This window comes from Medicago sativa, chromosome 4, assembly GCF_051527215.1.
Source record: "Medicago sativa cultivar Bolivia chromosome 4, Bolivia_mono, whole genome shotgun sequence".
Classification (NCBI taxonomy): Eukaryota; Viridiplantae; Streptophyta; class Magnoliopsida; order Fabales; family Fabaceae; genus Medicago; species Medicago sativa.
This window is the reverse complement of record NC_140752.1, coordinates 24,313,323-24,385,411: the sequence shown is the minus strand read 5'-3', so window position 1 is coordinate 24,385,411 and position 72,089 is coordinate 24,313,323. Positions and strand designations below refer to the sequence as shown.

Here is a 72,089-nt window from a genome sequence, read left to right as displayed (position 1 = left end):
AATGGATAAACTACGCGCGTACAGACAAGGCAGAACCCAGGCACACTGAACCATGCTAGGATGTTGGAACATTGTATCCAACATCTCACAGAGCTGCCTAACCACATGCTGGAACATTGGTTCCAACTTAAAGAACAAGGATATTTGTTTTAGCAATAATGCAGCCAATACAAATACCCAACAATCTCCCCCTTTGGTAAATTTTTGGCTAAAACAAATTAAGCCCAATTCTTATGAAACTGAGGGATACATAAATACCATTCCTCCAAGAGCATGAGCACACACCAATGAAGAAACAGCTAGCACACAGAATCCAAAGAGACACCATAGATACACTTCCTCAAGTCATCACGAACACATATTCAAGAAGAAGAAGTAGCAGATAGTATCACTCTAGAGAAAGCAACAGTGTGCATACATAGAATACCTCACGTATCTTCAATCTCAGCTTAAGCTGGCAGAGGTATTACACTGGATCAGAGACATGCAGCAGCGGACCAGATTAGTAGCATAGTCTCCAGAGCTGAGGAATAAATTCCTAAGATACAACTAGGGAACCTAAGTTCTTGTACAGAGAGAGAGAGAGAGAGAGAGAGAGAGAGAGAGAGAGAAACAAGTTCTCTCAAGAGCAGAGGAAAAATAAATTCCTGTGCTACAGTCAAGGAAGATAACTTCCAACACAGAAGTGGAGAGAAGCAAGATCTCTCAAGAGCAGAGGAAAAATAAATTCCAATGCTACAGACATAGGATGTTCCAACATCCTTTAGCACATCAGACAGGAGAACCTGCCACACATAGAGGCAAAGGAAAAAATAAATTTCCCATACCTACAGAGTACTGTCACTTACCAACCACAAAAGCACATAAACCTAAATTCCTACACTTACATGTGACAGACTAGGATGCCTTCAGATAACTATCACCAACATCATAAAGAAGTCAGGAAACACAAATTCCCAAACTTACATGTGATAGATACAGATGTTTAAACTTCTGACTCAACATCCTTCACCCAGCTTGGTTCACTTACAAGCACACATAGAAGTATCACTCCCCCTGAATATAATATCTCATGAGTGACTACTTACATGAATATTCCATTACTCCCCCTGAATACATGCATACAGAAAATCTGAACAGATAAACTCCTAATGCATAGACAAAAAAGATTCAGGATCTGGACATAAGACATTCTAGGAATATTCTCAAGCTAGCAAATTATCAGTAAATACATGCTAGCAGACCTATCAAAGGTCACACACATCAATTTTGACTTTAAGAAGTCATTCAGACAGATTCCATAATTTAAGACAGTAGTAGGGAACCTGTACACTAAGAATCCTAAGAAAAATAAATTCTCAGAATTACACCAAGATGTTGCAACTTGAGTGCCAACATCTCCACAGAGTCTCAAAGACATGTTACAACCTAGGATAGAGCATTTGCAGGGAACATGTACAACATCTGAGAAAGCCAGAGTTCTCAGAAGCATAGAGATGTTTTAGCACAAGTGCTAACATCTACATCAGTCTTCACAGACATGTTCCAACATATCAGAGGATGTCAGCAAGGAACATGTACAAACAAAAATGACTGAGAACAGATTCTCAGAATAACATGAAGACCTATCAAACCATCAAGATGTTGCAACATGAAAGCCAACATCTACACACAAGCCTGAAATAGTTGCAGCAAAAATGCAACACACATATAATATGAATAATAAGCAATCAGGCATATTCAAATAGGCATATTATAGATACATGCAGAGCACATATACAGAAGGGAGTATAGGCAAGGAACATCAATTTTTTCTCCCCCTTTTTAGCCACAAAATATGCCAAACAAAACAGGATAAAGCCTGAGACCAGAAGAAGATTAGGATATTACACATCAAAATAGGCACACACACAGGTGCACAAAAAGTATTCAGGGCATAGCCCACAAGATAAAAACATCATTCAGCAGTTCCAGAACTGCTATCAGAACCCCCCTTGCTGTCCTCATTATCATTTTCAGCTTTATCTACTCCTTCTCCTTCCAAGGAGTGAATCATCAGTTCAAACTGAGCTTTTCTTTTATCCATCAAGACACAAGTGTCTTTAAGTGTCGCTATAATCTCTTGCTTTGTCATAGTAGGTGTACTTCCAGATGTTCCAACAAGGTCTGAAACATGATCAGTACCGACACATTTAGGGTGCAAGGTAATAGGTTGTTCCCTCTTTTCTGGAACATCAGCAGCAGTTATAAGTCCTGGATGTTGTTTTAACATAACGCCACACCGCAAAGTAGGAAAAGCAATGGGACACCTTACAGCATCAGTTTTAGCATGCTTGACAGTTTGTTCAAAGATGTACTGTCCAAAGTTCATTTTAGTCTTAATGCCTACACAGAAGATGAATTTTCCCAAACTTATAGCAATATCAGAGGTATGATTTGTTGGAACCCAGTTGGATGCAGCTATTTGATTGAGAATAGCATATTTAACTGACAACTTTCCAGAGGAAATTTTTCCCTTTTTAGGCCAAATTCTTATACGATCAGCAGTGATTTCTCTACACATCTGGTTATCAGTTACTTTCAGCTCAGCATCATTATCCTCTTCTATCCCCAAAAATCTGTTGATGATATCAGGAGAGAAGTTGATACATTCACCCCTAACATACACCTTCTGATACTCCTGACTCAGAAAATTATCATAGTCTCTAGGTATATTTACCAAGAATTCTCTTACTAATTTTTCATAGCAGTTACCAATATTACACACAGTTTTCAGGAGCCCTGCTTCTTTGATCATACTAATTACTTGTTCCATTTCCATAGCTTCCTTGCCTAGTTCTCTCTCCACAGCCAACCTTCTGTGAAATATGTACTTCCATCTTAGTGCATTTTCAGGAAAGTGAAATGATACCTTATCAATAGGTACATTTGAAACAGTCTTCACAACTTTCCTCTCAGCAACCATATTTGAAGTAGATACGTTAATGTTTGACACATCTTCTTCAACATAGTAGTCAGACTCATCTGAAGAACCCACCTTCTTCCTCCTTGTTCTTCTGTCAGTAGATTTCACTTTTACCTTGCTCCAACTTTTCTTGGGACCGATACCAACAGTCTTGTTCTTAGGTTTTGGAGTTTCACCCTTATGGTAGACTACCTTCCTTTTGTTACTCCTGAGTCTTTTGCCTATACATTCAACTTCTCTCTCTAGAGTTGAAATGTCACCAGATACTTTGTCATGAATGCTCACCAGGTCCTTTTTGACTTTATTTGCACATATATCTTTCTCTGGACCAACTTCAATCCTGATATGTTCCTTTTTCTCAGGAGAAGTTTTGTTAGCAGGAAGTTCGGAAGGAATTCTCTTGTCTGAGTTAGTCTCCTGATTTGACTCATTATTATCAAGGCCTCCATTAGTCTTACACCCAGATTCTACATTTCCTTTAGAGTGGACAATAACAATCACCCTATCAGAATTCTCTTTCTCTGCTGAAGTGGTCTCAGAACCAGAATTCTTATTTTCAACAGTGATAGCAGTAGACTCATGGTTATCAAATTTACTCAAGGATGTTTCATCTTTTCCCTCAACATTCATGTCTCCATGTTCTTGTGCAGGAACATTAAAGTTTGTCACCTTACCATCATTAGAAGGATCCATGTCTATGAACACAATTCTATTTAAACCACACAAGTTCTCCAATACTGACTTTTCACTAAATACAGATATATCAGAAATCAGAGAGACATTAGAGTTACCTTCATCATTCTCAGAAGAGGAAGTAGTTTTGAGGAATCCTTTAGCATCAATACTGTTAGCATCCTTCACACAAGTCTCAATACTGGGTTTGACAGCAGAAGTAACACATGGAGTTGCTTGGTCAACCATACATAAGGTTGTCACAGGTGTTCCCACATCAGATTTATCACGTTTCTTCTTCTTTGGCCTGGAGTTAGTGGGTGATTTCCTTTTAACCTTTCTAGGCAGAACAGTAGTGATTGGCTCGACCATCAAAGGAACTGAAGTGTTGGTTTCTTGGTGTTCAGTGGCCATGGCTTGTTTGAGAACAGGGTCTGAGTTTTTGCTGGTCTGAAACTGTTGGTTCTGATTGGTGAGAATGTAAGGATGAGCTGTTTGAAAAGGGTAAGGTACAAAAGGTTGTATGTATTTGAACTTGGTAGGATTGAGAGAAAAGGTAGAAATAGGGAAGAAGTTTCTGTGTGTTGTTGGCGTGTTTATGTGGGTTTGAGGCTGAAGAACCGGATTAGTGTGTCCTAATGAATGTGGAACCATGTGCACAAAGTTCTCCCTAAGTGGACAGATTTCAGGTTTATCATTCAAATCAACAGGTAGCCTGTCTTTCAAGTTTTTAGCTACAATACTATTTGATTGTTCCTTATGAGTGCAGAAGAACTGATTAACCTTCTTATCATACATTTCATCAGGATGTGACCTATTATATTTATTGAAGGTGATTAGATGTTCCAACATCATGTTTGACATACCAGTTAAGTTACCTGTCAGACCTATTTCTTGTGGTGCCCTCAAACAGTTATTTCCCTCAGAGTTTACACCCCTTGGTGCTACACCTTTTTCAATATGAGGCAACACACATTCACCAACAGTTGGAGTTGTTTTACCAGTTTCCCTTTTTACCTGATTCATAGCTTGACTAAGATGTGAGTTCAACAGAGTTACCTTGTGATTTAATTCTGAAATTTTGGCTTGATGACTGATCCAATCATTCTCCAATTTACTGGTGATATTTTTCTGCTCTTCAAGTTGTCTGCATGCGTTGTAGTTTCTTTCAGCAAGACATTTGTAGGATGCCATGAGTTCAGCAACACCCAAGTCTTCTACACATGAGTCAACATCAGGAACAATCTTGCTAGTCAAGGCTGCTATGTGCTTAGCAGATTCTCTTTCTCCATCTTCTTCAGATTCATCATCATCAGACCAGGAGGCAGTCAAGCTCTTCTTCTGCTTCTTCAGAAATGTGGCACATTCTGTTTTGATATGTCCATACCCTCCACACTCATAACATTGAACTCCTTTGTAGTGAGAGTCTACTCCTCCATCAGGTTTTGCCATATTCTCTTTACTTGATTGACTGTCAATGTTGGGTCGGATGTTCTGCCCATTTGGTCTGGACCTTCTGTCAAATCTTTTGAAGATCTTCTTAAACTGTCTCCCAAGTAGTGCCAGAGACTCTGCCATGTCTTCATCATCTTCAATGTCTACTAGTGCATCATCAACATTCACACTAGAAGCAAGAGCAATACCTTTGCCCTTTTTGTCAGTTTTGTTGTTGACAGTTATTTCAAAGTTTTGCAGAGACCCTATCAACTCATCAACCTTTAAACTCGATATGTCCTGAGCCTCCTCAATAGCAGTGACCTTCATGTCAAACCTCTTAGGTAGAGATCTGAGAATTTTCCTCACAAGCTTTTCTTCAGAGACTTTCTCTCCAAGGGACTCAAAAGAGTTTGCAATGTCTAGGATATTTAGATGATAATCCTGAATGCTCTCATCTTCTAACATTTTCAGATTCTCAAATTTAGTGGTAAGAAGTTAGATTTTAGCACTTTTTACCTTAGTTGTGCCTTCATGTGCAGTTTTGAGAATCTCCCAAGCATCCTTAGCCACAGTGCATTGCTTGATTAATCTGAACATATTTTTGTCCACACCATTAAACAGTGCATTCAAAGCCTTTCAGTTTTCAAGAGCCAATTCATCTTCATCAGCACTCCATTCTTCTTCTGGTTTCAACACATCAGTCCTGTTGCCATCAGCATCAAGTTGTACAGGATGTTCCCAACCTCTCAGAACTGCCTTCCATGTTTTGATGTCAATGGATTTGAGAAAAGCACACATACGTGATTTCCAATAGTCATAGTTAGATCCATCCAACAGAGGGGGCCTGTTTACAAATCCACCTTCCTCGTCCATAGTGCTAGAATAAAACTCCCTGGAGCTCACCCTAAAACAGGCAGGGTGCCTGCTCTGATACCAATTGAAATTCTAGCGTACTTGTTTTATTAGGTTCTGTCAGATGTTTAAACATTTGCGATGTTCCGATTAATGTTTCAACATCATGCGATAACAGAAAATAAAAAAAGAAAATAAAGTGCAGAAAAATAAAGAACACGGGAAGTTTATTGACCCAGTTCAGCACAACACGCTTACATCTGGGGGCTACCAAGCCAGGAAGGAAATCCACTAGTGTAGTCCTTATTCAATAGCTCTCAGCAAACTCCTCGTTTACACTATATGACCTAGGACCTACCCGTCTAGACTTCAACCTAGGAACTCCTAGATCTGAGATCCCATCTCACTATCCTAATGGTCAGTCACTGCCCCAGTGACCTATCAGACCTCAAACACAAAAGATAGAAGTTACCTTCCAACACAAACAACCAAACCTTGTTTCACAACTTCGGTTTGATGCACAAGAGTATCAATACTCACAAAACTAGTCCTAAACAAGTATCTAAACACGACACTAGCAAGAACACAATAAAGATCCTAAACCTGCATCACAATCGATACAATAGTAGAATACATGAAGACTCAAACCCTAAAAATCTAAACTTTTTAGCGTGACGGCTTGAATAATCAATTAGGTCTTCAAGTCTTCCTTTTATACTGAAGCAGCTTGGGCTAAATAAACATTGGGCTTCAGTAAACTTGCAGATCGGTTCAGCAAACCTGCAAAACAGAATCAGAAACAATTCTGGAAAGTCCTAATATGTCGGAACCTATTAGGAAACATTCCAAATCGTAACAAATATTTTCCTAAAATAAATTATCTATTTTAGTAATATTCCACAGCTGATTCTAACAAGATATGCGCGTTACTTGGTCAGTAAGTAAAGGAAATATGGTTTCCTTAATGGATGAACTACGCGCGTACAGACAAGGCAGAACCCAGGCACACTGAACCATGCCAGGATGTTGGAACATTGTATCCAACATCTCACAGAGCTGCCTAACCACATGCTGGAACATTGGTTCCAACTTACAGAACAAGGATATTTGTTTTAGCAATAATGCAGCCAATACAAATACCCAACAAACTATTCTTAAACTTTTAATTTTTATTGATTTTTTGTCTATGTGTTTAGAACATAATTTTTTTTTATTTAAAACAAATCAAGCCAAGTTGATTTGTTATTGATGTTTTATCTACGATTAATTAGAAACTATTACTACTCACAAAAACCAACGAATGAACTTATTATTGATTTGTTATTAACCTTTTACCCTTAAAACGTTTCTTTTTTACCACGTTACCCATGTATGAAAAGTGTTGTTACACCGTCGTCGAATTTTGTGATTAATCAGTGTCATTTTTTTTAGAGGATAAGCAGTGTCATGTTGTTTCGCATTGCTCTTGATTAAAATTAATTGCAATAATGATGTTTATAAATTATATAACATGGTTGTATTTTGGATTTGGTTTGAAGTAAACATGAAATAGTACATATGGACACTTAAAAATTTGCAATTAGTCAATTAATGTTTTTTTTTACAAAATCAATTAATGTTTTTATATTAAAATATTACTTTTTACAGAGTATTTTAATTTATGAATGCATCCTTATGAAGTAAATCATCTTCTAGGCATATTGTTTTTCATCAAGCATATTCTTCTCATTTGCACACCAAACAACTTAATTTAAAACGTAATATTTGACTCAAAAAAAATGAAATGGTTTTATGGTACATAAATGCTATTAACTTGCACTTTCTCTTCTGAATTATTTCGATTAATTTGCACTTCGTATTTTTGGTTTATTTTAATTTTAAACCGAAGAAATTAGCATTGTTTTGTACGGAAAAAAATAGCATATTTTTAACCTTTTTTTTTAAAAAAAACCTCTCTTATGATTTTATTTTTATTTTTATGATGTTTGTATGTAAGGGAAAAAATATATTGTGTGCAGATTATTTCAAAAATTTGGTAATAAATAAGGTAATAACTTTTGTAAATAAAATATTATTAAGCAAATGTACGCAATCAAATACAAATATTATGTAATGCATATGTGTATCGATTAATATCTTATGCAATCTAAATAATTCAATTTGTGGAAAGTAAAAAATTTACTCACTAACCATAACAAAAATTAAAGAGAAATTCTACTCCACACATGAAGTAATTATATTATTTGGAAACTCATAAATCTATTACATTGAACCGTATAGAGTAGAACCAATTTGCCCCAATCATAAATTCACCATGTTTTGCACCAATCATATAGGATGGTCTTGAAAAATACATCACAAAGAGTACAATGGTAGACGAGCGTTTAGAAACCATTGTATATATGTGTAATAGTGATATTAAAAATCAATATAAATTAATTGTGATCAATGACGGATTTAAAGTTATTCAAATTGTATTCTCTACAAAAAAAATAACATTAATAAGGAGTATATTTGATAGTAGAAAAAAATGCACCTAGTAAATTGCAAATGAGCTTATATTTAAGGACACGAAAATTATTCAAATAGGGCTTATAATTAGTTAGGGAGGGATGGATTATCGGCCAAACATTGAACCGTATAATTCTCTTGAATAAAATATGCTAAATATGTTTAAATTCATATTAATAGATTATAAATTACATTATAAGTTAAAATAAGATGCTTATCATTTAAATTAGTTTGACATATGTTTTACATATCACTAAATTATTAAAATGAGCAAACGACAAAGAAGAGATTGCAAAATACACAATTTGTCTATCACAATATAATTATAACTGATCCAGATTGAAATTGAAATGAAAATATAAAAATTCTTGAGAAACTTATACAATTGAGTTTGTATTCGTTTTGTTTCTGTTCGATACAGTCCAAGATTTACATCGCCACCAAAGTTACTCATAGAATACACCTTTCTCTTTTGTAGGTGTTGCCCACATTTGTATAACAACTTCTTCGCATAGTGGAATAAATTATATTACCTTGAAAGTACAAAGAAATGAAAATACAAAAATTAGATTAATTTATAATGTCGAAAAAATAAATAAATTCATTATATACAAATAAAAGTCTTCATGAGAATCATATCTAGATAGAGTAGGTGTATGTGACCGTTGACATTATAAACAAACAATACATGAATGATTCGAACAACTTACTTTGATTCTTTGATTGAGTTGATCTCACAGATGTTATCAGATCTTAGTGTCATGACGATTTTTTGGAGTTTCACAGCACAATTTGGAAGAAATGTGCAAGTGAAAAGGATAAAAGAAACATATGCTATATATAGGAAAATAATAAAAGCAAACGACATCATGAACAATCATGAACAAGTAAAAAATATGATGCAAAATTAGTTAATCATAAAATGTTTGATTGACTTACAACCTATAAGGTGACACATGTTACACTCTAATTGATTTATTTTTAAAAAGTGACATTATACTCTATAAAGACATATGATGATTTGTTTAACTTTGATTAGTTAAAAAAATAAAACAAAATATATTTGATTTGATTTTGGTTGAGAAAATAATCAATGATGAAGATGTTTTGCTCTATCTACTTAATCAACAATACCGGAAAAAAATCAACAATAATTGATTATAAAAGCCATTTTCATTTTTAACAAAAGTTCCATATATATATATATATATTTGGTCAAAATAAAAATTCCATATATACAACGTGAAATTAAAGTTCCATAAAAGATAAGTAAAGGTGTATATCATTTTCATTTATTTTGAATTGAGATTGAAATTTGAATATGTGTATAAAAACGTTGTAGAATTGTATTGGAGAAGTAATAAATGCTAGAAGAAAAATGTAATGTCATGTGTACTTTGGCTCATAGAAGTATTCTTTTATATTATACTAGTATGGATACCCGTGCCAAGCACGGGCTAGAATTCCCTTGTAATTAAAATATTGGATGAAGATGTGGTATTATTCTCATTTATATAGTTGTTTTATGTCCAATAGATTGATCCACACTGATGTTGGCTCCCTCTATAAGGTCCAACGATGGTATAATAACCTAATTCAATTTTACGGAGGAAGCATGTGTGGTTCCGGGTGTTACAGATGTAGAAAGTCTCAAACATGAGTGAGAGACGTTAGTGTTTTAAGTGTCAACTAAAGTTCTACATTGGATGTAAGAGTAAATATTGAGAAACATATGAGTGGTATGAGTCATATACTTAATTCGTTAATATTTAGGTTAAGGTGTGGTGTCAAACTCACTCGTGTGGAATCTCTTTATCTAATGAGATAATCAAACTCAATGTAGTATTCTTTGAAAGTCAAAATATTGTTATGAACCGTTCTTTTTTTAATTTTTGGATGTCATTCTCTTTCATATGAAATTTTTCATTCAAAGTCTATTATTTCAAATTTATTCACTTTTAGACTTTGGTGGCAAATGAAAATGGTAAAATGCTAATGCATTATGCTAAGTAGACAAAAATATATGCTTATTAGACAATTTAAAATTATTTAACTAATCTAATTTGTTGGTAAACTAATTACCCAAAGGAAAAAACTTAGGTACAATTCCTTAGATGCTTTTCGTATGGTTCTTAACTGAATTTACCATGATTTCCTTAAATCCATAATTTATGAAAGTTTGTTATATCCAAAAAAAAAGTGTATTTTTAGTTAAGAACCATACGAAAAGCACCTAAAGAATTGTACCTAAGTTTTGTCCATACCAAAAAATCTCCAACTTCATCAACAAACCCATAAAATAACCGACAACTCACGTTATTCCCTATACACCCACAATAAAACACATAATATTTTTATTTTTTTAAGAAAACAAAACACATAATATTTATTGTCTTTCTCCTATCTTCTCATGTTTAAATTCCTTTTTCAATTCCATATTTTTTTTCCTTTTAATTTTATTTCTTTCTTCTTATGGAAGAAAAGAACTTAAAACTCACTCCATGAAACCACTACCAACCAAACTGTTTAATCGTGCCTTAATTTGACCTGATTTAAATATGTCTTGTAATTACGGATGTGGATAGTTGCGCACTTGATTAAGAGATGTTAATCTGTCGAGTGTGGGTTAAAAAGTTCTATATATATATTGAATGGAAGAGTAGACTTTGAACAACATATAAGTGTGATGACTCAAATACCTGATACCTAAAGGTTTTAGACGAAGATATGATATCAATCTCACTTGTGTGGTTTCTCTTAATATAATGTTTGATCAAACTCAGTGTAGATTTCCCTAGAAGAATGCATATGTATTATTCTGAGTTGATAAAAATGTATACTTATTAGAAATTTTAAAATGATGTGACTTTTTTTTAATTGAATCTAATTTTTTGGTAAAATAATTAATATGATGATTCAACCCAGTGTAGGCTCACCCAAAAGTCCTAACATTATCCCAACATTATGGTAAATTGTTTTATAAGTTTTTTAATGTCATTTGTTTAATTTTTTATTTTAAATTTTGGTTATTGGATATCATTCACTTTCATATTAAATCTTTTATTCAGCCTTTATCATTTAAAATTCTTTCACTTTTGGTCTTTGGTGAGATTTGACAATGGAAAACTCTATATGAGTTTTGCTAATTTGACAAAATAAATGGTTATTAGAATTTTTTAAATAATGTGCCGCTTTATTTATTTAGTTTATTTTTTTGGTAAAATATTTACTCAAAAATCTCTAACTCCTTCGACAATCCCGTAAATTACCATATATTCAGTTTATTTTATATAATTTTACATACAAAGCACAAACACTCCTTTTTTCCTTATCAGTTCTCTCATGTTCAAATTCTTTTTTTGTCGTTTTTTCTAATTTATTTTCTCTCTTCGCATGAAAGAAATGAACAAAAACCTCCCTCTATTAATTCATTACCAACCCATCTTTTTACCCTGTTATGCATTCCTTAATCTCATTTGACTATGTTACCAGATTACATATGTACAGTCTCACATGTAAGCGAGAAATGTCAATAAGTCATATGTGAGTTAAAATTTCACATTAGATGCAAGAGTAGATGGTGAGAAACATATAAGTTAAATGACCCATATGTCTAATGCGTCAACAATTTGGATGAAGATGTGGTGTCAATTTCACTTTTGTTGTTACTCCTAGCATAATGCGATTATCCAACCTAGTTTAAACCACCCCCCTTATGCCATTTTTTATCCCACCTCCATTATTTTAAATTCCTTCATTTTTGGTCTTTGATGAGATCTAACAATGTCAAAATATAGATGTATTATGATGAGTTAATAAAATACATGTTTCTTAGACATTTTAAGTGAAGACATGATATTGAAGTAGATAAAATAGTCACAAGGAAGGGGGGTTTGAATTGTGACCCTTTAAAAATCAACCTGCAACTTAAATTAATTCTCAAGTTGTTTACTTGGAACAGTTAAGTTAACTTTCTGACTTCAGAACGTTCTGAAGTTCATAAACAAAAACTATTTAATAAAGTAAATGTGTAAGTGTGTGTTGTGTATACAGTAATTAAAGAGTATAGAGAAGAAGGAAAGAACACACAGAGAATTATAGTGGTTCACCCAATGTGGGCTAGTCCACTCCTCACAATCTTGTGAGAGTTTCCACTATGATGCTTGAGATAACCTCTCAAGTCCTGCACCTTACAATCTTTGTTCACCTGAACAATTACAATTTTGTATTCTCTATGCCTCAGCAGGCTTGCACCTTCTTGCTAAGTTAACCACTTAGACTTTTACAACCTTTGCTCGAACTAACACTTTAGTACCCCTAAAGCTAGATGAGACTTTCTTTTCTTCTTGCTAAGTTACCCACTTAGACTTTTAGTCCTTCTGCTCAAACTAACACTTTAGTACCCCTAAAGCTAGATGAGACTTTCTTTTCTTCTTTCTAAGTGAACCACTTAGACTTTTGCACCTTTAGCTCAAGCTAACACTTTAGTACCCCTAAAGCTAGATGAGACTTTACAAGATGTTTGAAGCTTGAATGATTGAAATCAGACAAGAGAAGAAAGGAAGGAAAAGTTATCTTTAAAAAGATAACAGAAGGTATTGATGTGCACTAAGGAAACAAAAGCCTTAGAGATTGATCAATTTCAGATGCTAAAGCTTCAAAACAAAATCAATTTGTTTTTCTTGTATGCTTTGCAATTTGTGTGGAGTTTGAATGTTTGAGAATCAAACAAAGGAGGAAGAAGAAGAAGAAGTTATCTTAGAGATAACAGAGAGTATTGATTTGCACTAAGTAATGAAAGCCTTAGAGATTGGTCAATTTCAGTTTGCAAGAGCTTCAAACAAAATCAAAGTTGTTTTCTTGTATGCTTTGCAATGGTGCAAGTAATGCTGAGCCTTTGAACTGTATTTATAGAGTCCTTGGGCTCATATAGCCGTTGTGGGGTGTCCAATGGTGTTATGCCATGTGTCCTAGGTCCCACAAGCTTTTACTTGAAATTCTGGGCAAACATTCTGATCTCTGATGAACTTCAGAATGTTGTTGCGTTCATGATGATCTTCATCTGGGTTCATCATGTTCTTCATCTGGGTTCATCATGTATGAATGAACATATGAAGTTCTGAGCGTGTCATATGCTTTTCATATGAGTTTCTGGGCAATAACCAAAGTATGGACTTTTCTTCATACTTCAGAAAGTTCATTTCCCAGATCTGCCTTGGAACTTGGTGCAGGAGGATATAGTGGGATTCTGCATCTTCATACACATGCTTTGAGAGATTGTGTGGTCCTTGTACTGTACCAACTCTCATGTGTGTCTGTCTCTCATTGAGCAAGACAGATTTGCTTTGCTTTGGCTTTTTGCTTTTTACCTACTGTACTGTTCATGAGGTAAGCATGTGCTGAGCTGAACATTCTGATCATCAGAATGTTCCATTTGTTTCACTTAGGATGATTTGTAAGACTACTATTTGATGTAATCAAATCCTAATAGTGAAACACAATGAAGAGCAGTGAATATAACATCTAGGATGATATTCCTCTTTGGAATATTCCTAGGACTTTAATGTTCATAGTCTTAAATGAACATAAAGTATCCTTTTTGACATAATCCTTGTATATGCCTTTATTGCTTGATTGATCCAAGCAGAAGTAATTCTCATGACATTTATTTATGTCACATGTGCCTTGCATGACTTTGATCCATGTTCTTGAGATTCTGGGCTTGTATAGAAGCAACCTTCTGATCTCTTGTGCGAACATTTTGATCTCTGAGCAACATTCTGATCTAACTTTCTGATCTCAGTGTTAGATCTTGAATTCAAATGTCCTTTGATTTTGTAACATCCCAGACTGCTTATAGGATTGCCGACTAACCCCACAAACCAACACGAGTCTTTTCAGCATGCTTTGTCCTCACTCACATGCTTACCGGGAAACTTCCCGGTAGGTCACCCATCCTAGTACTACTCCAAGCCAAGCACGCTTAACTGTGGAGTTCCTATGGATTGAGCTCCCGAAAAAAAGATGCATCTTGTTGATATGGGTAGTACCTAACAATTCTTATAAGCCTTCCTTCAACCATGTAGTCCCATACCTACACGGCCTCCGGATCCCTCTCTTTCCGATGTGTTTCGGTTCCTACTATTGTCGTGGGGGTCCCTTGCGGCTTAAACCGTTCCCCTTAGGTCGGGAACCTTTCGTATCCACCTAGCGGGATATCGAAAGCCACGACGTGGGTGTTACATGCCCACCAGCTTCCGCCTGGTTCGTCCCCAAACCACACCGTACTGGGAGAGGTCTGCTCTGATACCAAGTGTAACATCCCAGACTGCTTATAGGATTGCCGACTAACCCCACAAACCAACACGAGTCCTTTCAGCATGCTTTGTCCTCACTCACATGCTTACCGGGAAAATTCCCGGTAGGTCACCCATCCTAGTACTACTCCAAGCCAAGCACGCTTAACTGTGGAGTTCCTATGGATTGAGCTCCCGAAAAGAAGATGCATCTTGTTGATATGGGTAGTACCTAACAATTCTTATAAGCCTTCCTTCAACCATGTAGTCCCATATCTACACGGCCTCCGGATCCCTCTCATTCCGATGTGTTTCGGTTCCTACTATTGTCGTGGGGGTCCCTTGCGGCTTAAACCGTTCCCCTTAGGTCGGGAACCTTTCGTATCCACCTAGCGGAATATCGAAAGCCACGACGTGGGTGTTACAGATTTCTTGATTCTTGGTATGATTTAAACCTTGTTCCTGTCTTAGTAAAACACTCAAGAGCACAAATTAAACACCAAGGAAATAATCAAAGTCCATTAATTCTTTAATCATATTGGTTTATTATCTTTAAAATTAATTAGGGATTTTGCCTCAACAGATATCAATATCACTTGTGTGATTACTTTTACCCTAATATAATGGTCCAACCCAATGTAGACTCCTTCCTGAAGTCTCAACATTATGATGGATTATTTTGTTAGTGTTTGGATGTCATTTGTTTAATTTTTTAATCTAAAATTTATTTTTTGACTGTCATTCACTTTGATGCTATGTTTTTTATTCAATCTCTATCATTTCAAATTGTTGCATATTTTGTTCTCCTTCAAACCATAGATTTGATAAAATCTTATATTTCTCTTCAATTTGAGTTACATGGCATCCTTGAAGTTGTGAAAAATATATCTCATCCTTCTTGTAAACGAAGCTAGTAACACAATTCAACAACGTAATATCAATCTTCACCAAAAGGAAACAATAGTGGATTTAAATGAAACATATGTGTCATAAATTCGTTCGAACTCCTTACTATAATTATTAAAATATTGAAATAAATTATTGGGTTAAATATGTTTTTGGTCCCTATAAAATTGGGACCTTTTAAGTTTAGTCCTTACTTAATTTTAATTGTTATTTTAGTCCCTAATTTTGTTTCCTGCACTCAGTATTAGTCTCTCCTCAATTCAAATTTGTTTAATTTATGGTTAAACTCTTGAGTTTTTGAACAATTTTTTTGCAGACGTGTTAAGAAAATTAGTAAAAGTTCCTCTGCAAAAAATTGTTGCAAAATATGATTTTTACGTCCAGATTTTGTTAATTTTATCTTTAACTTTTATCGTTTTAAAAAAATTCATATTTAATTCATTTCATTTTAAAAAATTCTAAATTTTAGTAAATGAATCTTTCATAGTGTTCTAAACTTGTCTCAAACAAATCGTTCAAGAATTTAAGAGTTTAAGGATAATTAAACAAACTTTGTTGTAACAGTGACTAAAATTAGAAGTAATTTTTTTTTGCAGGGACTAAAAAACCTATTAAAATTAGGTAATGACTAAACTTAAAAGTTTACAATTTTATAGGGACCAGAAACATATTTAACCCTAAATTATTTTAATAACAAAGCAAAAACTAATGATGAAAAGACATAATAAAGGTAACGAATTAATCCACATACATTGCCTTGCCAAATGAATCACAAGTGTTTATCAAAAAAAAAAAATGAATCACAAGTGAAAACTCTTTTTATGAGATGGAGTAGTATTTAATGCTCATTAGAAAGAAGAGGTGTCATGTGTACTTTAGAAATTTTAAACCGGTTAGAATTTCCCTAATTTTAAACCGATTATTGTAAGACAATAAACATATTACATCCAATCGTAAATAAGAGAACTTAATGTTATAAAGGAGATTCAAAATCACATTTTTAGCACGGAAACCCCATTTAAAATTGATATATTAATATAAATAGATATTAAAATGGTGAAGATATTTTCAATTTTCTTAAATATCTTTTGGACATATTTTAATATATATTTAAATATAGATGACAAAATTATTTAGTGAACCACGTTTTTAATCATTTTTCTTTCAACCGCTATTTATCGTGAAACTTTTCTCGGGAATGCATCACAAAGTGTCTTACCATTTGAATATCTATTTAATCTATTTTCAATCTTAATATCGCATTTTTGATATTAATTTATATTAATATTAATATTAATATATCATTTTAACAAAACATGATATGAAAATGGTGAAGATATTTATCGTAGTATAAATAGATATTAAAATTGATATATTAATATAAATTGATATTTTAAAATTAAAAATGAGTATCCCTACCCATCAAAAAAAATGAGTATCCATTATTAGCAAAATAAAGATCACGGTTAGTTTGTACCCAGAAAAAAAAAAGATCACGGTTAGTTAAAGAAATCAATAAAAATAAAGAAATAGTACAATGAATTCATAATGTTGCCAAATTAATATGATGGCGATTTCATAGTCACGATTGTACAATAAGTTTAAATTAAGTTTTAACTAATATAATTGCCAAATTAATATATAAGTTTCGACAAATATTACACTAATTTTTTTTGGTAAGCGTGGAAATCTTAACATAAAAAAAAAGGAAAACATTCTATTAAACCTAAAAAGCACAACACCAGTCTAAAGAGGTGATGATGGATAAAGAGAGATGCTTGAAAAATCACATTCTGATCAAAATAAAAGAAAAATGTCAAAAAAATTTAAAACAATATGCAAGGTCGTTCTTCTCGTTGAAAGTTTGACCACATATTCACAATGCATAAAAGAAAAATGTCAAAAAAATTTAAAACAATATGCAAGGTCGTTCTTCTCGTTGAAAGTTTGACCACATATTCACAATGCATTTGTGATGCATTCGCGAGAAAAGGTGTCACGATAAATAGCGCGGCTGAAAGACAAATGATTAAAAACGTGGTTCACTAAATAATTTTGCCCTCTATATTTTTTACAGGTGCATATCAAATGGTTTACTACTCTCTTCTACAAAAAAAAAAAAAAAGAAGCAATAATCGCTTAATTTATTTTTCACATATTACTGATTCATTTTATGGTGTAGGTTTTTTCCATAAAAAGCGATTGGACTAAGCAGCCATATAGTTAAAAAAAAAAACATGTAAAAATATAGACTCTATATTTGCTAAACTATGTTCCTGGTTATCTACTCATAGAACTTCTTGTCAAAGAGCTACAATGAAAACCATTAAAACAAATTCAGCAACCTCGTAATCTTTTCTTAATCTCTTATTTAATATCAACATTCAAATAGAAAATTATATAGAATTGTTATTTTGATTTCATTCCATATATCAGAATACAAAAACACACATGGAAAAATCATTAGAATTTGTAACTTAGCATTAAGAATTAACCTATATATAGATCAAAATGTAGGAGTAAAAACATATGACCATCTTTGTAAAAAAAAAAAAAAAAACTTGTAAAATTGTGAATCCTAGCAAAACTTTTGATGATCGTCTTCACACAACGTATTGTGCTCCTTTTGTGGCCGCCTTTCTAAAAAAATTAGAGTGGTTGCTATCGTGACATGAACAACTCCTTAAGTCCATCAGTCTTTATTCCTCGATTATCAACAGGTTTACAAAATGAAGTGGGTATCTCTTCTCCGGCTTTTTAAACTTCTTTTTCACACCTGAAGATTAAAAATTAAATTGAACATTTCAAACTCACTACATAGCTAAAGAGAAACATACATCTAGATCCAAATAGAAATGCACAACAATTATATAACCTTAAACTCCCAATAAAATAGCATTAACATACACCGTTGAGATACCAAAATGCTCGACAATTTTTTTTCTTTCAAAGGTGATAATAATACAGAAAAAGATGCATCCACGAATAAAAAATTGTTGTTGTGTGTGCATCTGCTAATGCTGAGAGATGAATGATGAATTATTGTGCAAGATGAGTAAATAGTGGTATGTATATATAGCACCCTAAACACTAAAAATTAAGAACATGATTCATGCGTGATTCATGGAATCTGTGATCTGCAATTTCAGCCCTCTTAATTTCTTTTGTTTAGTGCACCAAAGAATCGGGCGTCACCCCTTTTATTATGAAAAATGAAGGAAAAAAATGAGTGAATGAATATGCCTTTTCAAACACCTGTAATCTTTTTATTCAATGACATTCCAAATTCGAATCGTATTTGTGATTTGCATATTGATTACTCTATAAATACACGAAATAATTTTCCTTTCACTCCAAACACCTGTAAAATCAACTTTGATAATAATACACGGTTTTATTTTATAATCCATGCAGTCCATGTTGATAAGCAAATAAACATGCCACCCGTAGCAAATGTTTACTATGAAGATGAATATGAAGATAAATAAGAGATACAAAATAAAAGGATTTTTAATTTGTACCCAAAAAAAAAGATTTTTAATTAATGATATATAAGTCAAACATTATTGTACCGTTTTTGTATCCCTTACATACACACCTTTTTAAGAATTCAAAAATTAAAATCATTTCTTAATAAAAACAAAGATCTGGTACCTTTTTAAGAATTCACTAATTAAAACCCTTTCTTAATAAAATCAATGATAACACAGCGATACTACCATAACATATGCCAAGATCAAAACAATTAATGACAATTAGCATAAAGAGATAAAGATATCTTGTAGATCCACTAGAAAACCAAATATCGCAATGATGGTGAGTTCCTTCCTACTAAAACAAAGAGTCTATGATTTATGTGAAAAAATAATGTAGTCGATTGAGTTCAAGGAAACATCAAAATATACAATATTGATATGGTTGGCAAAAAAATATAATAGGTTATAAGATAGTACTTCATTGCTTTTGAGGTTCATTGCTTTTGTACTATCGAGTTTGCTTGGCAGAATTTGAATCAAAATCCCTTTTATGATAACCTTGTCCACGTTCAGCTTCATCAGCACGGGTATCTGTCATTTGGACATCCCCGACAAACTCTTGGACTTTAGTACCAGCAGCAGCCAGAACGGAATCTGTCAAAGTCGATTTTCCTGCAATTTCAAACACAATAATCGTTATTTTCTCACATGGAAAATAGTTCGCATTCATAACATGACGAAATGTTAGAATTCACTCAGATTTAAAAGCTAATCAGTTGTATAAAAAATAATTCAACATTATTATCATTTGCAAAAGAGAGTTTCCGGTGGAATTAATAGTGATACCATGTTCATATTCATAAACACAGGCTATCTTTTCGGCTTCTCCGGTAACCTTTGGAAGTTTAATTCCAACACCAACAAGAATGTCATATGACAAACTCGATCTATGTTCTGCAATTTCAAACACAATAATCGTTATTTTCTCACGCAGAAAAATAGTTCTCATTCATAAGTTGACAAAATAAAAAATAATTTAACATTATTATCATTTGCAAAACAAAAATTCTAATTATTGAAATAAATAGTATGAATATGTTTTAATAGTCCCTGTAAAATAATTATGTCTAGAGTTTAACCCCTAAATAAACTGCATTCACTTTCGGTCCCTATTTTCGTTTTCATACGAGTTATTTGGAGAAACTAAAAGCAACACAAAAGTTTACAAAATAAGGACTAACATGGATACAAACCTTGTCTGGATTAAAAGCTTAGACCATCTACAATGGGGAGTCCTTCCCCTATTTAGCACCATGCTAAATAGGCACCCCCATTGTCTCACCAATCAATATGGTGCTTATAGAGATGGGTGCTTGTATAGCCACCCTCTCTCCTATTACTCTGGGTCCAAATGCGCAATTAATTCTATTTTTCTTTTCTCTATTCAATTGTTGTATTATTTTAATATTAAAAAGTAAATTATATATTAGTTGCAAGAGTAATATTTAATCGATCAATATTAAATTTTCAACCAAAACTTTTTTTAAAACAACAAATAATTTACCCATCTGAACATAAAAAAATAAAACAGTGATTAGATTTAAGCAAAACAACAAATAATTTACCATCATTTATTTTATATTGTTTTTCAAGTTTTAACTTTTTTTTTATATATTGTTTTTCAAGTTTTAACTTTTTTTTTTATAATTTATAATTAAATTATCTCAATATTTTAAAATTATATAATTAGGAATGAATATATAAATTATTGTTAAAATTTAATGATATAGAGTTATTGTAGGGACCCAATTAATAATTATTTTGAGGTGCTGGGTTTGAAAGATTGGGTGCTTATCAAGTATTAACTATAAAACGAATGACGTGTACAGTCGGAACCCGTTTAAGCACCCAAATGGAGTGCTGCATTGAGGATGATCTTACTTGCAGCTTATTTCACAAGCACCTATCATGATAATCTCCTATGTATAAGCTATAAATAAAGTTAAATTGGCTTATTTGAGCTTATGAAGAATGTCATAAGGTGTTTCTATAAATTATAAATTATCCCAAATAGTCTCACAAAACTCAAATAAGCCTAATCCAAACAGACCCTATAAATTATGAGAGTAATATGAATTTAACGTAAAACAAACAAGAAATTCTGAATCAAACCAAAGCATACCAGTTACAAAATGGACAGTGACGTCCTCGTTACGAACTCTGCGTATGTAGCTATTGAGGAGAATACGACTCTGATCATCTGTCAAACGCGGCTGCAAATATAAACACACAAAACAAACCAACAATATTCATAATCATTCATATTTATATTTAAAAAAAAACTAAAAACTAAAAACATGGACTCTAACTTACTGTGATTTTTTTTCCTTTTAATCGACCCGTTTCCATTGTGACTAGTCTTTCTTATAATCCACACACGAAAAAAAAACAGTGTTGTTGATTAAAAATAAATAAAAAAACTAATCAGTTGTATGAAAAATAATTCAACGTTATTATCATTTGCAAAAGAGAGTTTCCGGTGGACTTACTAGTGATACCACGTTCAGCTTCATCAGCACGGGTATCTGTCGTTTGGACGTCCCCGGCAACCTCTTGGACTTTAGTACCAGCAGCAGCAAGAACGAAATCTGTCAAAGTCGATTTACCTGCAATTTCAACCACAATCGTTATTTTTTAACACGGAAAATAGTTCTCAATCATAACATGACAAAATGTTAGAATTCACTGAAATAAAAAAACTAATCAGTTTATTTTATAAAAAAAAAACTAATCAGTTGTATGAAAAATAATTCAACGTTATTATCATTTGCAAAAGAGAGTTTCCAGTGGACTTAATAGTGATACCACGTTCAGCTTCATCAGCACGGGTATCTGTCATTTGGACATCCCCGGCAACCTCTTGGACTTTAGTACCAGCAGCAGCAAGAACGGAATCTGTCAAAGTCGATTTACCTGCAATTTCAACCACAATCGTTATTTTCTCACACGGAAAATAGTTCTCAATCATAACATGACAAAAAGTTAGAATTCACTCAAATAAAAAAAACTAATCAGTTTATCAAAAAAAAAAACTAATCAGTTGTACGAAAAATAATTCAACGTTATTATCATTTGCAAAAGAGGGTGGACTTAATAGTGATACCACGTTCAGCTTCATCAGCACGGGTATCTATCATTTGGACATCCCCGGCAACCTCTTGGACTTTAGTACCAGCAGCAGCCAGAAAGGAATCTGTCAAAGTCGATTTTCCTGCAATTTCAAACACAATAATCGTTATTTTCTCACATGGAAAATAGTTCTCATTCATAACATGACAAAATGTTAGAATTCACTCAAATTAAAAAGCTAATCAGTTGTATGAAAAATAATTCAACATTATTATCATTTGCAAAAGAGAGTTTCCGGTGGAATTAATAGTGATACCATGTTCAAATTCATAAACACAGGCTATCTTTTCGGCTTCTCCGGTAACCTTTCGAAGTTTAATTCCAGCACCAACAAGAAGGTCATATGTCAAACTCGATCTATGTTCTGCAATTTCAAACGCAATAATCGTTATTTTCTCACACAGAAAAATAGTTCTCATTCATAACATGACAAAATAAAAAACAATTCAACATTATTATCATTTGCAAAACAAAAATTCTAATTATTGAAATAAATAGTATGAATAAATATGTTTTAATAGTCCCTGTAAAATAATTATGTCTAGAGTTTAATCCCTAAAAAAACTGCATTCACTTTCGGTCCCTATTTTTGTTTTCATACGAGTCATTTGGAGAAACTAAAAGCAACACAAAAGTTTACCAAAAAAAGGACTAACATGGATACAAATCTGAGTAATATCTGAGTAATGCTAGCAACACTCTTTTGAACACTCTCTCTAATACTTTGGTTTAAATTATTGTGGGTCTACACTTTGAAAATTGAACCCCCACAAAATAGTGGGACATACATTGATTTCATCCAATAAACAAGTGAGTGCTAGAGAGAGTGTTAAAAAGTGAGTGTTGCTAGCATTACTCTACAAATCTTGTTTGGATTAAAAGCTTACTTGCAGCTTATTGCACAAGCACCTATCATGATAATCTCCTATGTATAAGCTATAAATAAAGTTAAATTGGCTTATTTGAGCTTATGAAGAATGTCATAAGCTGTTTCTATAAATTATAAATTATCCCAAACAGTCTCACAAAACTCAAATAAGCCTAATCCAAACCGACCCTATAAATTATGAGAGTAATATGAATTTAACGTAAAACAAACAAGAAATTCTGAATCAAACCAAAGCATTACCAGTTACAAAATGAACAGTGACGTCCTCGTTACGAAGTCTGCGTTTGTAGATATTGAGAATACGATCATTTGTCAAACACGGCTGCAAATATAAACACACAAAACAAACCAACAATATTCATAATCATTCATATTTATATTTAAAAAAAAAAAAACTAAAAACTAAAAACATGGACTCTAACTTACTGTGATTTTTTTTCCTTTTAATCGACCCGTTTCCATTGTGACTAGTCTTTCTTATAATCCACACACGAAAACAAAACAGTGTTGTTGAGAACTGAAAGATGAAAGATTGTTATGAATTGAAGAAACAAAAAGAACTATAGAAGAAACGATGAATGAGAAGATGAAAGCTTACATGAAGACGAAGCCGGACGGTATGTATGTATGGATGAAAGTGAGAGTGTGATAGGATTTTATTGTTAGGGTTGTGGCAACGCTAAACACTATCACTACTGCATGCGCCAAGGACAGAATGGGTATGGATTTGTTGCTTCTACATATGTGGCCCAATAACACTTTTATAATTTTATTTGAATTTTGCTCTTCACCAAGCCTACCAAAAATGCCATTGCGTTAGTTAAGTCACGCAACGTGACTTAACTAACGCACGTTATAACCTATGCGTGACTTAAGCCACGCACCCATGGTCTATGTGCAAGTTAACTTGCGCAACTTGTGTAAAAATCGATTTTATTCTATACTAATTCAATTTTATTCGAAATTATAAAATAAATTTTATTCTATACTAATTCATTTTTATTCGAAATTATAAAATAAATGCAAAAATAAATAAATTCGAAATTATAAAATAAATGCAAAAATAGATACAAATAGTAATAAATAGAACATAGAACTCTCATTCTATTAATATTATTCAAAGATTACAATAAGCAATACATATCTTTTATTCCAATTAACTAATCTACTTAATATTTATTTTTACCCTCTTCGGTATATGTCAATAGCTCTTGGGGAAAATAGTGATCCATCCTGTTGGGGAAAACGACATCAAGACCCCTTGAGGTAAATTTATTTTTGGTTCCTTTTATACCCCCATGATGATTCTTTTTACCCACGGTAAAAAGATTTTGGGAGTAAAAGGATGCAAATCGAAATTTACCTCATGGGATGATGCCATTTTCCCCAACCTAATGGACCACTATTTCCCCCCAAAAGCCTCCGGTATTTACCTAAAGGGGTATAAACACCCTAGAAACTATAGAAACAAAGAAGAAGAGAAAGAGGGAGAGAGAGTGGGAGGAGAAAATGTGAGGAAAAGAGGAAGTAGGTGAGGGTTTTTATAGGTGGTATAAGGTATGTAGCACTTAATGTGGTCCAAAAACGTGATCAAAATTGAAGGAAAACGTGCAAAAACGAGTCAAGACCATTGACTACCGTCCAAGAAACGTTTGTGCTTCAGTTTTTAGCACCGGCCACCTGGCGCAAGTTAACTCGCGCACAGCTTATAAGGCGAGTGACTTAAGTCACACATAGCTTATATGGTGCGTTAGTTAAGTCATGCAGCGTGACTTAACTAACGCAATAATTTTTTTTATACTAAAGTAAATAAAATAAATTAGAATAAAGTAAATAAATTAAATTAGAATAAAGTAAATAAAATTTTAGAATAAAGTCAATAAAATAAAAATGCGATAGCGTGAATTCGAATAAATATTGCGATACCGTGAATTTGATTAAATATTGCGATAACATGAATTCGAATAAAAATTGCGATAACGTGAATTCAAATAAAAATTCGAATTAAGGTTTCGTTACATTACATAAACGCCATGTATGTCAACAATTACATTACATTCCGGAATGTACCTTCCAACTGCAACAATTATCTTACCACTGAATGAAGCAAATTCAAACTTGCTAAGCAGCAGGACTCCAGCATACAATCAGCATCTTGAATGATGGTATTCAAGTGCCAACGAAATGAGGTCCATTCCTTGACACTTGAATACCATTGTTCAAGATGCTCATCGAATGTTGGAGTCATGCCGATTAACAAGTTTGAATTGCCCCATCCAGTGTAAGACAATTGTTGCAGTTGGAATGTGCATTCCAACTACAACAATTGTCTTACCTCTAAAATGGGGTAAGTTCAAACTAGCCAAACAACAGGACTCAAGCATTTCGCTCGACATACATGCTTTCCTTTGAAAAGAATAAATTTTTGTTAGGCTTGATTTAGATGAAGGTATTCAAGTGCCACCGAAATGAGGTCCATTCCTTGACACTTAATACCTTCATCTAAACTAGCCTAACAAGAATTTAATCTTTTCAAAGGAAAAACATGAATGTCGAGCGAAATGCTTGAGTCCTCGCCGTTTGGCAAGTTTGAATTACCCCATTTCAGAGGTAAGACAAATGTTGTAGTTGGAATGCACCTTATTATCCTAATTAATGACGATCTTCTGGCGGAATCAAGTTGTTGATGATATCTTCAGTTGATCTCAGCAACGTCACCCGCATATCGATCCACTGGAACTTGGTGTGCTCCCAAAACATGCTCGTCACGTTTTCGTCGTTCTTTAACTCCACCCAAGTGAATGATACACTCCCCTCGTCGAGCTTTGGGCGTTTATACCGAACATTTTGCACCCTCCTTGTGTCTCTGGGGTTGAGTGCTTAGTTGAATTCATTAAGTTGATCCTTGAGACCTCTTAACGTTACATCAAGGGACCGAACCTTCAACCTTTGAGGTTCTCCGCCGTTGAATTCTGCATGAACGTCGATCCACCCGGCCATTGCTTCAAATCTACACAATAAGAAATTAAACACAATCAATGAAAAAACTCATTCAAACATTTCATCAAACACTTGGAGTGCAAATTATACATAAACCCTAAAAATTATACATGAAACATAAACATGCAAACATCTAAATAATTAAGCAATATTACTCATTTGCATGTAACATTGTATCATATCTTGCAAAAAAAATCAAAATTTAAACAAACCCTAATTCTAAAAAAAATCTCTAAAAAAATCTCAAAACTACAACATAAACATGCAAACATCTAAACATTTAAGCAACACAAGTCATTTACATCCTAACATTGTATGATTTCTTGCCAAAAACAACAAAATTTAAACAAACTCTAAATCTAAAAAATTTCTAATCTAAGAGAAAAAATCTAACATGTAAAATTAAAAGGTTAATGGTGTTTGATCATGAAAATTTACTTGTTATTAGAGAGTTGTTTGATTTGAACTTGAAGGAATTTTGGATTTGGGTGATTTGAGAGAGATTTTTGAGTTTTTATTTATTTATTTTAGATGAGAAATAAGGAAATGAGGTGGTCTGCATGTTTAAGACAGCACGCCACGTGAGTTAACTAACGCTGCGTTAGTTAACTCACGAGACGTTAGTTAAGTGGCGCATGATTAACACTTGCGCATGTTAACTTGCGCAAGAACATTTTTGGTAGGTTTGTAGGGCGCGAACAAAATGTGTAGGGTGAAGAGCAAAATTCTAATTTTTCCCTTTGTGAATCATGAACTTTACCTCTTTTTATTTATTAATTAATTAAATAAATAAACTAATTAAATGAATAGTTATATTAAACCTTTTTTTCTTAAAAAAAAACACATAATCACTTTTTGACGAACCTTTCACACTCGTTTCTCGACGAACCTCTCACTCGCCGCCACCTCCATCATCACTCTCGCCGGAACTTCTCAATTTCTCCTTCACCCTCGCCGGAACCTAAGGTAAGCAAATTGATTCTCCAATTTCTCCTTCTTTCCTTATTTTAGGGTTTTAGAATTAGGAATTGTTTATGCGTAAGAGAAATGCTGGTTATTACGAAGCTAACCACACGCACGAAAGACACGATAGTGTATGATTTCCGAAGCCTGTTTGTGTGATTCATTGTTATTCATGCTGTTTATTGGTTTACAATTTGTAAATATGGTTATTGGAAATATTGACAACTTTGTTTGTGTGATTCATTGTACTTCATGCATGTGTAACTTGATTGAGTGCTGATGATGTATGTTGTGTTCACTACATGAGCTTTGTTTGATTGTTGCCTTTATTCTGTTTCAAACCAGAAAAAAGAACCAAGTACTAATACTTTAGATCATAAGAAACATCAAAACCTAATCACCCCAGGAAGCTAAATAGGGCTGCAATTAGAACTTACGAGTTTTCAAAGAAAGGGGTTTAAGAAAAAGCAAATGTAGTTTGCAAGGTGATAAGCTTCCTAGGAGGGTGTTAATTGTTAAACTGTTAGTTGTAGGGCTTAAAGGAAAGAAGCTTTTCATTTGAGTTTGATTAGATTTGTAGTATATATTCTTTTGAAGTGGAAATTTATTTGGCCTCCCAATGATTAGCTTACTGATTTTGCCATTGTTGCATCTAAAGTAGCAATCAGTTTATAAACTGAGTAGCATACTGATTTGTAGTATCTTTTTTAAGTTTCATACAGTAGCAATCAGTTTATAAACTGAGTAGCATACTGATTTGTAGTATCTTTTTTAAGTTTCATACATTAATTGTGTTTATTTCTTTAGATGACAGAGGGGGAAGATTCGTTCATGTTGCGTACTACTATTCGTAATGCAGTGAAAGATTGGACTCCGATCGAAGTTTCTTTCGATGAGAAGATGGAAATTTATAGCCACATTCCTCTCAAAGTTATGCCTTTGCCTCTATGTGACAAAAACTCATTATTTCCCGTTGACCTTGGAGAGTACAGATGGTATGGGAAGTGTTCAGACTTTTGTATTTTATAGAATTGATTGGATTGTAAAGTATATATATGAAACTGAAGGAAAAAATTGGGTCCCTTAAAATTGATATTTCTAACGTGTAATTTTAATTGGATTTTTTATTTCAGGTGTTTGCAAGTTATGCGGGGGGAAGGGAAGGCATCTATGGATCTCGGTTTTTCTGTACTTACTCTAGGAGAGCCCGATAGTCCAATCGACATCAATGCATTGTTGTTGACTTTGACCATTTTTCACCCCCATCACCCTGAGATGAATTATATTACGGGTAGGTTTTTATATTGTAGTTATTTTAAATAATAAAATAAAACGACTAATAATATTTCATTTGAATCGGTGCAGACTCTCTCCTTCCATTTGATGGCAAGAATCTCCAATTGGTTATATTTGAACATCAGGATGTATTTTTAGACGGGGAAGAGAGTTTCCTGGACAATGAGGGTCTTCTCAAATTAGAAATTCAATTGCAAGTGATTCGGTAGGTCAATATACATAATGGTTTCTTTTTCTTTTATTGCATTCGGTGTTTATGTCGTTTTTAGGGAGATATTACTAAGTTTATTATTGTTTTTGATCAACAGAAATAATGTTTTTCCCCCTCTCCTCTCACCAAAGTTTAAGTTGGAGATGTTTTGGGCAAATAGAGAAATTGTGGACCCATACTGTTCTAACTTTGTTAAGAAGACACAAGAAGAGTTCAACAAAAAGATAAAGAATCAAAGTGCCTGGTCAAGGTATTTATTAATTTTTTTCTACTAGTAATGTGATAATTTCTAAGACAACATATTTTTATGATTTATAATTTTGCAGATTCTGTGATTTTTTGAGAGATGGAAGTGAATTAGCTTCAAAATACCAAGTGTTTTCAGAAGATCAAAGTGTCATTATCGATAAATTGGTGAAGAAATTTTATAAAGAAGATCGTGTCTGGATTGCTCCATTAATCTTGGATTTGTTACACAGGGGATATCAATTATCCTGCTCAGATGAGAAGTTACATTGTGTTGGGTTTAATAACAACAAGTTTGTGCTCCAAGGTGATGTTCCGGACTTATTTGTTGCTGCTACCCATCTGAAGTATGAGCCTTTTAAGGTAAGAGAGGAGTTTGAGTTAGATAGTCTAATGGGCGATTTAGTGCTTCTGAAGAATAATGGGTATGTGATGTTTCAAGTATTTGTCATGGGACATCTTTTTAGGTAAAATATATTCACTTTTACTTTTTTTTTTTTTTTTTTTTGAGAAAAACATATACGTACTTGATCTGGTTTTATTGATTTTTTGTATGCTATAGATTGTGTGAGCTGCACTTTGATAGTTATGAGTCCAAGACAGGAAGAAACAAAGGAATGGAGTACAAACAACGTGTGCAGCAAGAAGAGGTTAAAGATAATGCTGAAGAAAATGAACCTGACCATGTTTCTGAGTCACTCAATGATACTTTTATAAAGATTAAATTAGACGATGAACCTGACAAAGTTTCTAAGTCACTCCGTGATAAAGTTAAGGAAATTTTTAGAAAGACTATGGAAATACACAACAAAGCTGCCATTGGGTTAGATGAAGAGATCGCAGCCATTCTTAAGGAACATGAGGATACACCAGAGGGACTTTTATTGACAAAACTTATCTCCGAAATGTACACCCAAGGAAGTATTGATGTTGCTGCATTGTATACAAATAAATAAATCTGATTCTGATTGCAGTGAGAAAGGCTGGGCGTCTTTAGATAAGGTAAGTTGTATTTTTAATGTTGCTGCATTGTATACAAATAAGTATTGATGTTGAATGATTATCTGTTCTGTTATTTCATATGAAGAAAGATTTCAAAAGATTATTGCGAGATGGCTTCCGTCCGTTCCGATAAAAGTGTTTATGAATTATATTTATTTGACTTTTATTGTGATGTTGATTATGATTCACGTTGTGTTTGATTCATACACCCATATTTCTTTTCTCTCTTATTTTCGTTCAATTTTTTTAGAGATTTGAATCAATTTAGTGTAGTTGTTTCAAATGTTCGATTGTTTCATACGAAGAAAGATTACTAAAGATTGTTGCGAGATGGTTTTCCGCCGTTCCAATAATGATGTTTATGAATTATATTTATTTTGCTATTGTTGTAATTTTGTTATAATCTATTCATGTAATGTTTGATTCGCACGTTCATATTTCTTCTATATGTTTGTCATCGACACCAGAGATGTATACATGGATTTTCTGGCCTTAGGCTAATTATTTAAAGAGATCTTATATTGTAGTGTATAATTTCTTATATTAATCTTTCAACTTTTTCACCACGTTAAGTTTTATTGATTTGTTATGATCAATTAAGGTAATACTTGATTCTTACGCCTATCATTCATTTCTTTGCGTTTGGATCCTCTCCCTCTTACATCCCTGCAGCAGCCTCTCCATCTAACAAACCAACCATTAGATACATCCAATGGATGATATGGAAAGGCAATAAAATGTTGAAAAAACAATCTGCCAAATAATGCATATAATCATCCATCTATGGTATAATAGCAATTCAAATACAATAATGTACTTAAGGGAAAAAATAGTGGCTAATTGGTTTGGTCATTTATGTAGGAAAACAATGGTTTCAATCAATTTGGTGGCACCAGTTTTACCAGTTTCTTAAATGGTAAGTTTCTACAACTATATAGCACTTTCTTTAACATATATGCTTAAGTTATTAACATGTATCTTTCAAATCATAGGAATACTGTGTGACAAAGATATCACAACATTGACAGAGCCATAAAGATGTGAGGAGTATATGTTAAGAGGAAGATTGTTGGTAGCTGCAAAGATTGTGGAAAGCTGAAAGGTTGTGCTGCTTTTGAGAGATCAGACCTGAAGTTATGCAACTGTGTGAAACATTAACCGAAGGCGGACGGAGCAGACCTGGAGTTTAAATTTAAGTTCATTGTAGAAACTTTTGTTTGAGTTCATTTTTTTTGAATTTAAGTTCATTGCAGAACATTTTGTTTGAGTTCATTGTAGAAACTTTTGTACTCTTTTTTTGAGATTATTACTTTTGATTTGGATAGTTTTTTCTTATTTTTAATTTAAGTTTTCATGACAATTTGATACACATGCTATGAGAGAGTAAAAGAGGAAGAATTTAGTTGTAACAGAAGATTGTTTTCAGAGGGTCGTGTAACAGAAGATTGATTCAGAGGGTAGTGTAATTTGATACACATAAATGCAATATTTATGTGCATTGAATTTGGAGATATTGGCATATTGTTTTTTCAACATATTATGGCCTTTCCATATCATCCAATGGATGTATCTAATGGTTGGTTTGTTAGATGGAGAGGCTGCTGCAGGGATGTCGGCTGGAGAGGATCCGGATCCCTAATAATGTAGTTTATAATTCTTATATTAAATCTTCTTTTTTTTTAACAACAACCAAATCAACTCATTAACAAAATCATTAATACAAATAGGTATGAAATCTAAATATTGGAAATTAACCCGAGCAACCATTCAAACTTTGTAGTTAAGTTTGTTCACTTTTTTTATTTTATTCATTTCACTGAAATATATATTTTTCTAAAAAAAAAAAAAAAAAACTAATAACTCACATCTTCCTAGAAAAATTAATATGACTACTATTTACAAGAATCCTAATTAGAGTTTAATTGTTTGATTGTAAATATAATGGTTTCCGCTGAGTTATTTTTTATTTTATTTTTACAAATTCACTGCAGGTTTTTACGAATGAGTACATACCCTTTAAACACAATCACTAAAATAGTTTATTTAAAGTTGCTTGAAAACAGAAAATTATACATGCATAAAGGTCAATAACAAACCTAACAATGTACATTTAGACAGTTTAAACATATTGCTTCTATGCTTTAAATGCGTGCCTCGATATTATGGTAATTGATATAAAAAATGGTAGCTTTAGATTTATATGATTTTCTTTCTAATATCAAATCTACAAATTCATAAATATTAATGCATACTTTTTTTTCTTCATTTACTGCATGATTAAAGGGAATCAATTGTTTGGGTAAATTTTCCATAAAAATTTAAAATTCAATTTTTTTTGATAAATAATTTAATATATGTAAATTTCTTTTTGACAAAATATGGATCAATATAGATCGAAGGCCCAATTTAGTCATTGATAAATGTCATAAAATACATGTATAGTCCACAAGAGTGAAGACGTCATAAGTCTCAATTTAGTTACTACGAAAACTAAAAGTAACATTTATTCCTTTAGAAAAATAAACCAAAACAATTCAGTCGCTACTTTTTTGTATAATTTGTTTGGTTGATAAACAAAAAATGGAGACAAGAAAAAGGTGTTAAAAGAAATAAAAAAAAAAGATGATTATCTACAAAAATTATGATGATACGAAGAATACAAATAAACATTTTAATATTAACAAGAAATTACAAATAGAATAAAAAAATTAAGAGAACAAAAATAGAAAGGGTTAAAGAAGTTTTATGTCACTAAAAAATAACAAATTTATTTTTCCCCTCATAAAAAAAGAGACATATTTGCGTCCTATAAATTTTTCAACACGCGATTTTAGTCTTTATTAAATTTAAATTTGTTTGATTATTTTTAAAATTTTCAATTTTTGACTGTTTATTTTTTTTAGGAAAATGTGGTACAGATGGTGAACTAACCACAACACCCTAGATATACCTAGATATATATAATTAAAAGGAACCAAGAACAAAATGAGAAGAGTGACATGAACCCAACCTTCTTAATTGATAAACTTAAACAAAAACTGGGGAACAAATGTCATATCATGAAAGCGAAAAATAACAAGAAATTAAAAGCAAAATAAAGGGGAAAAGAAAAGAGCAATTAAAGAGACGAAACCATCCTTTTGAGCTTGACTCAATTGGTATAAACAATGCATAATATATGCAAGGTCCAGGGGTCAAACCCCAGCCACCACCAACAAAAAAAAAAAGACGACACTCAATAAAGTCCTTGAATCAATATGGTAACCTACATTTTGAGCGGATGTTATATATGAACCTTAAAACCCTTATGCATATACTTTTTTGTGGTCTTAAACACCACCTTATTGAACGACTCTTCTATAGAAGCAAAACCGTTCTTCAAATTAAATTATATTCATGTAGCGTTGAACATCCAGATATTTCACAGACCACTTAAGGTACACTACAACAAAATTAGTATATTAATTAATGACCTGCACTATATAAGTGATTTGATGTTTGTTTTGATTTTTCGTATAAAATATATGAAATCGTTTGTATTACAAAATATTGAGACTTATGTAATATATATTTTTATTTCAGTGGGTGGATCCGCCAACATCGCAAAATCATTGTTGTACAAAATGGTTGAATGCGGGTGTATTATTTTTACTTATTACAATTTATTTTGAAAATATAATTATTGTAAATGTATAGTTTTAGTTATCTTCCCCGCCTTAAGAAGTATCTACAACTATTTTCATATCCACCGCCTTAAGACTAAATGCACAATAAAATATGAAGATAGAGTGCTACATTTCGTTCTGAAATTCTGGCACGTTAGACTTAAGATGTTCTGTGAGATGTTTCAACACAAGTTATATGAATTGTAAAAAAGATTGGAAGAGCTGTTGCAAGATGCCTTGAATATGGTTGATCAGGTCAGTGATAATTCTGGCTCAGATGATAGACCACTATGTTGTGAAACCTGTACATGCAAAGAAATTGTAAAAAATACATGGTTAAGGTCTTCGAAAGGTTCTTTCAAAAAAAAAAGAAAAAAAGGTCTTCGAAAGGTGTGTCACAAATTACACAACCCAACGAACATTGCAGCCCTTTGTCATGAAGCCTAACACGAGTAAGTAAGCACCCTCGACAAATATACCAGATTAAATTCTTTATTTTTGGAGGGCCTTTCAAATTCCATGTCGTTTATACTATTTACTGGTATTATACTCCCTTTAAGTTTCTTGTTTTTATTTTTTAAAATGTTAAATTTCTACTTTTTTTAATCTTTAAAATTGCATGCCATTTATACTATTTATTGGTATTATACTCCCTTTAAGTTTTTCTTTGAGTGCTAAAACAGTTGCTATTTATATAGCATAAAATAAATTCTAAGATAAAAAAATGTTAATATTCTATTCTAATTGATTTCGGAATGGGCAAGGCCCAATCCTTACGATCCATAGTCCCTTCACAAAGTTAGAATTCTGTTCTTTAGTCAACATGAATTGCTCGCTCCAACCTGAAATGACACTTTTAAATGGAATTTTAAATTGCAACAAATGGAAAAAGTTATAAATGGAGAGGATCTTTACCCCTTTTAGGGTGCGTTTAATTTGCTAAAAAACGAAGGACATGACATAACAACTCCAGTTGTCTAGTGTTTGATTAGTAAAACTGTTTCAGGTACAAGACAAACTGGAGGCAAGGGACAAGACAAAAGTTGATATTTTTGTCCCTCACGAAACCACATCACAAATTTTTGTCTCACGTACAAGTTGTCTAAAATACCAAAATAGCATTTCGTCCACCAAAAATCGTATAAAACAAAAAATTATTCAATGCCATAAAAATTTGTTGTGATGCCTTGTGTTGTGTTGTTCTCTCTTGTACTGTTCTGTCCAGTACTTACTGTTTTGCAAACCAAACGCACCCTTACTCCTGTGTGAGTTAAATCACGCTAAGTGACTTAAGTCATTTAACAGCAACATAGAACACACAAACACATTTCCAACTTCTGCTCATATGAATTTTTCCCCTCCAAGTGCGATTTTCATCTTTCTTGCGTCATTCAATGTCAATTTCTTCTACAATATCAAGTAAGTGTTGATTATCCTACTTCATTGCATTTTTTTGGTTGAAATTTTAGATTTGTTTGAAGAAATTTAACATTTTTAGGTTTTTAAAAATTTGGCTTGCATGTTAGTTTTTAAGATTGTTAGTGATGAATTAATTAGTTAGTAATTGTAGTTTAAATGTTGTTTAGAGTGAAATGTGGCAGTTTTAGGGTTTTGAAATTGTTTGATTTTAACTTGATTGAAATATGGACTCTAAGTGTATAATAAAATGTCTCAATGAATTTTCTTTTGATTTTTCAATGTTAATGATGAAATTAGTTAGAAATATGTTTGTTAATGTTGATTATAGTTAGTTTGACTGCAATGTGGTAGTTTATGGATTGAAATGACACTGCCGAAATTTAACTGTTGTTGTTGAATTGTTAGAAATGTTGTTGAATTGTCCGTATGAAAATGTCTCATTGATTTTTTGCCTTTTGAAATATTGTGCAGGTATGTCTGATAGGCCTGACAGAATGAGGTTTGGGAGGCAACAGTCCTCTACTATAGTAGTGTACGGAGGGAAAAGCAAGTAGTACGCCGTCCTCCTCATGCTCCTGCTCGACGGATAGGTGGACCCACGAGGTTTGGTGGGGATGATGTTGTGGGGGATCTTCGTTAGAGACAGGTCTATCTCAGATTGTGGATCCGACACAGTATCAGCAGCTGCATCATATTCATGAGGAGTATCGACCTCAATTTTAGGAGGCGTATCAGTATCAGGAGGCGTATCAGTATGAGCAGCCTCTTTGAGCAGACTCCTCAACAGCAGGCTGACACTCAGGGGGAGAAGTTTGAGGGCTTTCAGGGGGCCTTATGATTTGTCGCTTTTACCGAACTTCGGTAAACACATGCATGCAGACTTTGGGGCGATAAAGTAGTAAGTATAATTCCTTTATTTAATATAATTTAATGATATGTTACTTATTATTTTCCTTATTTAATGCTTTACAATATTAAAATCTAACGTATTTTAATGATTATTTTAGTTATTACTTTTTTAACGGTGTTTGTTAGAATACGTGACATTTCTTTTTACTTAGAATGTTTCATGTTTAATATTAATTTTTTTTTACTTATTGTTTTTTTTTCCACTTTATTAATTGTTTATGATACATTTTTTTTAGTTATGATTTTTTTTTTTTACTTTTCAACTTTTTTTATTTTTTTGTTGTATTTCAGATGCAAATGGACCATAAGATGACCATTGTCTCGCACAGGAAGAAACTGAAGCTTGCAAACTTGATGCTTCCATTGCTGGTAGAAGATAATGGGTTGTTCTGGGAGCCTGTGAATCGTTCCGGTCTTACCCCTTCCATACATCTCTCATGGGCTAGTTTGTGCCTTGACTGAGAGATAGCATGAGGAGACCAGCAACTTCCATCTGCCTGTGGGGGAGATGACCGTCACATAGATGATGTGGCCTGTCTTCTAGGCATCCCCATCGATGGAAGGCTCATTCAGATGAATGAGTTATCTCATTCAGATGGATGAGTTATTGTTTACGGTGGAGGATGCAGTGGAGCAGGTAAATAAACATTGTGGTGCTCATGTCAGTTACACATCCTTGAAACAATGTTATGAGGAGCTGTTGAATAGATGTAACCAGTTGGTGGAGGAATTATCAGAGGAGGAGAAGGCAGAGCAGATGTTGTTATGCCTGCCTGTGTTATTGTTTTTTTGTTGCTCTTGCTTAGCTACACCCTTTTTGCCGGCAAGAACAGTAAAATCGTTAATCTGCTGTGGCTGCTTGCGCTTTATGATTTGGAGGAGTTAGACGAGTGGTTATGGGGCGGGATGAGACTTGCTTTTCTATATGAGCACCTTTCTCTTACGTCTGACCCATCTGTGGGAGTCGTTGGTGGTTACATGAGCTTGCTAGTGGTAATATATTTTTTAATGAATCGTAAATATATAGTTGTTTGTATGATAGTTGTGTGCTGATGTAAATTTGTCTCTTTGTGTTTGTAGGAATGAGTTTTGGCTCACTTCAGACAACTAGTTCCGAGGATGACTTATGAAGATTATGAGCGTGAGGACCCTTTTATAGGTAGATAGAAACCTCTGAGGGGATTTTTTGATGCTGGACATTTCAGACTCGGGATTAATTCGTTGGAGCATTCTCATGTCATCTGGAGGTTGTACGAGGGACGACGAGACATCACGCCTTTTTAGACATATGCTGGTACTCCGAATGGATTATGGCTAACAAAGAGAGGATGGTGTGTCACTTGCCCGAGCTGGTTCTGAAGCAGTACGACTATGTTCAGACCGTTCCCTAACCACCCACGACGATTGAGGAACTTGAGCCAGCAAAGGTGGTTACGACCTTCTTAGAGTTTGCTCTCCATGTAGCAGAGGGGTCGGCCAGTCCTGGAGGGCGAGGAGTGGATGCATTTTAAGGGGTCTACCGTGTATCTCATCCTCATTTGATTGGCCTGTTCCCGTTCCTGAGTACGCAGTTCCCAGACCTGTCTACGAGGAGGTTCTTGTTGAGCAACAATGGGCTAGACACCCTCTCGAACCATTCCAGATCATCGGCAACATCAGAGCAAAAGTGGAGGATGCAATGGGGATTTATGATGTGACTTCACATCCACCTTTTTTTCCAGCATTTTGGAGGGCATCCGGTCCGATTATACCGTGTTTGATGAGGTGCCGGCTCTACGGAGGAGGAGTAGGAGTCCATCGGGCTAGTGGTAGGGTCTTTTTTATGACTTTTGCATATTTGTAGTTTTTAATAACATTTTTGGGAGTTTTTGATGTAATATATATCTACACTTGCACTATTGCATTTTTATGACATTTTGCGTTATTTTATTCCTTTATTCTTCGTATTTTGATTATAAGTGAATACTTGATTGAATGAATGCTTGAATGAATGATGAAAAAATGGATGCAATTGACTGAATGAATGTATGTATGAATGAAGGAATGAATGAAATCATGGAATTATTGCTTCTGCCTATTTTGTTTTTTTTTTTCATAGACTTAGTGTGAGTTAACTCACGCAAAAAATTACACTAGCATGACTTAACTCACACATCGTGAGTTAAGTCACCCAAAATTAACAGTAATGTAAGTTAACTCACACAGGGGTATTATTGTCTTTTCAGTTGAGAATGAGTAAAATGTGTTTAGTAGAGAGCGGAATTCACAAAGTTAAGGACCAATGAGGTGTGAAGCCCAATATTATCTATTGATGACTATATAAAGGGAAAATTGCTCTTTTCCCATAACATTTTGCTCATTCCCATAAAAAAAATCGAAAATACCCCCACGTGACTTAAGTCACGCATGCATTAAACGTAACGTGACTTAAGTCACGCTGAATAACAGCCTGTGTGAGTTAAGTCATGCTGAAACTTAGCGTGAGTTAACTCACGATGCATGTCTTTTTAAAGACCAGACAACAACTCATTTTCTCATTTCCTCTTTCACATCCAAAATCTCCAAAACTCTCTCAAATCAACCAAATCCCTAATTTCTTCAAGTTCAAATCAAACGACACTCCAATAACAAGTAAGTTTTCATAATCAAACACCATTAACATTGTATGTTTATATGTTAGATTTTTCATCTTAAATTAGAAATTGTTTAGTTTAATGGTTTGTTTAAATTTTGATTTTTTGGCAAGAAATGATACAATGTTTACATGTAAATGACTTATATTGCTTAATTGTTTAGATGTTTGCATGTTTATGTTGTAGTTTTGAGTTTTAAGGTTTATGTATAATTTTTGCTCAAAGTGTTTGATGAGATATTTGAATGAGTTTTTCATTGATTTTTTAATTTCTTATGGTGTAGATCTGAAACAATGGCCAATTTGTACAACACTCAAGTACGCTTCAACGATGGAAATCCTCATTTGTTCAAGGTTCGGTACAATGTCACGTTAAAGATATGAAGGATCAACTGAATGAAATCAACCAAGAAATCAACCCCAGAGACAAAAGGAGGGTGGAATACGTTTGGTATGAACGTTTATCGTTCAACGAGGGGAGAATAACGTTCAGTCGGCTAGAATCGTTCGACGAGGGGAGAATAACGTTCAGTCGGCTAGAATAATGAATGACGACGACGTGAGGAACATGTTCTCGATTTTTTTGTCAGCACATCATGTTCTCGTGGATCGATATGTATGTTACGTTGCTGAGATCGTCTGAAGATATTTTCAAGAGTTTGATTCAACTAGAAGATTATGTTTAGGTAGCATCATATTATGTAGTGTCTTTATTTTGTTGGAATTTAAGTTTAATTCTTGTTAGTTTGCTGAAGTTGTTGGTATTAAAATGTCTTATACTTAGCGTAAAGATTTACATGATTCTTTGAAAAGTCAAAGAATGAAGAGAACACAACATGTATTTTACCGAATAAACTATATATGTTTTTACATTGAATTCCTTTGTATAGGATGAGTGTGACGTAAGGAAATGCAGCTCTAAGATGTTTTGTGCTTGATCATGCTCGTCCGTCAATTGAAACTTGTCAATTTGTAGTGCAGTAGGATTAAGTTCAAAAAATAAAATGTAAATTAAAAAAAGTAATAAATACATCTATCTAAAAATTGGTATATAATTTTTTTTTTTTTTTAAATGTAAATTAAAGTCATTAAACTTTGGTTTTGTGAAGAAGAACATTAGGAGAGGAGGAGCATAATTCCAATCACGAACAGGCTGTAATGATGAGTTTGCTTCTCTCACTTTACTGTCGTTCCGACCGGTGACTCTTGTCGGACCTTCTTTATTCCTTTCTCTCTCTCTCTCTCTCTAGATCTACTCTCAAGACGGGTACGATTCTTTACGATTTTCGCCCATTTCATGATTTCTGTTTATTGTTTGTTTTTACTTCATTTTCTTGCTCCTTAATTTCATTATTCAACTGGGTCACTTTCTAATATACATACAATTAGGTTTTGTTTTGTCAATCATTCATTGTTCTAGCTACTAAACATGGAAATTTCAATTGGGGGGGTTTGATTTAATTTAACAATTATACAGATTTATGCATTATATTTTCTATAGATGCCATTCAAATTAGGATTTTTTTTAGCATTGTTGTCAAATAGCAGTATTATGGCGCTTTTTAGATTAGTAGAATTTGAAGAAATTACTATTTTATGATATTTGTGATTACTGATTAGCAATGGGATGTTTGCTTAGTGTTGATTTGGCTGTTTCTGCCAGCTTCACAGGCTGAGATTAAAAGTTGTAGTCATTGATGGCGCTTTCAGTTCCTCGGGCTATGTCGAAAGGCGTAGTGATGACAGTGCCGGCTCTGGTTCTCACTGTTTCAGTGGCTGCTGTTTTTCTGTTTTTCCTTTTGTCGTCTCTCTCTTCGTGCTCATGCCCTTCACAACCTTCATCCACCCCTGCCAACAAAGTTAGGAACATTGATGTTGGTTCGTCTGAGTCTGGCAGAGGTAACGGTTTTTTAGCAACAAGGAAAGAGGATGTTGATTGGGTGAAAAGTCAAATACAAGCAAATGGACTTCATATGCAAGAAAATGTGCTCCGCAAGGGTATTAACCCTCGCACTAGGGCTCAACAACTTGAGGATCTTAGACAGTAAGACCCGTCTTCTCAATTTATTTTATCCATGTGTGTGTGTGGATACAATATATTTCTGTTTTGTTATACCACATTTTAATGTTATTTGCTTGATTAGAGGCTTTACTCTTTAGAATTAGATTTACTGAAAATCTTGCCATTTGTAGATAGCAATTGGAAGTTTTTTTGGTAGAGATAGAACGTGGAGTGAGGTGGGAGAATTGGTTCCGATAACCAATGTAGGAAAATAAATTAGCATGCTGAATAGTAGATTAGCAGGGTAGCAATGAAATAGTGCAGGGGTCTGCTTTTATTGGTTTCTCTAGTATTTTTTAGGGGATTACATCTCTAGTATTGTTTAAATGATTCTATGCTTTAGACTAAAGTTTATTCGCTTTATGTCCATCTTGTCTTCACATTCTTTGAATTGGGATGTTTCTCAATTTTTAATTTACAATTTGTAGTATAGATGCTTCCCTCTCTCTGACCTTGCTTTACAGCCTGTACAAATGATAACTGATTTCAGCTGCGAACAAGCACATGGGTTTTCAAAGTCAAACACCATATATAGCATACTGTGCAAAAGAATGCTTTTATAATATTCTTATAACAGGATTAAATTAAGGTACTAAAGAATGTTTTGGTCTTGGCCTTAGACTATGATGTATTCATAACTACAGAACTCTTGTTTACGTACTGTCCATATTTGTCTGTCTCTCCATAAGATTCCGAAGAAAAGATCTGATTGTTTTGGTAGCCACACCAGAGATTTTTATGGTTATGGGATTTGGCTCCTCTAAATTGAGAGGTCACACTTCAGAGGATAAGTAGAGTTGATTGAAAAATCGAAGTGTTGAGATTGTGGTAAAATATTAATTGAAAAATCAAGTATTGAGATTGTGAAAAAAATATGTACACATGTATTAATAACTATGAAGCTGTTAAAATTTTAACCATTTATTCATCATCATTGGTTATAATTCAATGCTTTATCCTCTAAGTTTAAATTCACACTCAAGTCAAGCTCATAGTTATGTAGAAATGGTTGAAATTTCTAATTTCATTTTGTTTGATCATGACTATATGACTTCCCTATTGGGTTTCCTGATTATATTCTCTTCCTCCAAGTGCAGATTTAAGGGCATATCACACTATGAGGGACCTGAGTCAAATAACCACACTGCCTTTCCATGCCCTGGAGAACTTCTAGTTGAAGAGCACCATAGTAACTACGGTGAACCTTGGGCAGGTGGAAGGGATGTGTATGAGTTTCTTGCTCAAGCGATTCTGCTCAGACCCGACTCACAGGTGCTCGAGATAGGGTGTGGCACGCTTCGAGTTGGTTTGCATTTCATTCGATATCTAAACCCTGAACACTTTCATTGTCTTGAAAGAGATGAGCTCTCTCTGATGGCTGCATTTAGGTACGAGCTTCCAGCACAAGGCCTCTTACATAAACGACCTCTGATCGTTAAGGGTGAGGACATGGATTTCAGTAAGTTCGGTTCTGGTGTAACTTATGATTTGATTTACGCTAGTGCGGTATTTCTTCATATGCCTGATAAACTCGTATGGATTGGACTGGAAAGATTAGCATCCAAATTGAAACCTTATGATGGACGAATCTATGTATCACATAATATAAAGTTCTGTTCAAGGTTGGGAGGAGAGGAATGCACAAAGAAGCTTACGAGTTTAGGACTCGAGTATCTCGGGAAGCATACACATGATAGCATTCTGTTTAATCACTATGAGATATGGTTTGAATTTAGACGGTCAAAGATTTAAGTTCGGATTGATTCTTCGAAAAAAAGCTTGAGAAATAGCTTTGAATGACCTCAAGCCACTAAATTGATTTGCTCGTTGCAACAAGTCTTCAGCAACTTAGTGATATTCTTGCTTCCGTCCTGAGATTTTTTCTACTCGGGGGTTTTCATCGACTTGTGGTGGAAAAGCGAGACAGGTCATTTGTAATTTTGATTGAGGACTTGACAAAGGCTAGAAGATCTGTATTATATTTTGGGATTCTATTCCAAAAGGGTTAGCTTAATATTTACATATTATTGTCTCTATGTAGATTATGATCTGATTAGCTGCATTTGGCAGTCATGTTTTCATACAACTGATTGCTGTTTTGACAATTATCACGTTGGATGCCATCGAACATCTGTGATGGCGTGATACCTTTAACTATTCATATTTTTTTAGAATGTTTATTATATATGGTTTCAAGTTGATGTTCATGACAGAAAACAGAGCTAATGAATGGTTTGGTTGTTGAAGCTGGTATGAGATAGATTGATTATCCATGTTGAAGTGGTCTAATTAGATGTGTTGTTTTTATCTGTCAATGGTAGTGGCCAGGTGGGTCTTATAATTTCATTCATTTGTTTTTCATATAGAAAGTTAATCTATATTATTTATGGTCAAAGTTACAGGATAAATGGTAACATAGTCACAAATTTGAAAGATAGTCATGAATATAGCCACCTCTACTAAGGTGTGAGTACATTGACTCTCTTTCTAGTAAACTCTACCGAATAGTCGAGTAAAAAGAAGTTGAGTAAAAGAAGATAAAAGACTATTATAAATCGAAATAAAAGTTTTATATTCAGTTTGATTCTCCTAATTTTTTTGTTTAGGTTGTTCAGTTTGAATCAACTTCAAAGATCATCGTCGTTAAAGCGAATTCGATTGCGAAACTGAAGACTTGCTCTTCATATACTTGAAATCTTAGAGTACCAATTGATTAATTTCTTAAGTAAACTACTACCAACATTTCTTTGGAATGTGATTTTCTGTAGTTTTTGTTTCCTACTCTGTTTGTAACCTGCTTTTTCCCACCAAACAAAACCAACTAACCTACATTTGCAGTTTCAGTTTTAGTTCCTGAGTTTTTGTTCGTTTTAAATGTATGAAATATTGCTTTTAGTCCTTGTTATGTTTGTATTTTTATAAGCCAAAAATATATATAATAATAGAATAAGAGGATGGAACGTTTAGAAGCATAAGGTGTGCTGAAAATATTGCACCAGAAACAAGATGCAAAACAGAAAAGAAAGGTATAAACAAATATACTAGCAAACTTATAAGAGTTATCTCAGCCAATGATATGGCAATAAATTTCCAATACATAGATTAGCCCTTCTAAATATGTAATGGTAAAAGAATCTGAGTATATGATACAGCCTTGATACAATTTAGTGAGATTTTCCAAACCAAACAGTCAAGGTACATAAAACTTCTCTGCAACTATGATTTGAGCTTCTTTACCAATTTAAATACAAACCATAATGTAATGAGACTTTGGAGAATCAACCAGCATCTCCTTGGTTTGAGACACTATCTGGATTGTCTTATTTGAAGTTATTTACTTGACATAAACAATTGCGAGACTCTTTGAAAGAGCTTATGAAAATAACTTACGACATGTCCATAAATTCTCCAAAATAGGATATAAAAACATCTTATTATCTTAATCTGACTTTATTTTACTTTTCGTTTTGGAAATAGTTTATACATAAACACTTTATAGGTGTTTATAGGCTTATAAAATGAATGTTTAATTAAAATGTTTATGCAAGCAAGACCTAAGTACATATCATATAATATTTGTTCATGTATGAATTATGTTGATATTGATTTTATCCCCTTAATTACACATCGATTAGATTAGAAAGGAAAAAGATCTCTCCTCCGATACTTCAGCTCTGTGGAAGTCTCACCTCGTATTATTTTTTACAGTTTCATCTTTGCATTTTTTTAACTACACTTTTGATCTATTTACTTTGAGGATTTTTCATTCTTTTGATTCTCAAAAGGGACAAAAAGTGCCCAAAGTCCTCCTAGTTTGAGGACCAAAAAAGTGCGGTGTTTAACTTACGAAAATATGAAACCAAAAAAATTATGAAAATAGTAAGTAAGGAGATCAAATTTGTGAAAAATAAAATGGAAGAATCAAAATTATGATTTGGTAAAATAAAGTGACCAAAATTTTGTTTCAGATTCATGTAAAAAAAATGCATTTAAATCAAAAGGATGTTGGTTTTACGTGATCGAGATTGATTGATTGAGCTTGAACAACGTTCGTCGAGATGAGTGTTGGGGGGTGGAACCTGCAAAAACTCCAACACTCACGTCAATGAGAGAGTAAAGAGTGAGAGATATCAAGTGAAAAAGATTGTGTACCTTGCATTGTGGTGAATGGTGGTTCTTATAGGCTCCACAAAGGAGCCGATGGAGAGTGATAGAGTGGCCGTTGCGAACGACGTTTCATCAATGGTCAGATCAAACACTTGTTATGAGACTTTACTAGCCATTGACCCGTTACGAATCTGAAAGAATTTGTGGAAATGAGATTGAAGTCGAATGTAGGGCGCTGCAATCCCATTAACAAGGGGTTTATTATGCGACACATGTGAAATTAGCCGAATGGAGGTTTAATCACTGTAGGCCACGTCGTTTGGTTAATAGACAATAGCCAGACTACAAATACTTTGTTCATACATTGTAATCAACAAATCCAATCAATCAAACAAGCTTATATTGCAATATTTATCTCTTTATCTTTTTTATTTATTTATGCATTTTTTAGTGTAGCTAATCACAAAAACAATCCTATCTAACGCTCTACTAGATAAGTTAGAGGACCCAAAGCTAAGGGACATAGCTTCCCCCTTAGCGTCAATTGCTTGAAGCAAATGGAACCACAATTGAGGAAACTCAGTCACACTGAACTAATTTCAACTGCCATCAACAAATGTATTGTGGTATATGTTTAAATACTTTCATGTAAGAGTAGATTGAATAAAAAATTTGAGTATAAAAACCAATTATAAACTCTTGCGTAAAAGAAAATTAAAATTAATCATGGAGTCAAAATCAATTCTACTATAAAAAAAAAAATCAAACATGTCAAAAGCAATCTATACCTTTAAAGTCAATTTTGACTCTCCTCCAAAAATTGAACAAAATATATATAGGCTACGTAGTTTTTTTTGAATTTTAGGGCAAAACTACGTTTTTTTTTTTTTTTTTACAAACAACTAATGAATTTGTTTTAATAAACATTTTATAAGCTTGGTAAATACAACATAAATAGTCCCTCCAATCTTTTTTATAAAAAGAAAAAGAAATTCATGTTTTAAGTTTATCGAATAACTTATTAAATAAAGTAATTTAAAGAATAAAAAACAAAGTTTTTGGTGAAAAAATAAAAAAGAATAGAAAACTAAATTTTTGTAAAAAAATAAAAAAGAAAGTTATGAAAGGGCAAATGGTGACACACCCCAACCCACATTGCCACAACAACAGCATCGACATTCAAGTTGAACATAACACACACACACACACTCTCCTGAAACCTATGACTATGTTTTTCTTCGGAAATGATAATAAGCTTCCAACTCAAACAAGGTTTTGTTGAAACAACAAGTACAAGAACAACCCCTTCTCACTCCAACTTCACTCTAATACAAAGTAAGTTTATTTTCTTCTATCTTCACTTTTCAAAGTCTTTAACTTTTTTTGTTTCAGAAACACCCCTTTTCTGTTTTCATCTTGTTTCATAGATTTCTGTTTCATTTCGTTTTAAATTTCAGTTTTTTATCATCTGAGTATTTTTATATTGTTATTTTTATTGATAATTGACAAAACCCATATTGGTTTTTTATGTTTTGTTTATTTAGTTTTATCATAGGTGTACTATGAATATAACAATGACCAAAAGTTTACATTGAAATCATATGTCATAATAATCTATCAATGAGGATGACACATTTAAAGGATTTGTTTGGTTGAAATTGAGTTAGTTATGTTATGTTATGTTTGTTGTTTCTGTCATGAAGATACAATTACAAATGTGTGTTCCACTCAGCTAATTTTCAAACGATATCGTCAATTACGGAATTAAAAGGTGAGGGTTGTGTTAGGCAGTCGAAACTTTGTCTAATCTCTATGACATGAATAGGCTTAGGTGGTTTCGGCATGTAGAGAGAAGACATGTGGATTCTGTAATAAGGAAAGTAGAACTTATGGAGAGAAGACCTAGAAAAACTATAAGAGAAACTATTAAGAAAGATCTAGATGTTAATGAGTTGGAAAGAAATATTGTATTTGATAGAACATTATGGCGTCTTTTGATTCATGTAGTCGACCCGACTTAGTGGGATAAGACTTAGTTGTTGTTCTTGTCAATTGTGGAAAATAACGGTTTGTGTGGATTCCACTATGCTACAGTCCTACATCGCCTCTCTGTACCAAATAGCGTACAGAGGAACAGCAACAATTTGTTCAAATTATCGTATACTATAGTGGTGGTGCAATGCGGAGCATCTGCTACTGATGGTAGTTGAGTCTAACAGATGGGGCTATAGTCTCCACAACGTGATGAACCATAGTAGTTAATAGCGGATAGCGGCGCGTAGCGGCCGACCCCAAAAATGCTATAGCGGGATAGCGCATAGCGCTATGACCGCTATTTCATAGAGAGCAGAATAGAGTTTTATATGAACAAAACTGAGGATTGTTTGTACAAACTACGAACAGAAAAGAGAGAGCAGAATGGAGTTTGGAATCAATAATAACAAAGAAAACTAGAACAAAAAAGTAACAGGACAACAGAGTTTGAGATTGTTAAACAAAAAAATAATAGGATAACAGAGCAAACGCGACAAAGTAGAGGAAGATTTACAGCAGAGGTGAAGAAGTTTCACAGAACAGCAGAAGAGAAGATGCGTTTTGCAGAAAAACGCCGTTTTGCGTAAGAATGAAAGAAGGAAGAGAGAAGCTGAACTTTTTAGGGTTTGATGAAAATGTCAAAAACACCCTTGTTTTTTTTTTAAAAAAACCAAGGACAATTTTGTATTTTCTCTTAAAATGAAATAGCGGTTCTAAACAGCAAAACCGCTACGAAGCGTTGCGCCGCTATCTCACACCGCAACGCTATGGCTTGCTCCAGCACCGCACCGCAACGCGCGGCCGCTATAGCGCTGCTATTGGCCGCTATTGACTACTATGTGATGAACTATGTTCGAACTTTGAACCCATATAGAAGAGACACCGATTTAGTGTCATATAACTCCTTCACCGAGATTGCCTCCAACGGGAGTAGAAGAGACACTGATTTAGTGTCCTATAACTCCTTCAACAAGATTGCCTCCAACGGGAGGAGACATGTGGATTCACCTAAAATATAAAGTTTCAGCCATATAAGGGAGTTTTTTCATAGAACATTTTTCAAAACAATATTTCTTTGTAAATAATCAGTAATAAACATTCAGAAATACCAAACAGGTGGATCCCTAACATAATTTGTGAAGCCCTGCATAGTTTTTGTGTCTATTTCTCCATGCAACTTTTTTAAGTTAGAAACTCACATGAATGGTAATTCCTAGTTTTATAATGGTTCCTTAATTGTATACCATATAATGATATTTCATTTAGAGCATTTTAATTATTCAAGGTTCCACGTGCCGTCGTTCTTTGCATCAAGGAGTATTTTGCCTATTGATGTTTCTTACATTATGCATCTTCTGCAGGAGTGAGGACTCTGCATGCTGTTTCCGAGTTCCAGCTAAATGATGTTATCCAATTGTATGACAAGTTCCAAAGTTATATCTCTTGATTATATTAGTTCGAGAGTTTCTGAAGTTGGTCTTGCTGCATTCTTTTACAAAACTGCATTTGGCCAGAAGCTATCTCCATGTTTCTCCTTTCATTTTGCTCAGCCTTGTTTAATGGTCGGTTTCAAGTAAGTCAGTTGCAGTTTCTGCTTATGATAATCTAATCTTCATAAGACCTAAGACATGTAATGACATAGATTTAAGTATTTATTGCATAGTTAGAAGTTCTGTAGCAAATCAGCCCATATACGGAACTTGAGATGTAGGTTGTGTGATATATCATTATTAGTTTAAACTTGTCTTCATTGTTAGATAGTTCTATACTTGTGTTTTATTGGCTAGGTGTAATTAAGTAATTAAATTGATAACAAAGGGTTATGTTTAGGTCTTTAAGCACCAAAACAGATGATCATAAGACCATTGTTGTCAAATACCAGCTATGGTGCCCCTATAGGATAACAAAATTTGAACAAATAACTATTATTCTACGACACACTATTAGTACGAAGTGTGATCAAATAGCGGCTACAGAAGCAATATAGCACCGTAGTGTCGCAGAATGTGAAAAAATCCGCGATTGACAACACCCGATAAGAGTATCTTTAAAATGCTGGAAGTTTTTTTCGCATGATGGATGTAGTATGTTTGATTACTAAAATCTGGATATATTCAATTTGATGTAAAAATTATAAACAATGTCACGTTTGTGTTTTTTCAAAAGATTTTATTCTTAAAGGATAAGTTTAGGTTAGCATTGTTATATGATTCAGAAAGGTTGATATTTTACAGTTATATTTAGGGATATAAATATGAACATGTTCATGTGTTTTTCACCTGTATGCATGCTGTTTGAAATACTCATCGAGTGTTCTCAAATAGCCGCGATATTATCACTATAGCATAGCAGATTTTGCTGATTCTGCTATAAAAACTGCGACACTGTCTTTATTTTGCTACTAGGGCTACAGCGACCGCTATTCCAATTTCTGCTACCAAATGTAGCAACAATAATGGAAAAAAATAGATTTTTAGGATTTTTTTATTAATATTGATGAGTTTGCTTATGCCATCCGTTATTGATAACATTGTTCTCAACACTCTGTGCGTGAATATCATAAGTCAATTATATGAATAAAATCATATATTTTTAAGTTTGAAAGTCCTTTTATTCCACTTCAGGAGGATGACTTGGTCAGTGAGAAGCAGCGTAAACGACAGCAGTTTCAGTCCTTCAAACGGAACTAACGGAAGGACACGTATAATTAGAGTGATTCGAGAGTTTCAAACCACGTTAGGTTCTAAAATTGAGAAGGTAAAGAAAAATCTTCCAATGAAGCTTCTTTTCTTCTTGGTTGGATTTTATTGTGCAACTGCCTTTTCCACCGTTATTGGACAAACTGGTGATTGGGATATTCTATCTGCTGCCTTAGCTGTTGTTGTTGTGGAAGGCATTGGTGCTCTCATGTACAGTGCTTCTCTTCCTCTATTTACCAAAAGCCTAATATCAGTGTTTAATTATTGGAAAGCTGGCCTTACATTGGGACTTTTCTTGGATTCATTCAAATATTAATTTGATTTTATATTGGATATGCAATGATACCCTCCATGAAAATCAGAATTTCTCACTGCTTTTTCATGAGTTGGCGTTTTTTACGCAGTCTACTCAGTGATTTTTCATCACAATGCGAGGACATGCGAGTTGTTTGAAGGTTAATCATTTGTAATCTATGTAGCACCAACTCGTCAGATTGAAGGTGTATCCGGTGTCTGACACCATGATGACACTAACACATGTAGTTACATTGAATTATACTATTTTCTCAATTTACTACCGGTGTCGTCTCTGTGTCAATGCTTCATAGTCTGTTATTGTATTTACGATCAGCTTAACAACGGCTTTGAATGGGGAACATCAAAGGACATTGGGCACATTCAACAACATAGTTTAAATTGTTCAAGTAAATCTCCATTGAGTTCTGTTCAGTTTGAGAAATCATCTCCCTCATCCCAAGTTCCATATTTCATATACGTCTTGGCATCGGATCCTTGCTGGCAAGATCCTTTCCTTGTCGTTCAATATGCAGTGGCGTTTTGACAAATTGGAGCAGGAAGATGTTCACGTTTATGTTGTGTTGCTTGTATATATGTTGGTATTTGTTAAACTCGAGCTGTTGTTCTACTTGTGGCCTAATTCGATACAAATTGTGCAATTCAGCTCAAATACAACTTCAGAGAAGTGATTGTGGATGATCTTTATTGCAAGAAGTACAAGATTTTTAACAATAAATCAGGTGCATGTCTTCCAGGTTCCATCAACAACAACATATAGTGTCATTTGTTGATTCATTTATTTGTTTTTTCATATCAGTACAAGGCTTGTGAATCTTCTGAAAAGCTGTTCATTATGTTTATATATACTGTGAGTAATCAAGGAAAAGAATTTGCATTTTTATGTAAACTTACCATTTTTATGTGTACATTTGACAATTTCAGCTAAACTTGATGGCCAAGTTATATACATTTAAATTTAATCACAATTGCAAATTTACTAAAACTTGAATGTCAAGATTTCTGTGACCTTACTCCCCTTCATCATTCCCTCGGGAAAAAGAGTAATATCAGCAAATTATTTTGAAATGAGACAACAGTAATGCTAGATGTTATGTGGAATCGGATACACAGCAGTAATTGCATTTTTGACCGCCTAATCTTACTGATATAGTAAAGTTGTAATCTAAGTTGTCTGATATCAAATTATTGATTATGTGATGGAGTTACAATAGTAAATTTGGATCATGTTATGTTAAGCAATCAGCACTTGAAACATTTGATTATTTGTGCTAATTATATCTTAAATCTTCCCAGTAAAGGCATTGTAAATTGAAATACACAAATTTTTCAAAACTAATTGTTACACAACAAATAAATGTCTTGCAGAACTTTACAACAATTGCATTTGTACTAATATAGATTCAACTTTTTAATATATAAATGTTGTGAAGATTTTTGCATATATCGAATCAGACAACTAAATTTTGAAATTGATTATGGACTGTTGGCGTGGGAAATGTACCATGACTTCCAGTTCCACTCCCTCTAATCGGTTGGATCAATCTGGGGATATAGATTATTGACTATTGGCCTGGAAAATGCACCATGCTGTCCATTCATTTTGGTCCGTCGGAGCAATCTGACGCTCTAGAAGGAGTAATAGACCCTATCTTGAAATCTCCTTGTGTGAGTACATTTGGCTGTCTCTGTTGGAATCTAGTAAAGATTTGTGTAAAATTACCTGAACTATTGCTTCCTATTCTTTTGGTTTATTTGAAAAGATTTGCGATGACTATTGAAAGCTGTATATGCGCAATTTGTCATGTTTGATATTTGAAGTTCTATCTATGACCTGGTTAATTGGTTATGTGTACTTGATCAAAAAAAAAAAAAAAAATTGGTTATGTGTAATCTGAGTTATGGAATATTATGAGCTATCCTAAGTTAATTTGTGTATGGTATTATTGAACTTAGTAGTACATAATTAAAATAGTTGATATAATTTATCAAATTTTAATCCTGTCTATTTATCAAGCTATGATCCTCTTGTGTGCCATACAAACCACCAGATTATCAAACTGATTTTGTAAAGCGGACGAAATCGGACCTTGTGATGGCATTTGTGGTTTAGTTTTTGTCGAGGTGTTAGACCCGCACCCGACTGAATGTCCAAGTAACACTTATTTTGGTATAGATGAAATAGTAACAATAATATTTATAATTAGCGTACGAGGAATTAACGGGTCTCAAATTAGTCCTTCCATTAACACGATTGGAGCTATCACAATAACCCTTTGATTAGCAAAACTCATTCTCATCTCATTTGTCCTTCTTTTGAATTTGAATAGGCACATGACTCATGACATTGGAGGCTTGTTTGTGAGTATGTGCATTCTATTTTTGAACTGTTTTTCTCATACTTTCCCTTACGTCTCATTTCGCACCCAAGAAAATCATGCCTATCACATGTCTTCTGCTCGCAAACAAACAAACACTCATAAACAAACTCATTTTTTGTTCTCAGTACACAGTTAGTTGGCATGTTCTTCATAAAAGTGTGGCATAAAGTCTAGAATTCTACTGATATAAAAATAGGAGAGGCAAGGAAGGGTAGAGAAGAAGAGTAGCAAAAAGAATTACACTTGTTCCTCTCATACACCACATCAATTAAAAAAAAATCCACCACTTAAACTGCCGATCCTCCTCGTTTAGCCGCGCACGGCCACCGTCAAAGATCCAGCGATCTCCACATCAATGGTCTTTCTTTTTCCTTCGTTCTCTTCGTTTGCTTTCACTACATAGGGTTTTATTTCTTATCTTATCTTTTCGGTAAAATTACACAATTCATCTTTTAACTTGATTGCAGATAATACTTACGTACTTTATTTTATTTTATTTTTTCGATTAAATCCTTATGTTATGAAATGTCAACATCATTATCCATTTTTATTAAAAAAAAACTAAAAAAAACTTAAATCAGCATAGTTGTAAACAAACTCAATTCTTCATCATATAAACTTAGAATCTTAAATTTCATTGAAAAAATCCTTTAAAAAAGGAATACAATATAGACATTTTATATCATAAATGATTAAATCAGGAAAAAATTATAAAGGAGGAAAAATCTTATTTTTATTTTGAACATTAAAGTTAGTTGGTACATTTTTGATACCCTATTTTTATTTTTTTGAAGTTTTTGTATCTCTATTTTAAAATTCACCTTAACAATTTTTTATTCATATTTTTCTAACTTTTGATCATTACTCTAATTTGGAGTCAACTTTGATCGCAGATCAAAATTATTAATGACATGACAGATTACATGTGGACAAATCACTAATTCAATATGCCCACATGTTCTCTCCACGTCGTTAATAACTTGAACTCGTCATCAAAGTTAACCTTAACAAGGACCGAAGATAAAAAAAATTAGAAAATTTGGGATGAGAGATTGAAAAGATAAATTTTAAAATAAAAAACTTCATAAAAATGAAAATAGTGTAGAAAAATGCATTCGAGCTATTAGTTTTTTTTTTCTTCTTTTTTTCAGAGCGTAACGTTGTGTTCTGCAAAGAGTGGCTTGTATTGTATAGGCGTTTGTTTTAGAGATTCACAGATTATTCCTAGCAATAACTTATCGAGAATAAATTAGTGGCAAGTTTATTCCTGAAAATTTTGAAAATAAGTGTTTGGTTTGTATTCTAAATCCCTGAGAATTTTGTTTAAAAATTCACAAAAACAGCTAATTAGTGTTTATTTTGGAATATATATTCCTATAAAAACATGTTACAGTTACAAAAATACCCCTACCTTATTTCCAAATTATTTTGATTTTTTTTTTCCATTATAACTTGAAGCATTTGGGATGCACCATAAAAATGATTTTTTTTTTCATATAGTTGATTGATAGAATAGAAAAAATATTGTTGAAAAGTTGAATAGACATAAAAGAAATATTAAACGGATTGAATAGACCATAACTATGCCTTGATGTAGATCCTTAAAAAAAAAAAAAATCTTGCTGAAAAGTATGTGAACAATTCAACACGTTCAGTAAATGGAGAAGGTAATTGGCGGTTGAAAAACATGAAGGTAGGGGACATAGTGGGGTTTTCGCGTAGCTAGGGAATTAAATGCCACTCCCGGGAATAAAACATTCCAACCTAATCATACATATCAATTTTATTTTGTTATGCTCACTACAAAACAAACACAATCAAAATCTCATTTTCTCTTCTTAGTTCTCACCTAATCTCTGCCTCTCCTCTACTAATATGTGAGAAGTATGATTCTTCATTTACACAACCCTCATTTAATTTTGGCATTCTCTTTATCAAAATGTGGTCTATATAACCTTGAATTCTTTTTTTTTTTTTGGTACCAGTATAACCTTGAATTCTACTACTATACAAACAAGGTATAGAGGAGAAGAACATGGCCGGCCCTAGGGCATAGGCCGCGCGTGCGACGGCCTAGGGCTCTTGCCTGTAGGGGCCCAAATTTTTCTTAAGGTGGGGGGTGTATATAGAAATATTTGGATTTTAGGGTGAATATATAGCAAAATTATTTGAAAAGGCCCAAACGTCAAAATTGTGAAATTGTGCAAAATTATTTGAAAATATATCCGCTCTTATGATCTAGCATTAGAGTTGAAATTGTGAAATGTGTTAAAATGGTCTAACGTCAAAATCTTTACAGAAATGAATTCAATTTTTTAGATTTGCATGTTAAACTGTGCACTCGAACTATTGTCTCTTGGCACAATTTCTTTAAAAGTACTACATTTGTGAACATAAATATTCACAATATACGAAAGGCCTTTAACTGTTTAAACATATATAAGATATTTTAGTCTGACATAATTAGTGACTTTAATAATACTAAGCTTCCCAAAGGAATTAACCGCAAGCGGACATGTCATATCTATTGAAAATCAATATTGAAAAACTCTTAGAAGTTGAGAAAGCAATTAAAGCTTAGAATCTTATCAACATTGTCAACTATTTATTTCATTGTTGAATTAACTTTGATACAAAAGTGTGCGTGATCTTCGCGCGGGGCATTTTCCCTTGCTAAGCCGTGTGTGTCGCTTGTCCTTGATCCCTTCACTCACGTCTTTTTTGGTACATTGTTTTTCTTTTTTTTCTTAGTTGATAACCACTCCGTGTTTTCTACCATGTTTCTCAATTAACTTCTTCTGTTTGATTTTACTGATTTTTCTTCCTTTTCTTCCATTTTGGTTGGATATGCTCATGATTTATTGTGATTAATAGTACTTTTGTGTTAGAAATTTGTGCATCGTTTTTCTTAACTTTGTACAAATTAGTTTTTTACTCTTCATCATGTTTTATGTAGAATGTTATTTTTTTTCTTTCAATTCTAATGATTTAAACGTGAAGGAATTTTTGGTTACGTCAAGTGGAAAGATGGAAGTTATATGAAGACAATTGAGAATTTGATTTAGTTAGAAAATTAACGCATATTGAGACACCATAATGTTTGTTTCGATACCCAAGAATCTAATGCCTTGCATTCCCATTCATGTAAAATAAATAAAATACTCGAAAAATAAACCATTCTTCAATCAAATGAGCATTATCTTTGGTTTACTTGTTAGCAATGCAAACTATCTTTGGTTGCTTGTGCTGTGTTGTTATCTTGTTGAACATTTTTTCTTTATTGTTGATGCCAATTGTATGGTAAAGGATTTCCTTTGGTGAAACACATTTGTCAAATACAATTAACATATTGACATGCATACTCTACATAGTACAATGCAATATGGGCAAGGTTTCCTTTATAAACTTGAAAGAATTATATGCACCAGATATACCACAACACACTTCGAGTTAGTTAATTACGAAAGCACAAAATTATTAAAGTCACTTTTTGCTTCATTTAAAATACATTATATCTGCCTTAGTGGTGAAGTGACTTTCGAAACATGTTGAGATTTTTGTTCATAGATGTAGTTTTCTGAGAGATAATGTATTAAGGTAGAATAATTCAAGTACATACAATGACATGATTAATTAAAAAATTGATTTAACTTTTTACGAAGATTTTGAAGTTTTAACCATTTGTACGCACCTTACAATTTATGCTCTTATGATCTAGCGTTAAAGTAGAAATTGTAAAGTGTGTGAAAATGGTCTAACATCAAAGTCTTCAAAGAAATAAATTCAAATTTTTTTTGGGCATGTCAGTTTGAGCACTTGAACTCTTGTCTCTTAGCACAATTTCTTTCATAGTGCCACATTTGTCAACATAAATTTTCACAATGTACCAAAGCCTATTAACCATTAAAACATATATAAGATAGTTTTGTTCGACATAATTCGTGACTTTAATGATACTAAGCTTTCCATAGGAATTAACCGCAAGCAGACATGTCATACCTACTAAAAATCAAAATTGAGAAATTCTAACTCTTTGAAGTTGAGAAAGCAAACAAAGCTTAGAATTTTATCCACATTGTCAACTATGTATTTCATTGTTGAATTATCTTTGATACAAAAGTGTGTGTACTCTTCGCGCGGACGTGCATTTACCCTGGCTACACCGTGTGCGTTGCTTGTCCTTGATCCATTCACTCACGTCTTTTTAGGTACATTGTTTTTATATTTTTCCTTAGTTGACAACCACTCCATATTTTCTACCATGTTTCTCATTTAACTTATTCTGCTTGATGTTACTGATTTTTCTTCCTTTTCTTCCATTTTGGTTGGATATGCTCATGATTTATTGTGATTATTGGTACTTTTGTGTTAGAAATTTGTGCATTGTTTTTCTTAACTTCGTACAAATTGGTTTTTTAATCTTCATCGTGTTTTAATGCATATCGAGACACCATAATGTTTCTTTCGATACCCAAGAATCTAATGCAATGCATTGTCTTCCCATTCATGTAAAACAAATAAAATACTAAAAAAATAAACCATTCTTCGATCAAATGACCATTATCTTTGGTTTACTTGTTAGCCATGCAAACTATCTTTTTTTATTGTTGATACAAATTGAATGGTAAAGGTTTTCCTTTGGTGAAACACATTTGTCAAATACAATTAACATTGACATGCATAGTCTACATAGTGCAGAGCAATATGGGCAAGGTTTCCTTTATAAACTTGAAAGAGCTGGAACTTCACATTATTGATTATTTGCACCAGATATACCATAACACGCTTGGAGTTACTCCCTCCGGTCCTTATTATAAGAAACAAAACCAAAAAACATCAAAACCAATGTAATTATTGATTAGTATAACTTTTTAAATATTTTTACAAATATACCCTCGTAAAAAATTGTGAAACATTAAATACACCCACTAATATTAAAAAGAGAATCATTAAATGAGGGTAGAAAAGTCTTTTAAACAATAACTACACCTTAAAAGTTGTGACATTTTCTTATAAATAGGACCAAAAAAATTTTTGAAAATTTTCTTATAATAAGGACCGGAGGGAGTATATAAATAGGGGAATATATCCCAAGTATTACACCAAAAAGAAAATAAAAATACACCAAAACACCCATTATAAAATCAACAACAATCGATTTTCCAACACCACCAACAGGGATCAAAAAAGCAGCCGACGAAGGTAAGATGCTTCAAACGATCAAATTCGACCACCACTCAACATCTAATAAGTTGGAGGAGACATCAACAAGCTTAAAGAAAACTGCATCAAAGAAAATAGCTCCCGATCTCGAATCAAAAGCGATCGGCCCGCCAGACTCCCGACACAAATACATAAGGCACCCCTCAACTCACGACCCACCTGGCCAGACACCTAAACCTGTCCAAACTCAGCCCACCAAAATCCCGATGCCAAATTCAAAGACGGAGAAAAGGTGGAACAGCAGCACAAAATGAACCAGCTCGAACCAAAGCAAACCAAAAGAAGCCACTAACTCAAGCACAAAATTATTTGATTTATTTTGAATTGAAGTACTGTTTAAATCCATTTCAATCTTTGTGTCTTTTAAATATGCAAAGTTAGAACGTTATCTTCAAACCGAAAATCCTTCAAATAAAATTGAAGCTTCTCAACTGGTCGTAACGTTATCTTTTAAGTAGATTATTAAGTTTTATATTAAACCGAAAATTTATCTAAAGTTTATTGGTATCGTCAAACTCAACTTCACGTGCTTAATTTATTTTCTGCAGACAGTGTACTAAACATGTCTATATTATAAGTAAACTATATATTGTATGCAACTATATATATAGATAATTGACTTATTTCAGCTTCTATTTGACCTCAATGCTATCTGCTATTTCACATAACAAACTTTTAGCGCTCCTATATGTTCTGCCATCATCTATTTATAACATTGCTCTCAACACTCTATGCGTGAATATCATAAGTCAATTTTATGTATAGAATTATGTATTGCAAGTTTGAACATGTCTTGGGATAACAAGTCCTTTTATTCCACTTTAGGAGGATGACTTGGTCAGTGAGAAGCAGCATAAACGACAGTAGTTTCAGTCCTTCAAACGGAACTAACGGAAGGACACGTATAATTAGAGTGATTCGAGAGTTTCAGACCACGTTAGGTTCTAAAATTGAGAAGGTAAAGAAAAATCTTCCAATGAAGCTTCTTTTCTTCTTGGTTGGATTTTATTGTGCAACTGCCTTTTCCACTGTTATTGGACAAACTGGTGATTGGGATATTCTATCTGCTGCCTTAGCTGTTGTTGTTGTGGAAGGCATTGGTGATCTCATGTACAGTGCTTCTCTTCCTTTATTTACCAAAAGCCTAATATCAGTGTTTAATTATTGGAAAGCTGGCCTTACATTGGGACTTTTCTTGGATTCATTCAAATATTAATTTGATTTTATATTGGATAAAGCAATATCTTCCATGAAAATCAGAATTTCTCAGTGGTTTTGCATTGCTTGGCATTTTTAATGTAATCGTCTCCTAGTCATTGCATTGAAGAACATTGGCATTTTTTTTTATGCATTTGACTTGGTGGTTTTCATCATAAGCTAGGACACTCATGTGGTGTAAGGTTAATCATCTGTTGAAGGCGCGTCCAGTCTCTAACATCGACAAGACACTGTTGTTACATTTACATTCAATTATACTATTTCCTTACATTTTTACCAGTGTCTGTGTCGTTGCTTCATAGTCTGCAGCTGTGTTTATGATCGGCTTAGCAATGGCTTTGAATGGGGAACATTAAAGGACATTTACACAAACAACAATATACTTTAAATTTTTCTAGTAAATCTACGTTGAGTTCTGTTCAGTTTGAGATATCATCTCCTCATTCCCAAGTTCCACCCTTTCATATTTGTCTTGGCATCTGATCCTTGCTGGCGAGATCCTTTCCTTGGTGTTGAATATGCAGTGGCGTTTTGACAAATTGGATAGCATGAAGATGTTCACGTTTATGTTGTGTTGCTTGCATAGATGATGGTATTTGTTAAACTCGAGATTCTGTTCTACTTGTGACCTAGTTCGATACAAATTGTGCAATTCAGCTCAAATACAGTTTCAGAGAAGAAGTGACTGTGGATGATCTTTATTGCAAGAAGTACAAGATTTTTTTACATATAGTGGCATTTGTTGATTCATTTATTTGTTTTTTCATATCAGTACAAGGCTTGTGAATCTTCTGAAAAACTGTTCATTATGTCTATATATATATATACTGTGAGTAATCAAGGAAAAGAATTTGCATTTTTATGTAAACTTACCATTTTTACCTGTACATTTGTCAATATCAGCTAAGCTTGATGGCCAAGTTATATACATTTAATCACAATTGCAAATTCACTAAAACTTGAATCTCAAGATATTGTAAAGGTGTAATATCAAATTATTGATTATGTGATGGAGTTACAATAGTAAATTTGGATCATGTTATGTTAAGCAATCAGCACTTGAAATATTTGATTATTTGTGCTAATTATATCTTAAATATTCCCAGTAAAGGCATTGTTAATTGAAATACACAAATTTTTCAAAACTAATTGTTACACAACAAATAAATGTCTTGCAGAACTTTACAACAATTGCATTTGTACTAATATAGATTCAGCTTTTGAATATATAAATGTTGTGAAGATTTTTGCATATATCGAATCAGACAACTAAATTTCGAAATGGATTATGGACTGTTGGCGTGGGAAATGTACCATGCCTTCCAGTTCCACTCCCTCTAATCGGTTGGATCAATCTGGTGATATAGATTATTGACTATTGGCCTGGAAAATGCACCATGCTGTCCATTCATTTTGGTCTGTCGGAGCAATCTGACGCTCTAGAAGGAGTAATACACCCTATCTTGAAATCTCTTTGTGTGAGTACATTTGGCTGTCTCTGTTGGAATCTAGAAAAGATTTGTCTAAAATTACTTGAACTATTGCTTCCTATTCCTTTGGTTTATTTGAACAGATTGCTATGACTATTGAAAGCTGTATATGCGCAATTTGTCATGTTTGATCTCTGACCTGGTTAATTGGTTATGTGTAATCTGAGTTATGGAATATCATGAGCTATCCTAAGTTAATTTGTGTATGGTATTATTGAGCTTAGTAGTACATAGTAATAATTAAGATAGTTGATATAATTTATCAAATTTTAATCCCGTCTATTTATCAAGCTATGTTCATGTTGTGTGCCATACAAACCACCAGATTATCAAACTGATTTTGTAAAGCGGACGAAATCGGACCTTGTGATAGCATCTGCAGTTTAGTTTAGGTTGAGGTTTTGGACCCGCACCCGACTAAATGTCCAAGTAACACTTATTTTGAAATAGATGAAATAATAATAATATTTATACTTAGCGACCAAGGAATTAAAAGGTCTCAAATTAGTCCTTTCATTGACACGTGTCCATTGTGGATTGGAGCTATCATAATAAACTTTTGATTACCAAAATTCATTCTCATCTCATTTGTCCTTCTTTTAAATTTGAATAGGCAATTAGGCATATGACTCGTGACATTGGATGCTTGTTAGTTAGTATGTATGTACATTCTATTTTTGAATTGTTTTTCTCATACTTTCCCTCAAGTCTCACTTATTACCCAAGAAAATCATCCCTATCACATGTGTTCTGCTCACAACCAAACAAACACTTCATAAAAAAACACATTTTTTGGTTCTCAGTACACAGTTAGTTGGCATTTTCTTCATACAAAGTGTGGCATAAACTCTAGACTTCTACTGATATATAAAAATAGGAGAGGCAAGGAAGGGTAGAGAAGAAGAGTAACAAATTGAATAACACTTGTTCCTCTCAAACACCACATCAATAAAAAAAAAAAAAAACTCTACCACTTAAACTGCCAATCCTCCTTGATTAGCTGCGCACCACCACAGTCAAATATCCAACGATCTTCACGTCCACTGTCTTTCTTTTTCCTTTGTTTTCTTACGTTTCCTTTCTCCACATTTTGAGTTTTATTTCTTACCTTGTCCTTTTGGCAAATTACACAATTCGTTGTTTAACTTAATGGCATATCACACTTACGTCCTTTATTTTTTTATTTTATTTTTGGGTTAATTATGTTTCTAGTCCCTATAAAATAGCGATCTTGTAAGTTTAGTCCCTACTTAATTTTAATAGCATTTTTAGTCCCTATAAAAAAAATTTACTTATAATTTTAGTCCCTGCTAAAACAAAGTTTGATTAATTATCCTTAAACTCTTAAATTTTTGAACGATTTTTTTGAGACAAGATTAGAACACTATGAAAGGTTCGTTTACTAAAATTTAGAATTTTCTGACATGAAATGAATTAAATATGAATTTTTTAAAACGACAAAAGTTAAAGATAAAAAGTAATAAAATCTGGATGTAGAAATCAAATTTTAAGATAATTTTTTGCGGACGAACTTTTAGTAATGTTCTAAACATGTCTGCAAAAAATTGTTCAAAAATTTAAGAGTTTAAGCATAAATTTAACAAATTTGAATTGAGTAGGGACTAATACTCAGTGCAGAAAAACAAAATTAGGGACTAAAAATGCTATTAAAATTAAGTAGGGACTAAACTTACAAGGTCGCTATTTTATAGGGACTAGAAACATAATTAACCCTTTATTTTTTATTCAATCTTTATGTTATAAAATGTAAACATCGTTATCCTTTTTTTATAAAAAACTAAAAAGTATCGTTAGATGAATGTTGACATAACAATTTTAGAGTTTTTATTAACAAATAATAATAATTGATAACATATAAATAAAAGTATCGTAAAATTGGAAGAAAAAAGGTTACCATAAAATACAATATGTTTTTATATAAAGTCAAAAATGGTTTTTTTTTATAATGTTTTTTTTAGTGGTGGTCGGGGTTTGAACCCTCCATACCAACTCTATTATTCATATTTTTCTTATTTTAATAACATATAGCTAATTTATTGATAATTTAAATAATAATATTATAAAAGTGATTAAATGTTTCAACAAAGGATAGAAATGAAAGGAAAAAAAATCGAGTAATACCCCAACTTCGTCCTTGAATTTTCGAAAATCAGCCAAATTCGTCCCTAAATTTTGCAAAATATCTATTTAGTCCTTGAATTTTGCAGACGTCCATCAAAATGGTCCCTCCGTCCATAAGCTCTGCTAGTGATGATGACATGTCCTCTTGCATGTTGTGCTGTCATGTACACGTGTCAACAAGGCAGCCACGTGTACAAGGACCAATTTGATGGAAATGGTAAAAATTGCAGTTTTAACTTTTTAGTTGTCATTTTTTCTGTGTTTCCAATTATACCCCTCAAAATAAAGATCGATTTGATACTTATTGTGATAATTTAAGGACTGGTTTGATGGATAGTGTTATAATTTAAGGTATGATTTGATTGATTTTATTCTAGGGAATTAGTACAAGGACCAGTGATTTCAAATGACAAACATAAACAAACACCAGTGAGGGGTCCTGCTCTACAAAATCCAACTGCTCATAGAGTTATTAGAGTTCCATGTCCAAGTTACGGGCCATCCGTTTCTACTCTACTCAACCCCAATACATGTAGTTTATCCCAATTCCAGGATTTCCAAAGCAGTGATGCTTGTTTAAATTATGCTTTTGAACTTGTTTAAATTATGTTTTTTGGCTATGTAATGACTTATGAACATCAAAAGTAAGACTTGATGTCTATGTAATGTTCTTTGAACTTCACTAAGAATTTGATATCTATAACCTAATGTGCATTTCTTTGCTTTAAGACTTTCATTTTTTTTTATCGTGTATTGAAAATTTGAAAGGGTATTCGCTTACATTCTTCCTCCATTTTTGATGCACTATACTACTTGTTCTTTGTGTACGTTGATGTCTAATTTAAGATATAATTCATTACGAGTCATTAGGCGGTTGATTTATTTTGATGTTTGTAATAAGGGAAATGCTTAATGATACGGAAACGAAATTTTACGAATGGTGATATCCAGTCGCCAATTTAAAATTTATTGTAGCACACACCTACGCGTCTACTTCATTTTATTTTCACCACTGCACATATTTTTTTGCGATGTGGCCTTTTGGCAATTTTTGTCTTGGAGAAAAGGCATTTTTCTAAATTGTTTATGGTGACTTTGGGCTCGAGAATACCTATCACCGATTGATATTTTTTTGTAGCTTTGAAAATTATTATGGTCCTTTTGTCCTATGTTTCCCCTTGGAGTAATGTATTTTCCCAAATGTGTAAAGCTTATCCCCTCACATTAATTTGAAAGAGGGATAAATGTATAAGTGGGAGTATAAGTGTATAACTAAAGAAGAATGGAATTTTTTGAGTATGAAATCAAAAAAAGGGATGCATTTTCTATTAAGGGCGCATCCGTGAAAATTCATATGGAGAAAATCCGTACAATATAGCATTGCTCTTGTAATAAACTTGTATAGACTTCTCTATTAAATAAGTATGGCATACTGAGACTGCATAATGCATCTTTTTATACCCAAGAATCTAATACAATGCCTTCCCATTGATGTAAAACAATAAAAACATTCAACCAACATTCATTCTATAAAAGGAAAAATTGGTTGCTTCAATCTAATGTAATTGTAAGTTGAAATATATTGAAGCTTTAACTCATGACACTTATACACCAGTATGCCTAATTATAGGACATTGGCACAATGAAGAACTTGGTAAAATTTTCCAGTAAATCTCCATTGAGTCAATTCAAAAAGAGATATCACCTCGTCTCTCCCACTATCAAGTTCCATACTTTCATTCGTTTTGGCATCAGATCCTTCCTAGCAAGACCCTTTCCTAGGTATTCATTCTGCAGCAGTGTTTTGACAAATCGGACCATTAAGAGGTTCGATCGCTTCTATGTTGAGTTGCTATAACATGGATGATAGTATTTGTGAAAATACTTACCTTTTGCAGTAAACATACAATAATGCAACTCTTCCATACAAAGGAAACTTGAACCGCTGTCAGACTAGTGACCTAGTTTGACACGAATTGTGAAATTCAGCTCAAATACAACTTCAGATAAGTGATTCTTGTTTTATCTTGGTTTTCGGGTGTCAAACATTGATTACGTTTGAACCTTTTAAACCGGTGATATCTTATTTTTTCTTGGGAAGGGAAAAAGTAAGCAAAACCCTTGAGAATCGAGGTCCGGGAGTTGTTTTCGCTACGGGAAGGTGTTAGGCACCCATAACGACTATAGTATCCTATAGGAACCGTCTTTAATTTTCTACGCGCGCGCTTTATTTTTAAATGCTATTTTGAAATGTTATTTACACCTAAAGTTTGCTAAATGAAGAATTGGAGGGAGAAGAATGTTTTTGGATTTTTATTTTAGTTGAATTGAAGGAATTTTGTTCCTTGCCTACGTACCCGATTAAGGGATCAAATCCACCGTAGTTCTCTTCCAAAAATGTTTTTGTTTTTGTTGGTTGATTTTAAGTTTGAAAATGAATTTTGAAGAATGGAGATTGAGAGGCCTCAAGGGCATGAGATTTATGAAATTGTGAGGTTGGATTAGTGATTTGCAAAAGAAAGTCAAAGTATGATTAAAGTTCATTGAAATTTGATTAAGAAAAAGAAAAGGAAAATACAATGGGATTTTGATCCCAAGGTTTATTATGAAAAAAAGGTTTGAGTGAAGTTGGTTCATATTTTTTGGAAAATTGACTTTTTCTAAGTAATAAGCCTAAACATTCATCTAAACATACAATCCTAAACATACATCTAAACATGCATATTCTAACTATATATCTAAAGTGAAGTGTGTGCATGTGTCGGTGCTTGTGTCGGTGTACATTATTAGAGTCCATTGTCCTTATTACATCATTGGCCTAGATACATTCTATGGTCTTGCAAGAATTAAAAATGGCATAAAAGTAAAGTACAAGATTTCCTAGATGTTACATTCTAAGTATTGATATGGGAATTAAAGTGCAAGAAATGAAACTATAATGGAAGAATGAAGTAAGCTTGTGGAGATGCATGAAACATGAAACAAAATGGTTAGTGGCACAAGGAATAATAAGGATTGAAATGGATGCAAGTAAAATAGCATAGGAAAGTAATGAAACTTGACAAAAAAAGTAGAAATCCTAGCACACAAAAGTGGTAAAATATGCCTAAACTTTGTCATAAAATTCCCACAATCATAAGGCCTATAATTTTCATGCCATGACAATCTTCAAAGAGTTTTATTTCAGCTATGACATGAAAATTATAAGACAATATTACACCAAGAATTATGACACATTTTAAGCATATTTTACACTTTATTTCCACAAACAATTATTTACATGACTTGTAAAACAAGAAATTAACAAATCAAACTCCAAAACAGTAAAGAATAGCACCAAATCAGAGGCATACACATTGCAAATTCTCATATCAAGGGTCAATATACCATAGCAAGATTTTGGGATCAAGAACATGCAAGAATTTCACAAGAAATTAACAAAAAGTAACATAAAATCACAAGAAAACTCCACATATATTTTTATCAATTTTAACATGCAACAATTATCACAAAAATACCACAAAACTATCAAGAAATATGTGTGAAAATTTTTGGAATTTTTAGAGAATTTTTAGACACAAACACATATAAAATTTCACAATTTTTAACAAAAAACGGCAAACTTTTAACAAGAAAATACTACATATTTTTTAATCAAGATTTAACACATAAAAACACCAAAAAAATGTCAAGAAAATGATCAAGGATACATGAAATTTTTTTAGGAATTTTATCAAAGATTTTGGACAGACAGGGGTGTAATTAGCAATTTTTAGCAAGAAATGCTGGGAAAGGGGGGGTGCACGTAGCATACTGGAAAAAGAAGGCAAAAAAACGTTGGGCTTATGGCAATTTCAGAATGGGCTGAGGGAGTATAAAAGGGCTTTTGCTGATTTTTTTTCATTTTCACTTAAACTACTTCTCTCTCTACCCTTATTTTACTCTCACCTCTCTCTAACAGATTTCTGGAAAACTCAAGAACAAGAAGATGAATATTCATCTTCTCCGGCAAGCCTCATTACTCCGGCGCGGTGGCCGGCCACCATAGGGTGGCGGCGCCGCCGCCGGAGTAAAAAAATTTGCTCCGTTTTCAACAAACAATATATCAAATCGAAGCTCTCATCATCCTCTATTCAAATCTTCACACAAAATTGCCAAAAACTAAGTATCAAAGCCTGGATCTATGTATTGCTAATCGAAAATTTTGAGCACAAGACATGAACAAACGAACACTACAACATGAAATGGTGAGAAAGAAAGGACGAAATACCTCCGTTTCGCGAAGCTTCACCTTCGTCCACTCCAATTCCGAATTGGTTGTTGCTGTTCTTCTTCCTTGAGCTGCTCGTTTTGGCTGTTGCTGAGCAGCAACCTTGTTGCTTCGACTTTCTTCTCCGCTCAAATCCTCACCGGATTCGGTTAAGCCTTGGATGATGAAGTTTGAATCCTTGTTGAACAATTTGATCCGATTTAGTTGAAGCTTTGGTGTTGACAGATTCGAAAACGTTAGCGTTGTGTTCGTCGGTGAATTTGCAAGTATTACGTGATTGTTGTGAAAAAAGGAACGAAAATGGCTAAGAAAAGTGGATCGGTTTTGATGAATTTTGGAGATTTTGTGATGAATGTGGTGGTTAGAAGTGGTGGTTAGGGTGATTTGGGTGGTGGTGAGAATTAGTTATGGTGGTTAGGGTGGAGGAGAGTGGTGGTGGAAAGTTGTTATGGTGGTGATGGAGGTGGAGAAAGTTAGTTAGAGGAGAGAGAAAGTGGGAGAGAAAAATGATTAGAAAAAATCGATTTTTTTTGGAATTTTTGGGAGTTTTTGTGAAAATGATTAATTGTTGAACCTTGACCATGACTTTGACTTATTTATAGGTGATGTGGGAATGCTTGGACCAATGGAACAATGACATGTGGCACTTGACTTGTAACAAACCTTGACTTTGACTCTAACAAACTTTAAAAAAGGATTAAAATGCAAATAACAAAAGTACGAGGACAAAAATGAAAATTAAACTAAAATTGAATTGAAAAAGTAAATTGAAAATTAACGTAAAACGAGACGATTAAAAGCAACAAAGCAGATTAAAGTGAATCAAAAATATTATGTGAAATGACCAAAACGCCCCTGGGGCTAAAACGACTAAAAATGACTCAGATGTAATTTTAAAATGGATTTTTAATAGGAAATTAAAGCAAGAACTTATACAGACAAAATTAAAAGACACAGAGACAATTTTTAGAATTTAAACAGGGTTTTGACACATGAAAAGACTAAAATGCCCCTAGGGGCAAAACTGACTCAAAATGACTCCAAATGCAATTTTTGAAATGGATTTTGACATAGAATTGAAATAAAGACTTATTCAAACTATTTGAAAGGACTTAAACAAATTTTTAAAGATTGGAAGAGATTTTATCATAGGAAATGACTAAAATGCCCCTAGGGGCTAAACTGACTGAAAAAATGACTCAACTGATATTTTTTGAAATGAATTTTGACATGAGATTGAAACAAGGACCTATACAAACCAATTTAAAAGACTCAAACAATTTTCAAGGATTAAAATGAGTTGAATGCAGAAAATGACTAAAATACCCTTCTATGTGAATTTTGCAAGTAATATTGAAATAAAATGCAGAGAAAGATGCAATTGATCAGAGACAGTTCAAATGACTTATAATGCAAGAGAAGAAGAATTGAACAAGTATTTTTAGGTCCAAAATTAGGGTATAACAGCTGCCCCTATTTAAGTTTCTTTGTCCGGAGAGTCAAGAGACGACGTCTTTGATTTGACGGGACGAAGATACTTAAATATTAACATTTGCACTGCTTTTGGACATAAAAAATACGCTTTCAGATTTTCAAAAATATGAATGTCATGCAATACTTTGATTATGAATGCAAGACAAACAACTGGAGTCCATGGAACATGTCATGTCACTGGGGATTTAGATGGACATTGACAGGGTGGACAAACCAGGGGATAGAAAATAAGGTACAAGTTGTTCTTTGGATCGAACTTGCCACTTGACCGAGAGATACAAACAAGAGATAGGTGCAAGCTGTTCTTGGGATCGAACTTGGCACTTGACCGGAAACATAGACATATAGGCAGATACAGGCTGTTCTTTGGATCGAACTTGACACTTGATTGAAGATACAAACAGATAGGCAGACACAAACTGTTCTTTGGGTTGAACTGGCCGTTTGGCTGGAGACATAGACAAAAGGGTAGATACAAACTGTTCTTTGGATCGAACTTGCTTGTTGGATTATCACCACGTCATGTGGGAAGGCGCAAACTGTTCTTTTAGATCGAACTTGCCGTTTGACCGATAACAAAGCATAAGTTGGGTACAAACTGTTCTTCAGATCGAACTTGTCGTTTGTCCGGAGGTATAGGTATATAAGTAAGTACAAGTGGTTCTTTTTGGATCGAACCTGGCACTTGACCAGTAACAAGATATGTTGGAAGTCTGTTTTGACAAGATACCTATTGAGGGTAAATTGTCATTGACTTGATTTGAAAGTAGACATGACCATTTTTGTTGGCCCAAAAGCAAATCGAGAGTGGATTGACATTGATTTGAATCGAAAATTGACATTGAAAGAGAGATTGAGAATTGAGATTGAGCAGAGACATAGGCATAGACATTGGATTGAGAGTTGAAATTGAAAGAGACATTGGGAATTGGAATTGAATTGAGACATAGACATTGACATTGGATTGGAGAGTTGCATTTGACATTGAGATTGGATTGGAATTGAAAATTGGAATTGACATTGACGTTGACATTGAAATTGAGATTGCTTCGAATTTGACATTGAATTGAAATTGAGATTGGAGATTGCATCGAATTTGACAGTTGAATTTGAATTTGACAGTTGGAATTGAAATTGAAATTGAAATTGAGCTTGACAGTTGAAATTGATTGGAAATTGAAATTGAAATTGGATTGAAATTGGAGATTGGATTGAATTTGACAGGATATGCAACACATGAAATGCATGATTATGCATGTATGAATGCTTGAAATGCATGATTGGTTTGTATTTTGGCAGAGAAGCTTCGCAGAGATAGACAAAACATTGGAAGATTGGGCACGTAGTGGCTCGTGCTGCAACATATTCACAGGGGAAAACCTCTTTTGGAGAGACCGTCGTTGAGAGACGTATCGAAACCATGGCTGAGGGCAATAAACTTGTAGAGGAGGGAACCTTTGGAAGATCCTTGGATACAGGTCGCCGTTGCTAGGCATGTCAGTGCTGGGTAAACATTGGATGTTCGCATCTGTGGTCAATGCTTTTTAACATTTCATTCTTTCATTTTTTCATCCCTATTTTTGCCTGAACCGCCCTTTCGGGTTTTCGATTCACCGGGGAATAAGATTCTTTCCATTGCCCCATTTTTGCCTGAATTGCCTTCATAGGTTGTCAATCAGCGGGGTGCTCATTTTTGCCTAAGCCGCCCTTTCTGGTTTTCGGCTTAGCGAGCTTTTCATTTGTATTTTTTCATTTTTTCATTTTCATTCTGTTTTTTCATTCTTGCCATTGACCACAGATCATCCTGGGGAGTAACCTGCTTGTAACATGTATTGAAAGAGACATTGACATTCATTTATTCATGCATGTTTCATTGAAATGTACCCTATTGCTCAGGTTTGCTTTCAAAATAGACAGAAAAAGATTTTTTAGTTTTCAAAAGATGTTTGTTTCAAACATTGACATTCTCAAATAGAAAGAAAATGTTTTGTATATAGCATTGAAAGTAGAAAGAAAAATAGAGTTTCAAACAACAGAAAGGCTCAAATTGATGTAGAGGAGTGAAAGTCCACCAAAGGCATGACTTCACGGATTTACAAAGCTTGGCAAATGGTAATTTTATTGGTTGGTGATACATTGAACACAATGACCGCTACACTTCATAGAAATTTTGAATTCACAAGTACAGAAGCCTCTGATGAAGACGATCATTGACAGTTGCAGATGCCCCAAGGGGTGATGGTGATTTGCCAGATATAGTTACTTGTCTTTTATTGTCAACCTCATTTTTGCATGAACCGCCCTTTCGGGTTTTCGGCTCATCGAGGCGCTCATTCTTGCCTGAGTTGCGTACAATCTCAGCGAGCTTTTTCATATTCATTGTTTTTTGTCCCTAACTTTTGCCTGGATCGCCCTTTTGGGTTTTCGATCCACCGGGAAGCGCATTTTTGCCTAGGCCGCCCTTTCGGGTTTTCGACCTACCACGCTGTTCTTTTCTTTCTAGACAAAGTATTTCTTGACTATATCGGCATTAACAGGATTTGGGAGTTCAACACCATCCATGTGTGTAAGAATCAAAGCACCACCAGAGAAAGCCTTCTTGACAACATAAGGACCTTCATAGTTAGGTGTCCACTTGCCCCTTGGGTCGGGTTGCTGACTTATCCTTCTTTTCAATACAAGTTCGCCTTCCTTGAATTCTCGAGGTCGGACTTTCTTGTCAAAAGCATTCTTCATCCGCACTTGATACAACTGTCCATGAGCCATAACATCCATACGTTTCTCTTCAATCAGATTCAATTGATCATACCGACTTTGACACCATTCAGCCTCAGTTAACTTTGCTTCCGTGATTACTCGAAGAGATGGAATCTCCACTTCCAGAGGGAGAACTGCTTCCATGCCATACACAAGAGAGAAAGGAGTTGCCCCGGTTGAACTGCGCACTGTAGTACGGTAACCATGCAAGGCAAAAGGTAGCATCTCATGCCAGTCTTTGTAAGTAGTGACCATCTTCTGAACAATCTTCTTGATGTTCTTGTTAGCGGCCTCAACTGCACCATTCATCTGAGGTCTATAAGGAGAAGAGTTGTGATGTTCAATTTTGAATTCTTCACATAAATCTTGCATCATACTATTGTTCAGATTGGAACCATTGTCAGTGATGATCTTGTTGGGAACACCATATCGACAGATAATGTTATTCTTGATAAACTTGACAACCACTTGCTTGGTCACATTGGCATAGGAGGCAGCTTCAACCCACTTGGTGAAATAATCAATTGCCACTAGAATGAAACGATGTCCATTGGAAGCCTTCGGTTCAATTCTTCCGATCATGTCAATGCCCCACATAGAGAAAGGCCATGGGGAAGATATAACATTGAGGGCATGTGGAGGCACATGAATCTTGTCAGCATAAATTTGACATTTGTGGCATCTCTTGGCATGTTTGTGGCAATCCCGCTCCATAGTTATCCAGTAATAGCCGGCTCTTAACAATTTTCTTGACATGGTGTGACCCGAAGCATGGGTCCCAAAAGTACCATCATGCACATCATGCATCAACTTCTCAGCTTCTTGTTTGTCAACACATCTCAACAAGACCATGTCATAGTTCCTCTTGTATAGGATTTCTCCGTCCAGAAGGAATTTACTAGCCCATCGTCTCAAAGTCTTTTTATCCCTGTTGGAAGCACCAGATGGATATTCACGATTCTGCAAGAATTGTTTGATGTTGTAATACCAAGGCTTTTTATCATTCACATCTTCATCAGCTTGATCTGGCATATTTTCAATAGTAAACACATGAGCGGGTCTATCAAGACGCTGTACTTTGATCACAGGAACATCATTCCAGTGATTGACACGAAACATGGAAGACAGAGTAGCAAGAGCGTCAGCCATTTGATTTTCATCCCGAGGGATGTGGTGCAGCTCAACCTTGGTAAAGTATGTCAACAGACGCCTTGCATAGTCACGGTAAGGGATCAGCTTCTCATGAAGAGTCTCCCATTCACCCTTTATCTGATTAATAACAAGTGCAGAATCTCCATAGATATCAAGGTGCTTAATTCTCAGATCAAGGGCTTCTTCAATGCCCAAGATGCATGCTTCAT

General features: G+C 33.7%; 4 protein-coding genes and 1 long non-coding RNA gene across 7 annotated transcripts; 4 read left to right on the top strand and 1 right to left on the bottom strand.

The window, feature by feature from the left end:
* Positions 1 to 19,397: 19,397 nt before the first annotated feature.
* LOC146927169 (uncharacterized) lies at positions 19,398 to 23,923 on the bottom strand. The gene is made up of 11 exons (XM_085708132.1): positions 23,792 to 23,923; positions 23,620 to 23,710; positions 23,434 to 23,515; positions 22,561 to 22,668; positions 22,279 to 22,386; positions 21,981 to 22,088; positions 21,665 to 21,781; positions 21,489 to 21,538; positions 21,298 to 21,388; positions 19,962 to 20,069; positions 19,398 to 19,787 (listed from the first exon to the last, which is right to left on the bottom strand). The coding sequence occupies exons 2-11, from the start codon at positions 23,653 to 23,655 to the stop codon at positions 19,624 to 19,626; spliced, it is 972 nt and encodes a 323-aa protein (XP_085564258.1). The 5' UTR covers positions 23,656 to 23,710; positions 23,792 to 23,923; the 3' UTR covers positions 19,398 to 19,623.
* Positions 23,924 to 27,035: 3,112 nt separating this feature from the next.
* LOC146927168 (uncharacterized) lies at positions 27,036 to 30,097 on the top strand. Its single transcript, XM_085700520.1, has 7 exons — positions 27,036 to 27,159; positions 27,964 to 28,151; positions 28,290 to 28,447; positions 28,522 to 28,657; positions 28,761 to 28,913; positions 28,990 to 29,376; positions 29,472 to 30,097. The coding sequence occupies exons 2-7, from the start codon at positions 27,964 to 27,966 to the stop codon at positions 29,863 to 29,865; spliced, it is 1,416 nt and encodes a 471-aa protein (XP_085556646.1). The 5' UTR covers positions 27,036 to 27,159; the 3' UTR covers positions 29,866 to 30,097.
* A 9,571-nt stretch (positions 30,098 to 39,668) lies between these two features.
* LOC146927167 (S-adenosyl-L-methionine-dependent methyltransferases superfamily protein) lies at positions 39,669 to 42,815 on the top strand. 2 transcript variants are annotated; one of them, XM_085700518.1, is made up of 3 exons: positions 39,669 to 39,803; positions 40,200 to 40,580; positions 41,696 to 42,815. In XM_085700518.1, the coding sequence occupies exons 2-3, from the start codon at positions 40,234 to 40,236 to the stop codon at positions 42,348 to 42,350; spliced, it is 1,002 nt and encodes a 333-aa protein (XP_085556644.1). In that variant the 5' UTR covers positions 39,669 to 39,803; positions 40,200 to 40,233; the 3' UTR covers positions 42,351 to 42,815. The 2 variants fall into 2 exon arrangements, with proteins under 2 accessions (XP_085556644.1, XP_085556645.1); XM_085700519.1 differs by having other exon boundaries at positions 40,176 to 40,580.
* Positions 42,816 to 45,861: 3,046 nt separating this feature from the next.
* On the top strand, positions 45,862 to 59,642 carry LOC146927166 (YCF20-like protein (DUF565)). Of its 2 annotated transcripts, none has more exons than XM_085700517.1 (3): positions 45,862 to 46,040; positions 48,101 to 48,312; positions 58,183 to 59,642. In XM_085700517.1, the coding sequence occupies exons 2-3, from the start codon at positions 48,140 to 48,142 to the stop codon at positions 58,571 to 58,573; spliced, it is 564 nt and encodes a 187-aa protein (XP_085556643.1). In that variant the 5' UTR covers positions 45,862 to 46,040; positions 48,101 to 48,139; the 3' UTR covers positions 58,574 to 59,642. The 2 variants fall into 2 exon arrangements, with proteins under 2 accessions (XP_085556643.1, XP_085556642.1); XM_085700516.1 differs by lacking the exon at positions 58,183 to 59,642 and adding an exon at positions 49,364 to 50,721.
* A 2,245-nt stretch (positions 59,643 to 61,887) lies between these two features.
* Positions 61,888 to 62,910, top strand: LOC146927165 (uncharacterized). Its single transcript, XR_015008182.1, has 2 exons — positions 61,888 to 62,424; positions 62,585 to 62,910. It is a non-coding gene; the product is annotated as an uncharacterized LOC146927165 (long non-coding RNA).
* The last annotated feature ends 9,179 nt before the right edge of the window (positions 62,911 to 72,089 follow it).

Excerpts from the sequence above, each read along its gene's own strand:
- LOC146927169 (XM_085708132.1), bottom strand. The coding sequence starts at position 23,655 with ATGGAAACGGGTCGATTAAAAGGAAAAAAAATCACA. Across the intron at positions 21,782-21,980 it reads TGCTGATGAAGCTGAACGTG|GTAAATCGACTTTGACAGAT; the intron begins GTATCACTATTA and ends TTGAAATTGCAG. Across the intron at positions 21,539-21,664 it reads AGCTGAACGTGGTATCACTA|AAAGACTAGTCACAATGGAA; the intron begins GTAAGTCCACCG and ends GTGGATTATAAG.
- LOC146927168 (XM_085700520.1), top strand. The coding sequence starts at position 27,964 with ATGACAGAGGGGGAAGATTCGTTCATGTTGCGTACTACTATTCGTAAT. Across the intron at positions 28,152-28,289 it reads GACCTTGGAGAGTACAGATG|GTGTTTGCAAGTTATGCGGG; the intron begins GTATGGGAAGTG and ends TTTTTATTTCAG. Across the intron at positions 28,658-28,760 it reads ATTCAATTGCAAGTGATTCG|AAATAATGTTTTTCCCCCTC; the intron begins GTAGGTCAATAT and ends TTTGATCAACAG.
- LOC146927167 (XM_085700518.1), top strand. The coding sequence starts at position 40,234 with ATGGCGCTTTCAGTTCCTCGGGCTATGTCGAAAGGCGTAGTGATGACA. Across the intron at positions 40,581-41,695 it reads CAACTTGAGGATCTTAGACA|ATTTAAGGGCATATCACACT; the intron begins GTAAGACCCGTC and ends CTCCAAGTGCAG.
- LOC146927166 (XM_085700517.1), top strand. The coding sequence starts at position 48,140 with ATGATGTTATCCAATTGTATGACAAGTTCCAAAGTTATATCTCTTGAT. Across the intron at positions 48,313-58,182 it reads TGTTTAATGGTCGGTTTCAA|GAGGATGACTTGGTCAGTGA; the intron begins GTAAGTCAGTTG and ends ATTCCACTTTAG.